The sequence below is a fragment of the Tiliqua scincoides genome, chromosome 5 (assembly GCF_035046505.1).
Source record: "Tiliqua scincoides isolate rTilSci1 chromosome 5, rTilSci1.hap2, whole genome shotgun sequence".
Lineage (NCBI taxonomy): Eukaryota > Metazoa > Chordata > Lepidosauria > Squamata > Scincidae > Tiliqua > Tiliqua scincoides.
In genome coordinates, this window is record NC_089825.1 from 103964506 (window position 1) to 104036070 (window position 71565).

The following is a 71565-nucleotide window of genomic DNA, read 5'->3' on the forward strand; positions in this document are numbered from 1 at the left end:
ATCTGTCTTGAAGACATTTTTTCCATGAGAAAATAAATAAGAGATAAGGATGGTGATATACTACTTTTGTACAGGGTAACCTCACAAATTGTTTTTTGAGAGCAAACGGAATTAAATGAAACAAATGATGAATGCTTTCCTTTCTCAGAAAGTATTTAAAATAAAAAACAAAGTGATCAAAAAAACTAGCAAAAAAAATGGAGAGAGCACATTATTTATTATTATTATTATTATTATTATTATTATTATTATTATTATTATATTTATACCTTGCCTTTTTGCCCAAAGCGCACACAAGGCGGCTTACAATTTAAAATACAATTTTAAAAACAATCATTAAAACAATTTACAATAATTAAGAATCTCAAAAAACAAAACAAACCCCATGGATTTTCATATAAAAAAGCAGGAACGCCAGCCAGCCTGTCAACAATTAAAAGCTTTTTGAAATAAAAAGGTCTTCAGTCCACGCCGAAATGTTAAGCAATGAGGGAACAGTTCTCAATTCTAAGGGGAGGGTATTCCACAGTTCGGGGGCCACCACCGAGAAGGCCCTCTTCCTGACCACTGCCCCTCTCACATCTCTTAGTGGAGGCAAAGTCAAAAGGGCCCCCCCAGATGATCTAAGAGCACGGGCAGGATTGTAGGGAAGGAGACGGTCCCTCAAATACCCCGGACCCGAGCCGTAAAGGGCTTTAAAAGTCAAAACTAGCACCTTGAATTGGACCCGGAACAGAACTGGCAGCAAGTGTAGCCGCTGAAGCAATGGCTTGACAGAGTCAAACCGACGAGCCCCAGCAACCACACGAGCAGCTGCGTTCTGTACTAGTTGTAATTTCCAGACCTTCAAAGGCAGCCCCACGTAGAGCGCATTGCAATAATCTAAACTAGATGTCACTAGGGCATGGGTTACTGTGGCCAGGTCCACGCAGCTCAGGTACGGTCGCAGCTGGCGAATCAGCCGAAGCTGAGCAAAGGCTCCCCTGGCCACAGCCGCCACCTGGGACTCCAGGAGCAGCTGTGGATCCAGGAGAACCCCCAAGCTGCGAACCTGCTCCTTCAGAGGGAGTGCAACCCCATTCAGAGCAGGACGATAGTCCAGCACCCGAGCTGTGGATTTCCGAACGAAGAGCACCTCTGTCTTATCCGGATTTAATTTCAGCTTGTTCGCCCACATCCAGCCCCTAACTGCCTCCAGACAGCAATCCAGGACCCCAGCCGCCTCCTCAGAATCAGGGGGAAAGTAGAGATAAAGCTGGGTGTCATCAGCATACTGATGGCAACCCACTCCAAACCCCCCGGATGACCTCTCCCAGAGGCTTCATGTAGATGTTAAAAAGCATGGGGATAAGATGGAACATTACAGTGGGTTAAATAGGGATAGTTGTTCCTACCTTCTAAATAAGAACAAAGCATCACTAAAAAGGTGTCTCCTAATCACATTAGCAGGGATAATTTTTTAATCCATTTATAACAGGCACTTTGCTAAAGGTTTCACTGCTAAGAAAATACATGTCTTCTTAAAAAAAGATTTAAGTAATCTTAAGCAGTGATGTAGCGAAGGTGGTGCAGGGGGTAGCAATTGCACTAGGCAACACGCTTTAGGGGGGCACTTTTTCAAGTGGGTGCTCCTTTTTTTAGCAGGGGGAGAGTAACTGGCCCACCTCACCCCAGCACTGTCTGTTCTAGTGGCTGTCTGCTGGTATTCATTTGCATCTTTTTAGATTGTGAGCCCTTTTGGGACAGGGAGCCATTTAGTTATTTGATTTTTCTCTGTAAACCGCTTTGTGAACTTTTAGTTGAAAAGCGGTATATAAATACTGTTAATAAAAAAATAATAACAAGCTGAGCTCGACACCAGTGGTCAAAACTGTAAAAACCTTGGTATGCACAAATAATACTTTCATATATCTTTGGAAAGGTAATTTAATGCTGAATGCAATGAAACAAACTGCATTGGAATATCTGTATTCTATCAAAAGTTATGGCCAAACTTCTTATTTTTTACTTAATAAATTAAATTTGATTTCATCCGGGGGGGGGGGGGGAGGATGGCTACAAAATCTTCTTTGACCCCAGGTAGCAGATGCCTTAGCTGTGCCACTGCCCCATGTTTCAGTATTTTAAAAGCCTGAGTGTGATGTCACTTCTGGAGCATCATTTTGCACTTGGCACTGGGCTGCCCCTTCATTAACTATGCTACTGATCTTAAACAATTTTATGCTTCAATCTTGAAGCAATTTTATATTTCCTACCTCCCTGTCATTGTATCTAATTATCATACTGCTTTTCAACAGAAGTTCCCAAATCAGTTTTCACAGAAAATAAAATTTCAAAACTAAGTTTTTATCTCTAAAAATAACTTACAATATGATGATGATAATGATAGTAATGATAAAATTACGAGGGGGTAGCAGCAAACAGCCAGGGGATACACGCAATATTGAATATATAACTTGAATTTAGCCAGTTGCTTCCCCCTGCAAACGACAAGAAATCCGTCACTTTAAATGATTTTAAAAGTGTATCCTTATCCAGGAAGGAGTAATTTTTTTATCAGATTTGTAACAGATACTTTGATGAAAGTTTCACTGCAAAGGAAATAAAATTATCCTTTTTAAAAAAGATATCCCACTACCATATGGAATTAGGTTTCTTTCTTTCTTTCTTTCTTTCTTTCTTTCTTTCTTTCTTTCTTTCTTTCTTTCTTTCTTTCTTTCTTTCTTTCTTTCTTCTTCCTTCCTTCCTTCCTTCCTTCCTTCCTTTCTTTCTTTACTTTGCTCACTACTCACTACTCACTTTGCTTGCTCACTACTCAGTTTCTTTGCTCAGTCCTACAGTGTTCACTCTAGTTCAGTATTTATCTCCACCATTATTTCAACAAATCTCTTCAAATGCAGAGGAACCTAAACAGGGAGCTCCTTGCAAATGTGAGGACATTGAGATAAATGATGAAATTAGAAACTCACCTGCATTGCTCTTTCTTCTGCTAAGTTCTTGCTGGAATTTTCCTTCCTTCTTGGGGCCTGGAATGATTTTGGCAACTAACAACCTGAACAAGCCCAGACAAATTTTTATTTCATCAGCCTGAGTCCTCATAAGGACTAGACTGAGATTGTTGTAGGCACAATCATTTTTCTGAGCCAAGCTAGTCACCAGCTATGACATCTTTATACGTATGATGGGGCCACTGGGGAGAAAAAACTTTAGCAAGATTTGATGTTTATTACATTTAAGAGTTTAGATTCCCCCCCCCCCGATACATTTTAGATGCTGGAAACCTGCTACATTTTTACCCATAGATTTTGTCTTTTTAAAGGATTGTGCATGTTTTGTGTTTGTCCTACCAAAGCAATAAACATGGGCACTGCAATCCTAATATGTGCTGGAATAGGCAGGCCAGCTGGCCTGCACTGTATCCAGTGCAGGTTAATTACGGGCTGAGACACAACTTGGAGCATGGAGTCTTATGGCTCCTTACCCCAAGTAATGCCCCCATCAGACCTATGTGGCTACTTGTATTTGTATAAGTGAAATAGCTGGTGCAAATACTAGCAGCCCTTGTAAGGCCACCCGGGACAGGGGCAGGGATTAGGATCCAGCCTCATTACAGTATCCTTGTCCCACACCGCCCCCTTCCTGGGCAATCCCACTCACGAGCCACCCTTCGTTGCTCCAAAACGTCCCAGTTAAGCTTTCCCCCTGCCTTCACCAAACCCCAGTACCAGCCTAAGGAACCAGTGCGAACTTAATCCTCCATCAGCTCAGAGGCCAGATCTGGGCTCCACAGGCTGGGAAACATTCTTGTGCCAGCCCAGCCAATTCACAAGGAAGGGCAAACATGACTTATGGTATGTTTGCCGCACTCCTGGGCCATCTCAAGGGACAACAAGCAGAATGCAGGAAGGATTTCAAGGAGTTGTAGAAAACAGAAAACTATAGACTATAATTTCTATTTCCAAATTATAAGTTTTATGTACCCACAGTGCTGCATGTGAGCTTATTCTGAACCATGTCCACTGATGGAAATGAGTGGTGCAAATGGAAATTGAAATGGAAATGGAAAAGGTGCAAAAGAGAGTGACTAAGATGATTACAGGGCTGGGGCACCTTCCTTATGAGGAAAGGCTACGGCGTTTGGGCCTCTTCAGCCTAGAAAAGAGATGCCTGAGAGGGGACATGATTGAGACATACAAAATTATGCAGGGGATGGACAGAGTGGATAGAGAGATGCTCTTTACACTCTCACATAACACCAGAACCGGGGACATCCACTAAAATTGAGTGTTGGGAGAGTTAGAACAGACAAAAGAAAATATTTCTTTACTCAATCTGTGGTTGGTCTGTGGAACTCCTTGCCACAGGATGTGGTGATGGCGTCTAGCCTGGATGCCTTTAAAAGGGGATTGGACAAGTTTCTGGAGGAAAAATCCATTATGGGGTACAAGCCATGATGCGTATGCGCAACCTCCTGATTTTAGAAATGGGCTATGTCAGAATGCCAGATGCACGGGAGGGCACCAGGATGAGGTCTCTTGTTATCTGGTGTGCAACCTGGGGCATTTGGTGGGCCGCTGTGAGATACAGGAAGCTGGACTAGATGGGCCTATGGCCTGATCCAGTGGGGTGTTCTTATGTTCTTATACCACATCTCACCCCATGCCTCCCACCCTCTCCAATTCCATCCCACTGCACCCTCACCACCATTCCTCCCTCCCAGTCTCCTTGCCTCCCTGTTCTGCCACCCAGTCAACTCACTTTCATGGTGGGTGCCCCTTTCCCTGCTGCTGGGTTCAGTAATGGACTCTTCACTCACAACAGGAGAGGAAACTGAATGCTTTCCACATGCACTGCCTCTGACGTATTCTCAGCATCACCTGGCAGGACAAAGTTCCAAACAACACAGTCCTGGAACGTGCTGGAATCCCTAGCATGTATGCACTACTGAAACAGAGACGCCTGCGTTGGCTCGGTCATGTCGTGAGAATGGATGATGGCCGGATCCCAAAGGATCTCCTCTATGGAGAACTCGTGCAAGGAAAGCGCCCTACAGGTAGACCACAGCTGCGATACAAGGACATCTGCAAGAAGGATCTGAAGGCCTTAGGAGTGGACCTCAACAAGTGGGAAACCCTGGCCTCTGAGCGGCCCGCTTGGAGGCAGGCTGTGCAACATGGCCTTTCCCAGTTTGAAGAGACACTTGGCCAACAGTCTGAGGCTAAGAGGCAAAGAAGGAAGGCCCATAGCCAGGGAGACAGGCCAGGAACAGACTGCACTTGCTCCCAGTGTGGAAGGGATTGACACTCCCGAATCGGCCTTTTCAGCCACACTAGACGCTGTTCCAGAACCACCTTTCAGAGCGCAATACCATAGTCTTTCGAAACTGAAGGTTGCCAACTACTATTTGTTGAAAAATTTATATCCTGCTTTTCCCATGCCAGAACAAATGCCCAATATGGGTTACAATGTTACACAATAAAATGTAACATATATAACAATAAGTAAAGTCATTAAAACACACACACACTTCAATGAGTTTATATTGATGTAGCAGTTTTGAAATGAGACCCAGTTCTCTTATGAATAGGTCAGTGGTTGAAGAACTGGAAGCAGTGGGTCGAAATAAATGTTTAGAGTGGTAGCAAGTGAGAAATGAGGATCTTGAAGAATCTCTGTGGAGACCCTTGCTATTTATCTGGTACAGGCTGCAATCCTAACTGCACTTTCCTGAGAGTAAGCCCCATTGAACAAAATAGGACTTACTTCTGAGTAGACCTGTTTCGGATTGTGCCCTAATAAAAGATCTAAAGTTAGGGGGTAAACAGTGAGATGGCCAAGTTTGTAGGTGACACCCAACTATTCAGGATGGCAAAAACCAGGCTGTCAGCCCAGTCCCAATTTCCATTCTGTAATGAAGGGGCGCCAACATGGCACCTGCTGTATCCCACCAGGAGTTTTGGTCTTGTGAGGCTTACTCAGAATAAGCGACAATGTTGCCTTGCCTCAGAGTAAGCCTGTGCTGGGCTGCTGGGCCAACTAGGACCTGTGTCAGTTCTATAGCTGGTGTGAATTCACATGGACCTAGGAGGGAAATTGAGGCTGGGAAAAGGTAAGAATTTGACAGGCGCTCCTATTGCTGGACCTGCTCCCTTTCTGGTCCAAATTCGCCCTCTTTTCTGTCCCTCTCAACTCCCCTTTCCACCCCTTCCTAACCTGTTCTGCCCCTACCTATCTCCAGTCCTTTGTGCCAACTTACCAGCAGCAACAGGTCTCCCTGATCTGCTGATGCACAGATCAAGCTGCTCCCTGCCTGCAGTGGTGGCCAGGCTGCATCAAATGGATTTTACAACAGTAGGTTTTTAGTAAGAATGGTAACCATAGACTGAGGTAATATTAAGAGGCATGAAGACACATTCTGCACCAGAATGAGCCAAAAACTCATGACTTCTGAACCCCTGAATCACATTGTGTCAGCAAGTCATTGTAAGCTATCAAGCAGGGTCTGTGTTGAACACTGCCTAGTAAAAGAAGAACTGTGATGTTGTGCTTAAAATATGTGAAACCTTCATGGGTTGTGTATATCCTAGAAAAGATCATGTTTAAACCATCTCCTGTAGGAGATTCAATTTCATGAAGGATGTCTGTACTTTCATCATAAAAATAACCCCACAGATTGATATCTGGAGCAAGCTCCACTATGTTACAAATGTTCATCTCTTTGTCTTTTGTTTTGTTTGCCACATGAGTATGACTTAGTCAGCTGTTAGATAAGAACAGAAGAACAGCCCCACTGGATCAGGCCATAGGTCCATCTAGTCCAGCTTCCTGTATCTCACAGCGGCCCTCCAAATGCCCCAGGGAGCAGAGCAGATAACAAGAGACCTGCGTCCTGGTGCCCTCCTTTGCATCTGACATAGCCCATTTCTAAAATCAGGAGGTTGCACATACACTTCATGACTTGTAACCCGTAATGGATTTTTCCTCCAGATTTTTCCTCCAGCTTCCCCACCAGCAGGCCTAAGGAGCACATCGGCGGAGCCTTCCCAAATGCAACTTACATAATACAGCCTCCACGACACCACACTAGTTACGCCGGTAGGGGCAGGGGATAGGTTTGAGTTATGAGTATCTTCAAGCTGAGAGATTTCACCTGTTGCATTTCTGCCTAGACACATCAGTCTTCAGTCCAATATCAAGTTGAAAGTCCAAGGCAAAGTCTGATATACAGGGTGTAGAGAGCCTGATTTGTAATGTTAGCATAACATTGGACAGTGCATACAGCCTTTACTATTTACATGGAACAAAAGTTAAGCCAAGCATCTCAACTTGCTATTCCCCATGTTTTTGGAAGCATATGGAAAAAAGCAACAACTCCTTTCATATACTCATGATTCTTTAATATAAAGTTCAGGATCACTGTTAACTTTGATTTTTTTATCCTTATTCCTATGTCTGTGAGCAATTGTGAGTTTGATGTTTTTGTTTTTTTAAATTTCAGCTGTTTTTCTAATTGAAAATTAGGAACTTTCTAATTTCTAATTGCAGTATTTTACATTATATGTAGAATGGAGTCTCAGAGCACAAACATTCAATTGGATGCCCATTTCTTTCTTAGCTAACTGACATGGTGAATGTCATACGAATTGTGCGCACTGTGTGCTGATGGGTGAGTAGCGTTTGTGTCCACTGAGACAATTCTCAACTTGCATATTTTCAGTCTGAGCATATAGTGACAGTGGCATCACCCAGTGTAGGAGGCTAGTGTGTCACTCCCATGATGGACCTCCTCGGTGGATGCCCGATTGGCATGGCTGCATCGGTGCTGGAAAGCTGGATAGGATTGGGCCCTTTGCCATTTAACTGAGTTTGATTTGCTTGGTTGCTGTTAAGGCAAAGTTCTAGATATTTCTAAATATTAGCCTTATGATTTCTGAAGCACCCTACTACTTCCAAAAAGTTTCCTCAGTGCTTCTTTCACATCTTTGTTTCTCAGGGAATAGATAACTGGGTTGAGTACTGGGGTGACCACTGAATAAAAAAGAGAAATTACTTTGTCTCTCTCAAGGGAGGAGACTGAACTGGGCCTAAAATAAGTGTAGATAACTGTGGAAAAGTAAAAAATGACGACCACAAGATGCGAGGAACATGTTGAGAAAGCCTTCTTCTTCCCCTCAGTGGAACGGATTCTGAAGATAGCTCTCAGGATAAACAAATAAGACGTTAATGTGAATGCACAGCTACCAATCCCAAAGACTGAATCTCCCACAAAGGTCATACCCTCACTCATGCTAGTGTCTGAGCAAGAGAGCTTTACAAGTGGTAGAAGATCACAGTAGTAATGGTTGATGATCGTAGAGTTACAGAACGACAACTGAAGCACAAATCCAGTCTGGAAAGCAGAATGGACCATTCCTGAAACCCACAGTCCTGCTGCTGTTTTAACACATACCTCCTTCCTCATGATCATTGTGTACTGTAAAGGATGGCAGATTGCAGCATAACGGTCAAAAGCCATAAATGAAAGAATGAGAAGTTCTGTTGATAAAGCCCATATAAAGAAATACACTTGTGTGATGCAGCCATAAAAGGAGATGGTCTTTCTGTGGGTTAGAAGAATCTGGAGAAGTTTAGGAGTGGTAATTGAAATAGAGAAGACATTCACTAAGGACAGGTTGATGAGCAGGAAGTACATAGGTGTGTGGAGTTTCTTGCAAGTACATATGGTAAAGATGAGGAGAAGGTTTCCAACTAATGCCATAAGATAGATTAATGCAAACAGCCAAAAGAGAAATGTCTGTAGTTCAGGGGAATTGGTTAGACCAACCAGTGTAAGTTCCATCATGGTCAACTGGTTCTTCATTTTGGTGATTCCAGTGCTGGTGAATTAGACAGATAAAAACATTTATTTCAAGTCAGTTACTCTGATAAATACTTATGTGATTCTACTCTTCCCTCTCTCCATCTCACTTCCCTGCCAGTAGTATCAGTCAGGCTATTAGCACACAACATTCAGCTATATGATTAAAGGAGGGCATAAGCAAATAACTGAACAATACAAATATCATCATCATCCACATTACTGTTGATTTTTGTGGCTTATCAAACACTTTGGTTATGTTTACCGTTAATTGTATTTTTGTCATTTTCTTAAAAGGGATTGCCTTTACCATGCAAGAATCAAAAGGAATTCCATGATCTCAATCTTTTTCTGGCATTTGACATTCTCTATATAAAGCTAACCAGTGGTTTCAGTCAGGCTGCAATCCTATACACATTTTCCTGGGAGTAAGACCCATTGAACACAATGGAACTGACTTCAGAGCAGATAAGCATAAGACTCTGCAGCAAACCACTGCAGACACCCGACTATAAGTCGATCCCACATATAAGCCGAGGGCAGGTTTTGAGCCAACAATCATGGAATTTTCTATGACCCTCGGATAAGTCAGGGGTTAAACTTAGGGGGGTGTCTGACTATAGTTTTGTCTGATTTTACCCCAGGCCAGATCCTGAAAAATAACCTACCACTAATTGTTACCTAAGAACTGTAGTCTCTAATTTATTAAAAACATAGTAAAAGATCATAAGATCACCTTTTTGTAAACACTATCAGAGTAAGTACACTGTAAACTACATAACAGTAAAACAGTGGTTCCCAACCTGGTATTCATGTACTCCCAGGGACACTCAACAGGACCTTTAGGGGTACTTGAAAAAGAATGGAATAATGGTAGAAAAAGGCAGGTCATGCTCCAATATGCCTTGCAAGACAGGAATGCCTTGCAAGGACCAGCAAGGCAGCAAGGGAGGTAGCTAGTTGGCTGTGAAAGCCCCAGCAATAGCTAGTTTTTGGTCATCAATTCATGTGTGTTGGCATCCTTCAGTCTTGGAAGACTATGGTGTCACGCTCTGAATGGTGGTTCTGGAACAGAGTGTCCTCTCCAGTGCGCGAAGCCTGGGTAGAGTAGATATGGAGGATAGACTGTTACCCATGCAGCAAATCCCCCCTCTCCACATCACTGAAATGGTCCAACGGAAAGGCAGAGGCCAATACGGTTGGTTCCAGCGGCGTCGCAGGAGTTGCCAGAATTCAATTCATGTATGCACCAGTGATTGAAAACCAGCACAGTAAAAAAAAAAAAGCTGAAACGTAATATGGAAAGTGATCAATCACCCAGAATTTCTGGTGCAAAACCATGCAAAGGCAGAGTCTTCTGTTCTTCAAACAGATAAAAAGAGAAAACATTAAGTCTGGGCTTTCCATATAGAGGAGATGAGGGCTTGTATTATTAATTACAAACATTTTGCTAATAGGAAGGGTACAATTTATGGAAATAGGCTGCCAAGGGATATGCAAGTGAAAAAGGTTGGGAACCACTGCAGGTGAAACATGAATCAATTCCACCTTTAAGGTTCCTGGCGTGTTAAGCCAGAAACTCTACATACAACATACAACCCATAACACATAACTGAGACTGTGCAATTCAATTTACAGCAGAGAGATGAGATATCTGCAACTCTTTTTACTCAGAAGTAGATCCACTGCTTTCCATGGGTCTTATTCTTAAGTAATGGTACACTGAATTGTAGCCTGGGTCCCATCCTGGTGTTTCAAAAAACAGACCTGCTTTGCAAACATTTGCCAAGCAGAATCAGGCTGCAGCAGAAGGAAGGAGAATAAAAGGTTAACTTTGGCTGGAATGTCCCAGGAAAATTACTATAGCAACTAAGGAGGTGCCTGCCTGAGCTGAGAAACAAAACTGATCAGAGTTGAAAGGCTCTGCCCTCTGACTGACCTGGAGATAAGGTGAAGTGATAATTTGAGCTTGATTACTTGGCAAAAATTTCAGGTACTATCCGTGAGTATCTACAGTACCTGCTTGATGTTGCCCAACAAGCATTTTTTAATGCATGTATAAATTCATACATAGTGCTGATGCCTGCCAAGAGGGCATGACACAAGCTGGTACCATGACTTACATATTGAACTGATGGCAAGAGGTCTCCTCCAATCAATAGGCATTGAGGAAGCCCACACTTGACTCATCACAATAATCACCCTTCCACTACCCTAGAAGTCTGGCTTGAAGGAAGCCTTGCTTACTCTTTGGAAAATTTCATGAGCAGCTGCACCTTTGCTTGCACAGCACATTTGATCCTGGGAGAGATAGCCACAGCCTGGGAGTTTCCTGATTGGGAATAATCACACAAAAGAAGGGTCTCCAAACTTAATGTCCTCACCCACTCCCTGACCAAATTCAATCACTGAGCTCTGCCAGTGAAGCAACTGGCCTGCTAACCTAGCTGTCACAGACTCAGTGAGAAGCACAACAGTAGCAGCACTTGTTTAAAGACTGTAGATGAGCATTAAAGGGCCAGCACACCATAAAAGAATGTTTCTTGATGAGCTCAGCCCACAAAAGATCCCGTAAGTTTAAAGGTCTCTTGTGTCTTTCACTCATCGCTTGCCTGTTTGCCTGGCTGCTGTAGCATTTGTGTTTGACCCTCTAGCGGACCCTCCAATAAGCAACCCCAGCCACATCCTACCTTCACCCAGCAGAAATGGAAAACTTGTGCAGTCTCATATTGACAGACAACCCTCTCTCTTTTCTTGTTGTGTGTGCAGTCAAATAGATGACAGGCAGGCTACAATCCTACAAACCAATCCTGTTGGTTAGGGATGTTTTTGGTGGGAGAGACTAGCTCCCCCATTTGAAGTGAGTGAAGTATTGTCATGGCCCACTGAGAAGGCTAATCATAGCCATTGCTTCCTATATAGGCAATTTGCATTTATTCATCAGTGAAATGGAAAAGAACCAGAATGGAGTAGTGGTTCCAGAGCTGGACTTACACCTGGAAGATCCAGGTTTAAATCCTTGGTCAGCCATGAAGTTTTCTTGTTAACCTTGGACCAGTCATGATTTCTCAATCTACTTCATAGGGTTGTTGTAAGGACAGAAGAAGGGACCATGTAGCCCCTTGGAGGAAGGATGGTATAAATATATGAAAAATAAATGAATACTCGACATTCTTTGAAGAAATCAGAAATTTGCAGGTTGTGTGAGGCTATCAAATAGAGAGAGCAGAACGAAAGAATAGTTTAAATGGAGTATTTAGGTGTTTGCTGAAAAAAAGACCCAGAAAGATGAAGGTCAGAGAAGCGACCAATGGAAAATGAGAATGAGAGAGGAAAATGAGACAGGGAAGTGACCTATAGCCAACACACACATAAATGCATACATTTATTCCTGGTCTTCCCTTCACAGCAGGTTGCTTTGTGATCCACATGCAAAATTTAATTCCAACATCTAAATTAGTTCTAAATGAACTGGTGGTCTGTGGGCCAAATTCATCCTGCCTTGTCTTCCAAACCTATAGTGATGATTCAGATAAATGTTTCACTAAAATTTTTAGTTTTGGTCAACAAAGATTCAATATTTAATAGACTCCAAAGTGCTAATCAGATCTTGTCAATGTAAGAAGAAAGGGAACTGGGGAAGAGAAAGAAGATGAAATTACCAACCTTGATTCCTATTTGTTGATGTTGTTCTTGCAGACCTTTTCCTTCCTCTCTGTGGCACCGTTGTTTTTTGTTCTGGTTTTTCCACGTTTTGGCATATAACATCTAGAAAACACCATGATCACTTGCCTTCTTGATGGCTGAAGTCTGATGGCTAGTGATGATTCATTTGATCCTATCACAGACACACCCAGGTTCTGAACAAAGCAAACTTAGAAATATTTCTTTCTTAAGAAAGCCATGGTACCCCTGGGACATTGTGGCACCACCCAGAAGGTGAGGATGATTCAGTGTCTTGCAGAAGATATTATTTTCCATTTCAACACTGGGCACATGTTTCAAATTCCAATGCAGTCTTCAGAGACTGAGGGCACAGTGCAAGCAATCCCAAGTTATACAAACTTTTCAATTCCTCAGATTGTTATGAAAGATGTTTGACTATGTGCTTAGCCTGCTCAATGACTGAGGGCCTATATCCATAAGAGTGTTCACTTGGCCATGCTAAGTCCTGAATCAGCAGTAGAAGTGGCAGGAGCCAATGAACCATCAGAGGGCAGACAGGAGCATCACAACAGGCCTAATAGAGAGTTTTATTTGAACAGTTCCAACTACCTGTGGCTGGCGATGATCACGATCATCGCCAGCAACAGGTAGCTGGGACTGTTCAAACACAACACTGTTCAATCAAAATGATTATACGGTAATTCTTAAGTCTTATCACATGGATTTATACAATTAAAAGCACAAGCCTAGGCCTCCTAGGTTCTGTGCCTGCTAAATAGCGGGAGCAGATCTGAGGACACCCCTTGCCAGCCATGGAGTTCAGCAGGTTTGTTCCTTATCCCAAGGAGATTCTGGCAGCCACCCCAGCCCCACAGGATGCAGTGGCAATCATTTAGGTGCTGCAGCTTCTCGCAGCAGCCCCAGGGCATAGGATTGGGCTGTTAGCTTTGCAGGCTATGCTTCAGTTGGCAGAACTTCCAGATGGGCTTATATCAAATCAAAACTTGGAACATCATCATAACAGACAAGTGTCTCGGAATGGGAGGAAGGTTTTTCATTGCCTTCTTTTCTCCTCCTCCTCTCAAAGATAATCAGTATTTCTATTCTTAAGTCAAATTAACAAGCAACTAGTATCAGGGCCAAGCGTTGGCCTTATACCCTTTAGCTCTCCACATTCTTAAGAAACAAAAGGGTAATATATTAATTGTGGGAAAATAATTTATAAAGAGCAAAAGAAAAAAAAAGACAATGATGATAATACGCATGAGGTTATGTGCATAGTTGTCTCAAAAGTATTTTTGTGTGGTCTTTCATCAATGATTACTTGTGCACTCTGATAAGAAAGGTGAAAGTAGTAAGTCTAATGACGGGGTGTCAGACATAAGACCCACAGGCTGAAAGTAGCTCCCAGAAGCCATATATCCAGTATAATTGGGCTCTCCCAGAGTGATAAGTGGGCTCTCTCATATCTTGAAAATATGAACAACATTTGCACATTTTTCTCTACCATCATTTGCAGCTAATGAGTTTCTACAGGAGAATGAAGTGCTTATTTCTGGCCATCACGTGCTTAACGATGTCACTTTCTGCTTAATGATGTCACTTTTGGCCTTCAGCAGGCATCATGAATGCTAACTTTGGCCCTCTACATGACATGGGTTTGACATCCTTGTACTTTGATGTGCATGATATGGCTCCATAAAACCACCAAACTTTAAGAATAGTTTGGGGTAAGTGAAAAAGTGCTCACCATACACCAATCACATGAAGAGCAAAAAAATGCCTACCTGGCACCACATGGCAACCAGATAGCCTCAGACAATTCATTAGGTGGGTAGGGTTCAAAGGCACCTCACACTGCAGTGACTTAAAGCAAGCTGAACTATCAGCTGTCTTGGCACTGCCCTTTTACATAAGGCACCAATAAGATGCTTCTAGTTCTTGTGGAGAAGGGCAGGGATGTTCCTTCCTTGAACAAAGTGTAAAACAACCCATTCTTACTTCTGTTCTGTGCCCTCAGAACAGAACGCACCTGCCCCAGTGGGAACTCCTTTATGGCACGTGTGTGATGGCTGGTGCCACTACAGCAGCAACTGCGCTGGCGCTAGTCCATATTAGGCTTGGGCTGTGAATGTCTAGCAGCCAGAAATAATTCAGCGGGTTGCATCATTTACTTCTGAATGTATTTATTTAATTGATGGAAACAGAAGCGGAGCTAGAGGGGGGTGGCATGGTAAATACGGCATGCTTCAAAATGCACAGTGTAAGCGGCCCCTCCCCCTCGACACTGGAGCCACTCAGGGCAGCAATGGTACATTCCCATCACTGCCCAAATGGCCCTGATGCCAAGGGGGAGGGGCTACTTACACAGTGCATTGAGGAGCCTGCCATGCTTAATACTTACATACTTAATACTTACCATGCCTAGCTCCTCTTCTGGATGGATACTAACGTTTATGAACTGTTTTCCACCCAGAAAAGACCCTCAAAGCAGACAGTAAAATAAAAGGCAGGGTATAGGTATATACATTATTTTTAAAAATATTTATATACTGCTTTTCAACAAGACAATTCACAAAGCAGTTTACTGAGAAAATCAAGTAACTAAATGGTTCCCTGTCCCAAAAGGGCTCACAGTCTATAAAGATGTAGAAAGAACACCAACAAACAGTCTCCTGAAAAGATACTGTGCTGGGATGAATAGGAACAGAAACTTCTCCCCCTTTTAATTATAAAAGGAGCACCACTTGAAAAAGTGCCTCTTTGCCCAGTTAGTGGGGAAAGTGCCTGGAAGCTGGGAGAAGAACATATTTCTTTGACGGTAATAAGACATCATCACTGACCGCAGACCTAGGACTGAAATTGTCTTTCTTCACTATCTGCTGTAACTAGCAGAAGGCAAGAAGCAGAATTGGGGTGGGGGGACAGGTTGGGTGAAAAGAGAAGACAATGTGGTGGGAGGGATGACAGAAACATCCAGGCTCTGCAACTTGGAGCATTCCATTATATGGGTGGGATATAATTTAGAGAGTTTAGGAGATTTGTTTGTCTATATTAGTGGCAGACGTCCCCTGCCCCACGCCGCAGGACAAAGGTTCGTGATGGCACACCCCCATAGGAAGCTGCCATCTCCCACTTACCTGGAGCACAACTCCAGGACATGCCAGGGAAGCCTACTGAAGCTTCCCTGGGCTCTTAAACTGTGCTTTCAGGAAACTGGAAGCACAGTTTTCAACCACATCAGGAGCCTCAAAAGTTTCTCAGTGGTCCAAGAGGTGCATGAGGCTCCACCTGGGGCATTTGCCCCATTCATTCAATGGGAGGTCCACTACTGGTCTGTATCCGACTTCTGTGTCACCCGCATCTCCTTCCTTTGTTTCTTACCGAGAGGCAACAGTACATTCTTGCTATCAGGGGTGGTCTATCTATGTTCCTGCCCAATATCCTGATGCAGATCAGGCCATTTTTTATTTTCTTATTTATTTTCCACATTCTTATACTGCCCTTCCTCCAAAGAGCTCAGGGCGGTGTACACAGCTGCTCCCTTCTTTTTGTCCTCCCAGCAACCTTGTGATGTAGGTGAGGCTGAGAGACTGGCCCAAGGTCACCCAGGAAACTTCATGGCTGAGGGGGGATTTGAACCTGGATCTTCCAGGTCAAAGTCCACCTCCCAAACCACTACACCCACACAAGTCAAGTTCTTGTGCTGAGGAAGTTAGCTTCCTTCCCTGAGCTGCGTCTTCTACTGGGAGAGTAGATAGACATTTGACTGTACCCATGTTAAGAAATAAGAGATGAGACACAGAAAGTGGGTTAAAGGCAAGCTCCAATTTTATTAACAGGAAATAAATATGCAGTGGGCAACTCAACTGGTGGATAATGAACATTTGGAATTGGTTAAAAGTGTTCACTGAAGATGTTCAACTAACAGCCCAATCCCAGCTAGTCCCGTGCTGTCATGTAGTGGTGCCCGTGCAGCCTTCGCTACATCCAGTGCAGGAAGAGAGGCTGCTGGAGGTCTCCACAAGGTAAGAGGACATTTCTCCCCTCGCCCCAGGATAAGCCCCAGCAGCTGTGGGTTTACATGGGCTTGTACCAGCAAGCTCAAGCAGCCTTGGGTCAGGAACTCGGGCAACGGAGGGGGCGGGGGTAGGATAGGGCAGTAGCCACTGCCACTCTCCCTACCCCCTCCCTACCTGATACTCCCCTTCCCATCTGCTCCCAGCCCATTACCCAAACTGCCCCATTCTGTCCTCCCCCACCCTTCTGTCGGTCCACGGACAGCCAACCTGCTCCAGAGGGCACAGGCCATCTACTGGCGGCAGCAGACTAACGCAGGCCCCAACACAACATAGTAGTCTACACTGCCACAATGTGCCTTACTGCACATAGGATTGCCCCATAATTCATCTAAACTGTAGGTATGACCTTACATTCAGACAATTTCACCAGCACAACATCCTCCTCTCTTTCTCAGTTGGGCGGTTCAGGCTCCAAGGGCAGGAGCACATTTACTGTGCCAGGAAGGTATTCTCGGAAACAACAGATACCCCTCTAATTCAACTTAAAGAGCGAAACACTAGAGAGCTGGGGAAAAGAGAGGGATAAGAACTCTTCAACGATCACATCTAACCTAATATATGCCTAGGATGCCTTGCGCATTGACTCACACTCACTTTCTGGCAAGTAGAAAATCACTGTATATAGCATCATGTGTTGCTGCTATTTTATTTTCTGTACCAGATACCTCCTAGTGCTGAAGATGAAAGGTGCAAAGAACACAACAGTATATTCTGAAGTAAAATACTATTATTTATATAATGTTAGAGGAGCGCATCATAGCATGCATGATTCAGTATGCCATCATTTTTCCCCCCCCGTGAAATACATTGAGAAGAGTGGTGCAGACATTTCCATTGATCAGCCTTCCCATCTCCGTAGCAGCTAACCTCTCCCAGTTAATTTCTTGAGTGCGTCTTTCACATCTTTGTTTCGGAGAGAATATATCATTGGATTAACAACAGGGGTTACCACAGAATAAAGGAGACACACGAGCTTGTCTTTGTCCAGAGAGTAAGCTGAGGTGGGCCTGATATATGTGTAGATAACTGTAGAAAAGTAAAAACTGACAACAATGAGGTGGGAGGAACACGTTGAGAAAGCTTTCTTCTTCCCTTCCGTGGAACGTATTCTAAAAATAGTTCTCATGATAAAGAAATAAGATGTCAGAGTAAACCCACATGTAAGGACTGCGAAGACCACGTCTGCCAGATTAGCCATAGTCTCATTCAGGCTGGTATCTGAGCAGGAGAGCTTCAAAAGTGGAGGGAGATCACAGAAGAAGTGGTTAATAATATTCGAGTTGCAGAAGGACAGCTGAAGAACAAGACCAGCATGAACTGCAGAATTGATCATTCCTACAACCCACAGGCTAGCAGCTATCCCAACACACACCTCCTTCCTCATGATCATTGCGTACTGCAGAGGTTGGCAGATAGCAGCATAGCGGTCAAAAGCCATAAACGTGAGGATGAGAAGTTCTGTTACCAGTGCCCATATGAAGAGGTAGGTCTGTGCGATGCAGCCATAAAAGGAGATGGCTCTTCTGTGGGTGAAAAGAGTCTGTAGCATTTTGGGAGTAGTAACTGAGATAGATAACACATTCACTAAGGACAAATTGATGAGCAAGAAGTACATGGGAGTGTGGAGTTTCTTGCAAGTGCATATGGCAAGGATGAGGAGGAAATTACCAGTTAGAGCCATAGCGTAGATGAAGCCAAATACCCCAAAGAGAAGCGTCTGTTGTCCAGGAGAACTTGTTAGACCGACCAGTACGAATTCCATAACAGACTGGTTTTGAATAGTGTTGGTGATCTAGACAGATAATCCGTGTTACATTGAGTCTGTTGTTAAAACAGATGACTTCCCTGTCTTTCTGCCTCTTTCTCTAGCACAAAACTGTAAATTCATACTCAATGGTCTCATACTCAATGTAGTGACGTGCCTGAGAGCCTCTCTTGTTGTCTCTGCCTCTGGCTAAGCTCCCGCATGGTTGAAGTAGCTTGGAATGCCACTCAGAGGTCTCTCCCCATGGCCTTTCAAAACTGAGTGCACCCAAATATGTCCACCCAGAGTACTCCGAAATTGCACAGCTGCTTGTACTGAAAGCTGCTTGTACCTGAAAGTACTTGCTGCTCCACAGGCTGGATATCACCCCAGCAGGCATTGTACAGGGCCAGCTGATGAGTGGCTTTATGGCTTGCTACCAACCCATCAGTTGTCCCCATGCAATGCCTGCTGGGGCAATATCCAGCCCATGGAGCAGCCCGCACTTTCTGCTATGCAAGCCGCAGCCAGTGAACAGCAGGGAATGCCTTTCAGGTGTGTGAGGAGCAGCAGTCGGAAGGTTTCAGAGCATTCTTGGTGGGCTTATTTCAGTTTGGTTGCTCTTGGGCAGACCACCAAGGAACTGTCATATATGCTGTCCATCGCAGGTTGGAACATTCTTAACTGACATATATTTTCTCATGTATAGAAGGAGAGAGCAAATAGCCTTAGAGCCCAGTCCTATTCAGACTTTCCTGGGAGTAAGCCCCATTGACTCTAAAGGGACTTACTTCTGAGTAGACATGCATAGGATTGGGCTGTTAGTCATCCCAGGATGCTGTCCATTTTGTAAGTCTCTCTCTCTTGGAAACAACTTGGAATGCCACTCAGAGGTCGCTCCCCATGGCCTTTCAATACTGAGTGTAGCCAAATAAGTCCACCCAGAGTACTCTGAATCTGCACAGCTGCTTGAGTACCTGAAAGTACTGGCTGCTCCATGGACTGGATATCGCCCCAGCAGGCATTGTGCAGGGCCAGCTGAGGAGTAGTTTTATGGCTTGCTATGAGCTCTTTTGAGAAAATGACATTAGTTTGTTTAGTTTTATTTATTTTGAATTGAAAACTGCTATGTGAAGTTTTTCTGTTTAAAAGTTAGAAATAATCCACAATGTCGTGGAATGTAATTTTCCCATTTTTTCTCACCAGCTACTTTTCTTCATCTTTGTAATGATCATTCAATTTAAATATTTATTCCCAGTATTAGTTTATTTATTTATTTATTTATTTATTTATTTATTTATTTATTTATTTAAAAAAAGCTTGTTAAATTCAGTGAATCCCTAATTGTGGGTTCCCATGTCTTGCAGAAGTCAGGAGGGGGCCAGGGCACAGGAAGGTTATGGCATTCAGAACTCACCTTCATTCCCATGTTTTCTACTCTTGCTTGAACCTTTCCTCATTCTTATGGCATTGAGTTATATTTTGTTTGGCATCTGGTAACTTGAAAATACAAGAGCCGATCTGAGCTTTGTCGGTCCAGCGTGTGGTAAGAAGTCAGTTCCTCTTGTAGGCAGGCTCATTTCTGAACCAAGGCAGTCATCAGCTTTGAACTCATCTGTTATACAAACAATGATTCTACTGGGAGAAAATACCATTGAGGTATCACCGGAGTGAGACCTATTTACTTAATTAAGGGCACAATCCTAATCCCTTATGTCAGTGCTTTCCAGCACTGACATAAGGGCAGTGCAGCTCCAAGGTAAAGGATCAAAGATTCCTTTACTTTGAGGAGGCCTCTGTGAGTGACACCCAGCTGCAGGATGCAGCACACATCCCATTGGCACAGCTATGCCAGTGCTGGAAAGCACTGACACAAGGGGTTAGGATTGCATCCTAAATTGGTGATTTTTTTTTTCCAGATACATGTTAGATTTTAGAATCTAATGAATCCATTTTATTGATTGTCTTTTAAAAATACATTTTCTACATCGTGTTATAGCACACCAAGTGCCCAATCCTAGCCAACTTTCCAGTGTTGGTACAGGCACAATGCAGCCCAGAGGTAAGGGAACAAATGTTCTGTGACTGTGATTGCCTCCTCACCAAAGGATTCAGCTCACATCTCACTGACACTACTGTGCTGGCCCTGGAAAATTGGATAGGATTGGGCCCTAAAGGTGAAATCCTATCCTCAAAATATGCCACCGTATATACCCGAGGATCTTTGTCTCTAGCAGTGAGTTCTAAGAAATTTGAGCAAATCTGGTAGCTAGGGATATTATTTTCTTTAACTATGTAGAGATGGCTTACTGGGTTAAATTCTGGCATTTGGGTACTTATAATGTGGTCCTCTACATGATTACTTAGAGTCAGATACCATTGTAATCACTGGGGCTTGCTTCCTGGAAAATAGGTTTAAAATTCCAGCCTGAAAGTAATCCAAGAGATTTTGGTCTTCAAGTGAAGGGCAAGAGAGTTCAGTTGGACTTTTGCAAATAGTGTTATTTGGTTATGCTGCATTACAGGGATTCTTAACCAGGGAGTATCCATACCCCTTGGGGGTATGGGAACCAAATGGTGTGAGTATGGGACTTGATCTCACCATATTTTGCTAGTCTCTCAGCATTCCCTCCACCAGGCATTAGAAGATGAGGCAGTGGCAGTGATGGATATCAAGAGAGAGAAACAAACTCTCCTCATGTCTCCTCCTAATCTAGTGGCCAGAGGAGGGAAGGAGAAGTGCTCAGCATTCCCTCAGTGACCATTACAGGAAGCACAGCGATGGCAGCAGGACTGGGATGTTGAGTGAGGCTGTGTTCCTATACACACTGACCTGGGAGTAAGCCCCATTGAATTCAGCCATAGTTACTTTGAAATGGATAGGGTTGTGCTGTGAGACATAAGTGAAGCAGGTCTGTGACCACAAGATGCTATCCCCATTATTCCAGTTAATAACAGTAGCAATGTCAAAGCAACAGAATCAAAGGACTTAGGTGTGAGGAGTCTTTATGCCCAGTTCCTCAAAATGTCATGAACTGAAATGCAGGGAAAATATAAAGGGCGCTCAATCCTATCCTGTGCTTTAACAGGCAGGCCAGCTGGCCTGTGTTGTATCCAGCACAGCATTGGGGCTGGCTGCAGCGCAACCCGGGGCAAGGGGAATAAATTCCCCTTACTGTGTCATGCAGCAGCAGCCCAAATGGGGGTACTCCATTCTGCAACACCTAAAGAGAACCCTGGCACCATACCCTCCCAAATCTGGCCGGCCCACAGGCCTACCTGTTGCCCACCCTCCCCCTACCCTGAAACACCCTCATTTTACCCTCCTCTCAAACTCCCGAAACCCCCATACAAGCCGAGGCAGGCCAGCTCACACTTCTCTGTCCACTGATGCACCAGGGCTGGATTTGGCCTCCAGAGGCTGGTGCATATCTTTGCACCAGTTTACCTCCTCTCCCAGTGGTGCAGAAGTGCCTAATGGCACTTTTGTGACACCCGAAGGCCAACACAAAGGACTTGCGCTGGCCTAGGGAGCACTTTGGATTGTGCCCTGGGAGACTTATAAATGGGGACCTATGGAGCTCTTCTCCAATGCTGCTCCATTTCAGCTTTCATCTTAGAAATTTTCCTAGCTGAGTCAGTGTTTAAGTGAGGCAAGTAGGACAGAGTGAGTAAGAGAAACAATAAAAGGGATGGGGAAAACTTGAAGGGCCAACTCTTGTGGATGGAGTTTACTTCCTCCATCACCTGCTGAAACCAGAAGGATGCAGATATTCACCCTAAAGAAGAGGAGAGTGCAAGGGCAGTGAAAGAAAAATAGAAAAATGAGGTGGAAGGGATGGCAAATTTAAAGACGTTGAGGAACATTGCAATGTATTGGTTGGCTACATTTTTGATATTTTAGGACATTTTTGGGTCTGTTGCAACTTCTGTGTCATCCAGTTCCCCTCCATTGTTTCCCTCCTGACATGCAACAGTGAATGTATCCAGGGTTGATCTGTTTTACCTCTGCCCAATATCCTCACACAGGTCAGGTCAGTCACTTCCTCAGTTTCACAAGCAAAGACATATAATGAGCAACCCAACAAGCAAACGTCAGTGGGAGGGGGGTTTGCTAGTTATGTCCCCTTAATTGCATCTTCTGCCAGGAGGGTATAGAGATACTTGGGGGCACCAACCTCTTCCCCCACACCACCCTACCCTGGCCCTCGTTCCTCCCTCCCTCCACCCCCAAAGACTCCACCACCACTCAGAGTTTCCACTTATCCCCAGCAACAGTGTGCCCTCCTCTTGCCAGCATGGAGCCCGGTGCCTGACTGGCACGGACCCGGTGCCAGTGCTCCCTACTCACCTGGCACCGTAAACATGCTTTAAGGCACATTTATACACCCAGCGCTGGCGCTAGGCCTCAGTGTCGGCGCTGGATAAGTTTAGAATTGGGCACTGAGAGGGTAAGGACGCTTCAACAATCACAAGGGACATCACCTAATACCTGCCTTGGATTCCTTATGCATTGACTCACGCTCACTTTCTGGCAAGTAGAAAATCACTGTATATAGCATCATGTGTTGCTGTTATATTATTTTCTGTACCAGATACCTCCTAGTGCTGAAGATGAAAGGTGCAAAGAACACAACACTATATTCTGAAAGGAAATACTATTATTTATATAACGTTAGAGGAGCGCATCATAGCATGCATGATTCAGTATGCCATCATTTCCCCCCCCCCTGTGAAATACATTGAGAAGAGTGGCGCAGACATTTCCATTGATCAGCCTTCCCATCTCCGTAGCAGCTAACCTCTCCCAGTTAATTTCTTGAGTGCGTCTTTCACATCTTTGTTTCGGAGAGAATATATCATTGGATTAACAACAGGGGTTACCACAGAATAAAGGAGACACACCAGCTTGTCTTTGTCCAGAGAGTAAGCTGAGGTGGGCCTGATATATGTGTAGATAACTGCGGAAAAGTAAAAACTGACGACAATGAGATGGGAGGAACACGTTGAGAAAGCTTTCTTCTTCCCTTCCGTGGAACGTATTCTAAAAATAGTTCTCATGATAAAGAAATAAGATGTCAGAGTAAACCCACATGTAAGAACTGCGAAGACCACATCTGCCAGATTAGCCATAGTCTCATTCAGGCTGGTATCTGAGCAGGAGAGCTTCAAAAGTGGAGGGAAATCACAGAAGAAGTGGTTAATAATATTTGAGTTGCAGAAGGATAGCTGAAGTAGAAGACCAGTATGAACTGCAGAGTTGATCATTCCTACAACCCACATGCTAGCAGCTATCCCAACACACACCTCCTTCCTCATGATCATTGCGTACTGCAGAGGGCGGCAGATAGCAGCATAGCGGTCAAAAGCCATAAACGTGAGGATGAGAAGTTCTGTTACCAGTGCCCATATGAAGAGGTAGGCCTGTGTGATGCAGCCATAAAAGGAGATGGCTCTTCTGTGGGTGAAAAGAGTCTGTAGCATTTTGGGAGTAGTAACTGAGATAGATAACACATTCACTAAGGACAAATTGATGAGCAAGAAGTACATGGGAGTGTGGAGTTTCCTGCTAGTACAAATGGCAAGGATGAGGAGGAAATTACCAGTTAGAGCCATAGCGTAGATGAAGCCAAATACCCCAAAGAGAAGCGTCTGTTGTCCAGGAGAACTTGTTAGACCAACCAGTACGAATTCCATAACAGACTGGTTTTGAATAGTGTTGGTGATCTAGACAAGATAATCCATGTTACATTGAGTCTGTTGTTAAAAGAGATGACTTCCCTCTCTTTCTGCTTCTTTCTCTAGCACAAACCTGTGCATTCATACTCAAAGGCCTTTTGTGGCAAAAGTGAATAATTTTGGACCTGTTGTCCTCACTAGTAATTGGGTGGCTTCTGGTTGAGGTCAACCAGATATCTTTGATTAATAGACTTGGCACTGAATTTCAGTATTAGAATTTACTTCCAATAAATGATATCTCTGAGAATTTTCAAAAAATGCCAAATGAATTTCTATAAAACAAGTTTCAGAACATTGTGCAAATCCCTAAGGCTGCAATCCTCTCCACACTTTCTTGGGAGTAAGCTCCTTTGACTATAATGGAACTTACTTCTAAGTAGACAGGAATAGGACTGGGCTCTAAATCACTAATTGCCCCTGCAATTCATCATTTAATAACACATTTTGGCATTGACTATGTTGGAATGATGGCGCCTCAGAATCTATTTCTTACATTTATCTGTACCTATCAAGAGTGACCATATGCTTCAAAATATATAACCTCACTTAAGTCTCAGTTTATGAACCATGAATTAGATCTGTCCTGAATCAATTTCACCTTTCTGGAAAGTCTCCTTTCTAGAAAGTCCACCAAATTTATATACATATAAGTGAATCATTTGGCAAGGTGTCAACTACAACTTGACCATGCTAACTGGAAAAGAGATACAGTTCTATGCCAATTAATGTTTGGGATTTGTTCCCTGAAGATAATCAAAAACAGTGCTGTTCTACAAACAAGTACCTACAGGTACTTACCTGCTCATGGTGATGTGCCTGAGAGCCTCTCTTGTTGCCTCTGCCTCTGGCTAAGCTCCCACATGGTTGAAGCAGCTTGGAATGCCACTCAGAGGTCTCTCCCCATGGCCTTTCAAAACTGAGTGCACCCAAATAAGTCCACCCAGAGTACTCTGAAACTGCCCAGCTGCTTGTACTGAAAGCAGCTTGTACCTGAAAGTACTTGCTGCTCCACAGGCTGGATATCACCCCAGCAGGCATTGTACAGGGCCAGCTGATGAGTGGCTTTATGGCTTGCTACCAACCCATTGGTTGGTCCCCTGCAATGCCTGCTGGGGCAATATCCAGCCATGGAGCAGCCCGCACTTTCTCCTAAGCAAGCCGCAGAAGGGTAGCAGCCAGTGAACAGCAGGGAATGCCTTTCAGGTGTGTGAGGAGCAGCGATCTGGAGGTTTTGGAGCACTCTTGATGGGCTTATTTCAGTGTGGTTGCTCTTGGGCAGACCACCAAGGAACTGTCATATATGCTGTCCATCGCAGGTTGGAACATTCTTAACTGACATATATTTTCTCATATATACAAGGAGAGAGCAAATAGCCTTAGTCATCTCAGGATGGTGTCCATTTTGTAAGTCTCTCTCTCTCTCTCTCTCTCTCTCTCTCTCTCAGACTGTGAGCTTTTTTGAGACAATGACATTTGTTTGTTTAGTTTTATTTATTTTGAACTGAAAACTGCTATGTGAACTTTTTCTGTTTAAAAGTTAGAAGTAATCCACAATGCCGTGGAATGTAATTTTCCCATTTTTTTCTCACCAGCTACTTTTCTTCATCTTTGTAATGATCATTCAATTTAAATATTTATTCCCAGTATTTATTTATTTATTTAAAAAAACCTTGTTAAATTCAGTGAATCCCTAATTGTGGGTTCCCATGTCTTGTAGAAGTCAGGTGGGGGCCAGGGCAGAGGAAGGTAATGGCATTAAGAACTCACCTTCATTCCCATGTTTTCTACTCTTGCTTGAACCTTTCCTCGTTCTTATGGCATTGAGTTATATTTTGTTTGGCATCTGGTAACTTGAAAATACAAGAGCCAATCTGAGCTTTGTTGGTCCAGTGTGCGGTAAGAAGTCAGTTCCTCTTGTAGGCAGGCTCATTTCTGAACCAAGGCAGTCATCAGCTTTGAAATCATCTGTTATACAAACAATGATTCTACTGGGAGAAAATACCATTGAGGTATCACCGGAGTGTGACCTATTTACATAATTAAATTGGTGATTTTTTTTTCCCAGATACATGTTAGATTTTAGAATCTAATGAATCCATTTTATTGATTGTTTTTAAAAAATACATTTTCTACATAGTGTTATAGCACACTAAGGGCCAAATCCTATCCAATTTTCCAGTGCAGGTGTAGCGATGCCAATGGGGCATGCACTGCATGCAGTAGTGGGGAGGCAGTCACAGAAGCCTCCTCAAGGTGTGTGAACATTTGTTCTCTTACCTCGAGAATGCATTACAGTTGCACCAGGGCTGGAAAGTTGGGTTGGAATGAGCCCTAATGGTAAAATCCTATCCTCAAATTATACCACTATATATACCAGAGGATCTTTGTCTCCAAGCAGTTAGTTCTAAGAAAATTGAGCAAATCTGGTAGCTAGGGATATTATTTTCTTTAACTATGTAGAGATGGCTTACTGGGTTAAATTCTGGCATTTGGGTACTTGTAATGTGGTCCTCTACATGATTACTTAGAGTCAGATACCATTGTAATCACTGGGGCTTGCTTCCTGGAAAATAGGTTTAAAATTCCAGCCTGGAAGTAATTCAAGAGATTTTGGTCTTCAAGTGAAGGGCAAGAGAGTTCAGTTGGACTTTTGCAAATAGTGTTATTTGGTTATGCTGTATTGCAGGGATTCTTAACCAGGGAGTATCCATACCCCTTGGGAGTATGGGAACCAAATGGTGTGAGTATGGAACTTGATCTCACCATATTTTGCTGGTCTCTCAGCATTCCCTCCACCAGGCTATAGAAGATGAGGCAGTGGAAGTGATGGATATCAAGAGAGAGAAACAAGCTCTCCTCATGTCTCCTCCTAATCTAGTGGCCAGAGGAGGGAAGGGGAAGAGCTCAGCATTCCCTCAGTGACCATTACAGGAAGCGGGGCGATGGCAGCAGAACTGGGAAGTTGAGTGAGGCTGTGTTCCTATACACACTGACCTGGGAGTAAGCCCCATTGAATTCAGCCATAGTTACTTTGAAATGAATAGGGTTGTGCTGTGAGACATAAGTGAAGCAGGTCTGTGACCACAAGATACTATCCCCATTATTCCAGTTAATAACAGTAGCAATGTCAAAGCAACAGATTCAAAGGACATAGGTGTGAGGAGTCTTTATGCCCAGTTCCTCAAAATGTCATGAACTGAAATGCAGGGAAAATATAAAGGGAGCTCAATCCTATCCTGCGCTTTAACAGGCAGGCCAGCTGGCCTGTACTGTATCCAGCACAGCATTGGGGCTGGCTGCAGCGCAAGCCGGGGCAAGGGGAATCAATTCCCCTTACTGTGTCATGCAGCAGCAGCCCAAATGGGGGTACTCCATTCTGCAACACCTAAAGAGAATCCTGGCACCATACCCTCCCAAACCTGGCCGGCCCACAGGCCTACCTGTTGCCCACCCTCCCCCTACCCTGGAACACCCTCATTCCACCCTCCTCCCAAACTCCCCAACCCCGCATACCAGCCAAGGCAGGCCAGCTCAATCCTATCCTGCGCTTTAACAGGCAGGCCAGCTGGCCTGTGCTGTATCCAGCACAGCAGTGGGGCTGGCTGCTGTGCAACCCGTGGCAAGGGGAATTGGTTCCCCTTACCCTGTGTCATGCAGCAGCCGCCTCAAATGAGGCTTTTCAGAACCGTGCCACCTAAAGAGGATCCTGGCACCACCCCCTCCCAGACCTGGCTGGCCCATGGGCCTGCCTGCTTCCCCCCTCCCTCAATGCCCTCATTCCGCCCTCCTCCCAAATTCCCCAAACCCCTGTGCTGGCAGAGGCAGGCCGTTGCGCAATTATCTGTCTGCTGACACAGCAGGGCTGCATTCAGCCTCCAGAGGCTGCTGCACATCTTTGTGCAAGCCTACCTCCTTCCTTGGTGGCACAGAAGTGCCTTTTGGCACTTTTGCGCTACCCAAAGGACAACGCAAAGGACTTGTGCTGGCCTAGGGCACGCTTTGAATTGCACCCTGGGAGACTTCTAAATGGGGACCTATGGAGCTCTTCTCCAATGCTATCCCATTTCAGCTTTCATCTTAGAAATTTCCCTAGTTAAGCCAGTGTTTAAGTGAGGCATGTAGCGCAGAATGAGTAAGAGAAACAATAAAAAGAACAGGATGGGGGAAACTGGAAGGGCCAACTCTTGTGAATGGAATTGCCTTCCTCCACCGCCTGCTGTACCCATAAGGATGCAGATATTCAACCTAAAGCAGAGGAGGGTGCAAGGACTGTGAATGAAAAATAGAAAGATGAGGTGGAAGGAATGGCAAATATAAAGAAACTGTGGAACATTGCAATATACTGGTTGGCTAAATTTTTGATATTTTAGGACATTTGTGGTTCTGTTGCAACTTCTGTGTCACCCAGTTCCCCTCCATTGTTTCCCTTCTGACATGCAACAATAAATGCATGCAGGATTCATATGTTTTACCTCTGCTGCCCAATATCCTCACACACGTCAGGTCAGGTCAGGTCAGGTCAGGTCAGTCAATTCCTCAATTTCACAAGCAAAGACATAATGAGCAACCCAACAAGCCACCTTCAGTGGGAGTTTGCTAGCTATGTCCCCTTATTTGTACTGCCAGGAGGGGATAGAGATGCTTGGTGGCACCAACTCCCAGAAATAAGAGGTGAGACACATGAAGTCAGTTGAAGGCAAGACACAATTTTATTAACATTTAAGAGATGTGCAGGGAGTAAGAAAGCTAATTCATCTATATGGCAGAGACACCTGACTTGAGGCACTGTCACCAACACAACCATGCCCTTCTCCCTTTCCTGAATGAGCAGTCTAATTTCTGAGTTCATGAACAGCCACTAACCCCTGTTAGGAAAATATCAGAACCAGTTTACCATAAGTGGTACCCTAATGAAATGCTAGAGAAAGGAGAGGAAGAAAGATGCTTCAAACATCGCAAAGAACATCACCTAACATATGCTTTAGATCAGGGGTGTCAAACATAAGACCCGCAGGCTGAATGCGGCCCCCAGAAGCAATTTATCTAGCCCCCATTATAATTGGGCCCTCCCGCCATGATCATTGGGTTCTCTCATATCTTGGAAATATGAACAAAATTTGCACAGATTTCCCCTCCACCATTTGCAAGATTTTCCCTCCATCATTTGTAGCTAATGAATTTTTATGCAAGAGAAAAGTGCTTATTTCTGCCCATCATCTGCTTAATGATGTCACTTTCTGCTTAAGAAAGTCACTTCCAGCCCTCAGCAGACATCATGAATGCTAATTTTGGCCCTCTGTATGGAACGAGTTTGACACCCCTGCTTTAGATCATCATTTCTCTCTTTTTAAAAAATTGTCTTTTTTACAATAAAGGGGGAGGACAGGGACAGTCTTTAAAGTTGTATCTGCCCAGACGCCCTGTTACATGGCCTTCTGGGATGCCAGGCAGAAGACACAACTTCCCAGAGCATCCCCGTCCTTTGAATGAGGAGGACTTTGTGTGGGGCCCAAGCAGAACACTCAGATGTGGTTGGACGGTGATTGTTCTGGACATGCAGAAGTCGCAACTTTGAGCGCCACTGATTTATACAAAGTTATAGAAGCACTTCCTAACACACACAGCACAGTATGCTACTATTTTTTCCCCTGTTAAATGTACTTAGAAGAGAGGCCTGGACATTTCTACTGATCAGTCATAATCTCTGAAACAGCTGCCCTCTAGCAATAAGTGCCCTGAGTGCCTCTTTCACATCCTTGTTTCTGAGAGAATATATCATTGGATTAACCACAGGAGTCACCACTGCATAAAGGAGACTCATTAACTTATCATTGTCCAGAGAGTAGGCTGAGGTGGGCCTGATATATGTGATATATGTTGTTTTGTGTAGACACAAAAGGCATTCAAGGGGCATCTTCTAAAATATCTTGCTGACCCAAGCAGCTGACTATAGGGCCTACTTTGGCCAAGCACCCTGCTTATGCACACAGCAAGGCCCAAACGGGGCTCTGAATGGGTTCAAACACTCGAAATTTTAGGGGTTCCCTCACACCTTAATCCTCTATTCCATAAGCAGTTCCATAAGCAGTAGGACCCTCTAATGCAGCAGTACTCAAACTTTTCCGGTCTGTGGCTCCCTTGACCCCCTGTGGCTGGTAGCCATGACTCCCCATCATGTTCCTGAGGGTTAGAAGTGACATCATTAAACAGGAAGTGGCCAGAAATATTAACTATATTAATATTAATTATATTAATCATATCATTAATTAAATGCAGATCTTAAAAATATATTATTAATACACAGCAATATACATGCTTTATAAATGATCAGCTGCTGATCACTGTTGGAGACAGGATGCTGGAGTAGGCAGATTTTGTCTGGTCCAGGAAGACTTTTTTTTTTTTTTACTTTGTAAGCATACCAGTATAATTGTTTTATCAAATGAACTTTGTGAGCAACTAGTCTGACCAACATTACACACACATACCCCCGGTGGACCCCAATCCAACTAGTCATTTCTCCCATTCTCCTTGGATAGGATTGAACCCTTTATTAATTTAATTTAATTTTTCCAGCAGCTGGTGGGGAAAACAAAAATAGACCATGAAAATATATCAGAACTGATAAGGGTTTGGTTAGAAAGCTGATTTGTCTCCTATACTAGGAGATGCACAGCCCAATCCTACGCATGCCTACTCAGAAGAAAGTCCCATTAGAGTCAATGGGGCTTACTCCCAGGAAAGTGTGAATAGGATTGGGCTGGCAATCACTTCATCAATGGCTGATAAGTATTCTCTTCAAATAGCAAGATTCATCACTTTAAAAATACAGCCTCTCCTCTTCAGTCAAACAACAAGATTAATAAATCACTTTAAAAACACTTCCTCTTTTTCTGCTTCTGGCCAAGTAAAGTGTGTGCTTCTCTCTCTCTCCCCCCTGCTTTGCCAGCTGCATGGAAACAACTTTAAGACCCCTGGTGACTGGTAAAATAGGAAGTGTTTTATTTGAGGAGGGGGAGGAAAGCGGGAAGGTTTGGAGATTTAAAGGGGGAGTGAAAGCGGGAGGGGGTTGAAAAGAGAAATTTCACTTTGAAGAGAAGCAATCCCAGGCTGGGAACTAGGAACCAACCAGACAAGGATCAAGGAGGGTTTCTTTCTGATGGTCAGCAAGGACAAGGACTGCAAGCTGAGCATGCTTGGTACTTGCCAGATGGGGGTTGGAGTCGAAGAGCTTTGGAAACAACATGCAGCGAACACAGAAGGCAGCAGCCTTGGAGTGGAGGAAGAAGAGGGTGGGGCGGCAGCAGCCACTCTCGCAGCCACTCTCGGAGGGGGCAGCCGAGCAACTCCCGTTTCTTCTGCTTTAAAAAAAAGCACAGAAGACGGGCTTATATTCTGCTCAGGGGTGTGACTGCATTGCTGCGAGAGGACATCCTGCGCCTCCCCTTTGAGTTCCTGGTGCCTCTTTAAGGAGTCGCGCCTCACAGTTTGAATAACACTGCTCTAATGTGTAGAATTGTAAAACTGTGAGTGAAGTATTTCTCATGAAGCCCAATCCTGAGCTGCTTGGTGCATGGGGCTACCACGGTACCAAAATGGCTGCTGCAGCAACCTGAGCACGCCAGGCAGCCAGTGGTAGCTCCGTGGGGGAAGGGGACATTCATCTCCTTCCCCTGAGTATGGAAAGTAATCCCGCAGTGGGGCTACTTGACTCTGCACTGGTTATTTAAGCCAAATATTTAATACCCACTGGTTCTGTGTCGGGCCGGGAGGCCTGATGTGACGCTCCAAATCTGGCGGAGCAGGGCTCTGCTGGCCCCACTCCCTATTATCCCATTCCCTCCCCACCATGTCTTCCCCCTGCCCACACCCTGCCCTGGAAAACCTCTCCCATCTCCCCCCACAAAGACTTACCTCCCTGCCACCTGGCGCTCGCCCAAAGCTCTGGGGTTGCGGTCCTTTGTCTTCCACCTGGTGCCAGCCCAGCACAGGGTCACGCTGAGCCTGCTCCAGTGCCAATTGGTTGGGCTGGCACAACCCCACACAAATGTGCCTTACAGTATATTTGCAACAGTGAACGCTGGCGCTGAGCCAGTGTGCCAGTTTAGGATTGGGCCCTCAATCCCCATGTGGTGATGCAGAGCCGCAGGCATGGCTTCTGCTGAATTCCACAGTGGACTTTTTGCTACTGGAGGTCTCCTTGGGATAAGGGGACATTTGTCCACTTGGCCTATGGTAAGCTCCAGCAGCTGCTATCAGAGTTGGACACAACTTGTGGTGAATTGACTCAAGTAGCCCAAAAATCTGTTTTTATATGTTTTGTGTTGACTCAAGTCGTGGATGTCACTAACTCCAACTCCTGTTGTGACTCAGGGCCAGTTACTTGAAAAAGCTGCTTCTGAATCACACCAAAAGAATTCATGGACAATTTAGAAGCTGCATTCTGAAGGACGGCAGCAACGGGGTAGGTTGGTTTCAGGATGTGGGGGCTAGGGGGATTGAGGGGAGGAGGAAGGCTTAAGCGAGATTTGGAGAGTCCCGAACTAGACCAATAGGATTGTGATGTAAGTTTAGGGATTGGTGTGCCATTGCTTCACCTAACTATTCAAAATAGTTATCTAGAAATTTCTATCCATCAGTCTTGTGGTCTCTGGGTTAACCTAATAGTAAATGCCTTGAGTGCCACTTTCACATCTTTGTTTCTCAGAGAATATATGACTGGATTAACAACTGGAGTTACCACTGAATAAAGGAGAGAAATGAGCTTGTCTCTGTCTAGCGAGTAGACGGAGGTGGGCCTCATATATGTGTAAATGACAGAGGAGAAGTAAAAACTAACTACAATGAGATGAGAGGAACAAGTAGAAAACGCTTTCCTCTTCCCTTCTGCAGTACGGATTTGAAAAATTGCTCTCAGGATAAAGCAGTACGATGTTAGAGTCAGTCCACAGCCACATACTGCAAAAACTATGTCTGCCACAGAGGCCATAGTTTCATTCAGGCTGGTGTCTGTGCAGGAGAGTTTTAAAAGTGGAGGAAGATCACAGAAGAAATGGTTGATGATGTTGGAGTTGCAAAAGGACAACCGAAGCATAAGCCCAGCATGAACTGCAGAATTCACGATTCCAGCGACCCACACAATCGTTCCCATCGCTACACACACCTCCTTTCTCATGATCATCGTGTACTGCAAAGGGTAGCAGATTGCTGCATAGCGGTCGACAGCCATGAATGTCAGAAGCAGAAGTTCTGTCACCAGTGTCAGTATGAAGAGAAACATCTGTGTGATACAGCCCTGAAAAGTGATGGTCTTCCTGTGGGTGAAGAGAGTCTGCAGCCATTTGGGAGTTGTAACTGAGATAGATAGTACATTCACAAATGACAAATTGATGAGCAGGAAGTACATGGGAGTGTGGAGTTTCCTGCAAGTGCATATTGTAAGGATGAGAAGGATGTTTCCAGCAAGGGCCATCAGATAGATAAATGTGAAAAGCCCAAAGAGAAGTGTCTGTAGTCCAGGGGAAGCAGATAGACCGACCAGTGTGAATTCTGTAATGGCTGACTGGTTTTTTAGTTCAGTGTGCCCAATGCTGGTGACCTAGACAGATACATTGAATGAGTCAAGATGGAGATACAATCTCTCTCTCTCTCTCTCTCTTTTGAATCAGTTATGATGGAGATACAATACCTCCCTCTCTCTCTCTCTCTCTCTCTCTCTCTCTCTTTGTTTTGTGGTCGAAGCCAAATATTTAATACCCAGTTGTCTTCAACAGTCACCAGAGAGACAGGTGTAAAATGACAGAGAAATTTTGAAAATTTGGATTTCAAGGTTAAATAAACCCCTTTGATAATTAGTTTATCTACATTTTCATCATGTAATTATTGTTATTGAGAATATTTATATACCGCTTTTCAACAGGAGTGGTTTACACAATAAAATAAATCCATACATGGTTCCCTGTCCCCAAAGGGCTCACAATCTCAAATAAATAAATAAATAAATAAATAAATAAATAAATAAATAAATAAATAAATAAATAAATAAAGAGACACCAGCAACAGCCACTGGAAAAGATGTCATGCTGGGTTGAAAAGACACAATTGCTCTCCCCCTGCTAATTATAAGAGGACACCACTTTGAAAGGTGTCTCTTTGCTCAGTTAGCAAGGGTAATAGTGTGACCCACTGACGTGACCTTTCCTGAAACATTTTATCTGCCCTCAGTCTCTTTGGAGGACCTATGAAATCTAAATCAAGATGTGGTCTGAACTTTGGTAAATGCTTCACAGAGAAGAAAGTATTGCCAGCGAACCCATCCCCATAAATCTGTGAGGCAAGATTTAGGACTAAAACTGGGTCACATTTATTGGAATTATGCCCAATGATTAGTCTGATAACGCAAGCTTTTCAGCGGGTCCCATCTCCATATACTCTTTCCCTATTTAGTGCAGTCACCTATCCTTGGGATACCATATGCCACTATATATTTCCCTTTGGGGGCATTCCCACTCTGAGCCAAAGCTGCAGATCACCCGCTGAAAATCACAGCTTCATAATACCAACCACTGAAACAGGGGTATTGAGGTAGCTGAATTGCTCTGTTCATCTCAAAGAAGAGAACCTTCCAGGTAGACTTTGCAACTAAACCCCAAGCCAGAGAACCTCAGGAGTTTGGTACAAGTTCCCCCTATGACTTTTGCTTACTCTTGAAGCAGACCGTAAGACCCCAGTCCTACTCCCTGTCCCACACTATAGCTGAGACTTTTGATTAACTATAGCTAATTACAGTGCACTCTTAGAAAATTATGGAGGGGACACCTCTTTACTAACTACCAATCAGGTGAGATGCAAAAAGGTCTATCTAACTATATACCCAAGAACAAGTGGGTGAGTGGGCTCACTGGATTGGCTGACACACTGAGCCAACATGGAAGGTGACCCTCTGTCACTGACCAGGGCCTAACCTCAGCCCAGCAACTCTAAATTGGGAGCTATAATTCTCCTGACCTTCCTTCATCAAGGGTGGGGCAGGGCAAAGATGCTCCCCTACTCCACAGAGCATATGGAGGAACAGCGGATTTTTTTAAAAATGTTTTATGGAAAATATGGCATTAAATACTAACTTTCATGTCTCTTTGTTGTGGTTTCTTCTTGCTGGAATTCCTTGTCCTTATGATTTTCAATTATTTTCTAGTTGGCATCTAGTTGGTGACTGGAAAACACCAAGGCAAACTGGGCTTTCATCAGTTCAATGTCTTTTTTATACTACCTCAATCCTCTTGCAGGCACACACAGTTAATTTCTGAACGAAGCCAGTCATCAGCTTTGAAATCTTCCCTTACACAAATGATGATGCCCCTGGGAAAAAGACCTTTGAGGCATCACCAGCAGGGAGATTATCAGCAACTAGGCTGATGATTTATTTTTTTTCTGTGTGTTAAATCTTACAGTTTGGATACATTATTCAATAATTTGCTTGGTTTAATTTTTCTTTAATGAATAATACTTCTCTCTACTTAAAGCCACTTCTAGGCATATCCATCCCATACTCATTTATATCAGGAATATTTAACATGCCCAGTGGGAAATCCCCAGACTGTGGAATGCGACAGGTCGAGATCAGTAAAGATCCATACTCATACCAGTTGTTTTCCATATTCTTACCAGTTATCTTCTACAACCCATAGATTCAAATATTGATAGTAAAAGGTCCTCAGTGCATTCAAAAATAGTAGGAACACACTTGTCTTTCCACCTGTTCAATATGAGTATGGGGGCGTTCCAGGGTGGGAGGATGGTGGGCAGCAGGCCGGCCCATGGGTGGCCCAAGACGGGGCAGAGGTGGAGCCAGGATCCAACCCTTTGGTTGAATCCTAACCCCACTCCTGGGCAACACAGTGCAGTGCTGGGGCTGCTCACCTTTTTCAGTGGTACAGATTCGAGTAGACCCACTGGGGCTTCTGCTGCATTACTGGGGGTAAGGGGAAATTGTGACATACAAGAGGAGCCGGGCAATTAGCAAGGCAATAACCCAATCACCCTCTAATTACCCAACCGGCTTCTGGTTACTGCCAATTGCTCTCTCAACCCGAGGAGCTCACAGAACATACCAAACAGGTCAATTTGCAAGTGCCCTTCAAAGCCTTCCCAGCCAGAGTTCCCACTCGACTTGCAGCAGGGCGTCAGGCACACTTAATGGGCATCAGGGTAGCATAATACCAAATGGAAATCAGTCACTGGAAACCAGTTTCATTTACTACCAGCTTCCCCCCTTCCATGATTCCAATAGTCCACATAGCTGTAAATAGATAGGATTTATTAAAGAATGGAAATAACATTAGACAGGCACTTCACAAGTATAGGTTTAGGAATTTAAAGAGAGCATACAATACACACCAATTAGAAATCGGAACCAGTCAAATTTTCTAGAGTCGGACGTGGAGTCAGGCAACTCACTAATGGAAGGTCGCCCCTCCCAACCTGAAACCTGCAGCTGAAACAGATCTGTAATCAAGGTGTCCTTGGCCAACCTGCCACTCAGGGAACTGCTATCTCTAGTGATGAGGGATGGCTGCTTGCACATCTCCCCAAGAAGCTAGCTCCTTTGGAATGCTCTAATGTGCAACGTTCTCACAGTGGTGTCTGGCTAACATGGCTCCAGGCAGTCAACATGGCTTCAGGCAGAGGCCTATACTTTGCTTTTACACAGTTTTGCCTTTTCTATGACAGAATTGATTTCCCTAGCCCCAAGCTGAGCCACATACAGCCCCAACCCTGTGTTGGATATGGGGCAATTCAGCTGGCCTCCTTGTTCCAGTGCAGTTTAGGATTGGGCTGCCTGACTATGTATCACGATTTAAGTGGATTAAATGCCTTTAAAACAATATTGTTGATTTTCCCCTTCTTTTGTCCATCCCCATTGTGTTCCTTTCCTCCCCACTGGTACTTCTCTGCCCTCTCCTCTGCATCTGTGGGGCACGACATGCTGCCCACTTTGCGTGGGGCCATGGGACCAAAGGCAACCGCTGCCTTAAAGTCTGCACCCTTGACCTGCTGGTCCCCAATGCCTGAATTGCTTTGTCCCAACCCCACGCCTCCCTCAGTTCTTGCTTTGCCCAGGTCCTTCGTGGCTCCAGGAGGGGGTGCTGTGCACGTTCCAGGTGGAGGCTATTCTTCAACAGCACCTTCCATGATGGCATTGACTCTCTGGCTTCTTTAACTCTCTTAGCCAGGGCTTTCAGTGATGCATTGGAGCCCCTTGTCCCATTCAGGTGAGTCTAGAACCTGACACAATTAAAAACACTGTGCTCCACAAAGTCCAATACAAATGTATATATCATCTCATGCACTGCAAAGAAAAACAGTGACATACAAATAAACAATATTTTGAGGATGACTCAGGTCAAGGTTCAAGGTTCCCTCTGATATGTACAGAGTAGCATAAATAAATGCAGTTTGTCTCTATTGTCACATTATTTCAGACCTGTGTTTCTAAACATATGGGAACTCTAAACCTGGAAAAGTGCTTAGAATAACTCCAGGTCTGGTAACTGTAAGTAACATGGGCTGTTGGTTTGTCTGGCCCAAGGGATATGGTCCTGTAAGGTACCTCAAAAATAAGCAAAGTAAGCAAAGATCAAAACTTCTCCAAATAGAAAACATGTGTTTATAAATATGGTACGAGTACATACACTCACAAGTCCAAAGTGTTGCAATGCTTACAGGCATGTTGAACTCTTAACTAGAAGACACTGGACCCAATCCTATCCAGCTTTCTAGCACTGATGCAGCCACAATGAAGCCCCAAGGTTAGGAAACAAACTTTCCCCGAGTTTGAGGAGACCTCTGTGACTGCCTCTACCCAGGATTCAGTGAACATCTTGTTCAACACACTCAAAGATATAGGCAGGAGTGACAGGAACAGAGGTACTCCACCAAAGGATATAGGAATGACTGAGATTGAGTGACAAAACCCAGAGATTTTTATAGTGTTCTGTAGAATGAGCAAGCAGAAATTCTGAGAGGCCAGGCAAACGAAGGGAAACTGTGAGAGGGCAGAACGGGAGGTCTTTGGAGTGAAGTCACTGTTGCTTGGAGAAGATAGCATCTAATAAAAGGAACCAGAAAAGTGCACTTCTGCTACTAGTTGTGAACACAGTTGTCAGTAGGTAGTCTTCATGTCCCCTATTTTCAGCTGTTCATTGGAAATATGGACATGTTCTGATTAAAGTGTGCATTACAACAGACAGTGATCTTCCCATCCTTTTGTGAAACAGTCATCTTCACATGAACCGAGGCAGATATAAATTGTCATGGGGAAGCATATTTCCCCCTGAACCCATTGTCTTTCAATTGGACCATCCATTGATATGATGACAGTAGATGCCATATCAGTGGTTATTAATATTTTTAACAGTATTTATGTGCCACTTTTCAGCTAAAGTTCACAAAGTGGTTTACAGAGGAAAATCAAATAACTAATGGCTTCCTGTCCCAAAAGGGCTCACAATCTAAAAAAGATGCAAAAGAATACCAGCAAAGAGCCACTAGAAAAGACACTGCTGGGGTGAGGAGGGTCAGTTACTCTTCCCCTGCTAAATAAAAGAGGAGCAACCACTTGAAAAAAGTGTCTCTTACTCAGACTTTTTAGCACTGGGGCCCACTTTTTAGAATGACAATCTATCAGTACCCATTTAAAGTGATGCCATTAAGCTGGAAGTGATGTCATGACCAGAAGTGACATCATCCAGTAGAAAATTTTTTAACACCCCCATACGACAAAATCATATTTAGTTAATTTAAGTACATTAAAAGTTTGCAATAAATATAAGTTTTCAAATTTATTTAAAATAAAGAAGTACATCCTGTCCCTCCCAAGCAGTTACTGATCTGTTAAAAAAATTCCCAAACATCCCAAAGGTTGCAATCCTACCCACACTTACCCACGAGTAAGTCCCATTGACTGTTATTGTGAAAACTATATACATAGTAGCCTGTTAAAAATACAAATCTGTAGCATTTCCCCAAATACAGTTTCATACCAAGTGGTTGGCAACCTTCAGTCTCGAAAGACTATGGTATCGCGCTCTGAAAGGTGGTTCTGGAACAGTGTCTAGTGTGGCTGAAAAGGCCGATTCGGGAGTGACAATCCCTTCCACACCGGGAGCAAGTGCAGTCTGTCCCTGGTCTGTCTCCCTGGCTATGGGCCTTCCTTCTTTGCCTCTTAGACAGTTGGCAAAGTGTCTCTCCAAACTGGGAAAGGCCATGTTGCACAGCCTGCCTCCAAGCGGGCCGCTCAGAGGCCAGGGTTTCCCACCTGTTGAGGTCCACTCCTAAGGCCTTCAGATCCCTCTTGCAGATGTCCTTGTATTGCAGCTGTGGTCTACTTGTAGGGCGCTTTCCTTGCACGAGTTCTCCATAGAGGAGATCCTTTGGGATCTGGCCATCATCCATTCTCACAACATGACCGAGCCAACGCAGGCGTCTCTGTTTCAGTAGTGAATACATGCTAGGGATTCCAGCACGTTTCAGGACTGTGTTGTTTGGAACTTTGTCCTGCCAGGTGATGCCGAGAATACGTCGGAGGCAGCGCATGTGGAAAGCATTCAGTTTCCTCTCCTGTTGTGAGTGAAGAGTCCATTACTCGCTGCAGTACAGAAGTGTACTCAGGACGCAAGCTCTGTAGACCTGGATCTTGGTATGTTCCGTCAGCTTCTTGTTGGACCAGACTCTCTTTGTGAGTCTGGAAAACGTGGTAGCTGCTTTACCGATGCGTTTGTTTAGCTCGGTATCGAGAGAAAGAGTGTTGGAGATCGTTGAGCCAAGGTACACAAAGTCATGGACAACCTCCAGTTCATGTGCAGAGATTGTAATGCAGGGAGGTGAGCCCACATCCTGAACCATGACCTGTGTTTTCTTCAGGCTGATTGTCAGTCCAAAATCTTGGCAGTCCTTGCTAAAACGATCCATGAGCTGCTGGAGATCTTTGGCAGAGTGGGTAGTGATAGCTGCATCGTCGGCAAAGAGGAAGTCACGCAGACATTTCAGCTGGACTTTGGACTTTGCTCTCAGTCTGGAGAGGTTGAAGAGCTTTCCATCTGATCTGGTCCAGAGATAGATGCCTTCTGTTGTAGTTCCAAAGGCCTGCTTCAGCAGGACAGCGAAGAAGATCCCAAACAAGGTTGGTGCAAGAACACAGCCCTGCTTCACTCTGCTTCGGATGTCAAAGGGGTCTGATGTGGAGCCATCAAAGACAACAGTGCCCTTCATGTCCTTGTGGAAGGATCTGATGATGCTGAGGAGCCTGGGTGGACATCCAATCTTGGGGAGAATCTTGAAGAGGCCGTCTCTGCTGACCAGGTCGAAAGCCTTTGTGAGATCTATGAAGGCTATAAAGAGTGGCTGTCGTTCCCTGCATTTCTCCTGCAGTTGTCTAAGGGAGAATACCATATCAGTGGTGGACCTGTTGGCTCGGAATCCACACTGCGATTCTGGATAGACGCTCTCTGCAAGTACCTGGAGCCTCTTTAGTGCAACTCGGGCAAACAACTTTCCTACAACGCTAAGGAGAGAGATGCCACGGTAGTAGTCTCATACCGTGGCAGTATCATATCTACTATCTTAAAAATGAAATTCACATTAAAATGAATAGGGACCCACCTGAAATTGGCTCATGACCCACCTAGTGGGTCTCAGCCCACAGTTTGAGAAACACTGCCATACATGATCCATGACATCAATGTTTTAGTCTCAGGTGGCATCTCAAAACTGAAATTGATATATATCTGGCACCCCTGCCAACACAAACATGGGATCAGGGGAAAGAAAAGCCAAACTGTTATATATTTATACTCAGTTATAGGAGTACTTCATAACACAGATGGTACAATATACCTGCATTTGCAACTTTATAAATTAATTCCCAAGCCCATACGCATCATGAAGTAACTCCTGCAGTAAATCAGTTGACATTCATCAGTTTGCTTTAGCCAACATTTTGTTCCTGTTTCAGCATAGTGATCTAGAAGCTTTAATAGCAGAAATTTATGATCTCTGGCACTGCTGAACTGCCCCAATAAGTGTCCTGAGCGCCCCTTTCACATCTTTGTTCCTCAGAGAATATATCATTGGATTAAGAACTGGGGTTGCTACTGAATAAAGAAGATTCACCCACTTGTCTGTGTCTGGGGAGTAGGATGACCTGGGCCTCATATATGTGTACATGACAGCCGAAAAGTAAAAAGTGACTACAAAGAGATGAGAGGAACAGGTGGAGAAAGCTTTCCTCTTCCCTTCAGCAGAACGGATTTTAAAAATACTTCTCATGATAAAAAAATATGATGTTAGAGTAAATCCACAACTAATGAGCCCAAAGACTGTATCTGATGCAATGGCCATCCTCTCATTCATGCTGGTGTCTGAGCAGGAGGTCTTTAAAAGTGGGGGGAAATCACAAAAGAAGTGATTGATGAGGTTGTCCTGGCAGAAGGACAACGGAAGCAAAACTGCAGTCTGAATGACAGAATTCAGAAGTCCAAAGCCCCAAACCATCATACCCATCGCGATACACACTTCTTTCCTCATGATCATCCTGTACTGCAAAGGGTGACAGATAGCAGCATAGCGATCAAAAGCCATGAATGACAGAAGCAGAAGCTCTGTCACCAATGCCCAGATGAAGAGGAACATCTGTGTGACGCATCCCTGAAAAGAGATGGTCCTTCTGTGGGTGAAGAGAGTCTGTAGCCATTTGGGTGTTGTAACTGAGATGGAGAACACATTCACGGCAGACAAGTTGATGAGCAGGAAATACATGGGAGTGTGGAGCTTCTTGCAAGTGCATATGGCCAGGACGAGGAGGAAGTTTCCAGTTAGTGCCGTAATATAAAGAAATGTGACCAGTGGGAAGAGAATTGCCTGTAGGCTGGGAGAGGTGGATAGACCAAGCAGTATAAATTCCATAACGACTGACTCGTTCTTTCTTTCTTTCATTTTTACCCGATTCTGGAGACCTAGATAAACAAACCAGAAGCACAGTTTCTGACTTCATTGGGAGCCTCAGATAGGCTCCATGCCCCATCAAATGAACGGCAGGTCCACCACTGGACACAGAAAGGAACACCACCAACAGAGGCTGAGTTGGCAGAGTGGTGGGAGAAAGGGAGAGTGGAAGGGAGGAATGGTATTTGATGGAAGGTGCAATGGAATGGAATTGGAGAGGGTGAGAGACATGGGGTGGGACGGGGTGTCACCCAGCAAGGGCAACTTGGGCAGAATGCAAACCCCTCTTGTTGCAGCCTATACACCTCCTTTGTCTTCTTGGCCTTGTGCCAGCTAACAAGCTGGCACAGTTCTGAGGGACCTATTTGCATTCAGGAGGCTTACAGACAAGCAAGGGAAAATATTTTCTCTTCCCAAGTTTCCTGATCTACCCCCTCCAGTCCATTCTGGCATATATTGTGAAGTGGGAAACTAAACAATTTGGCTTTAAGTTATTTGAAAAGATTTTCACATTTCTATGGCATGTTATTCCCAGTTTTTATTCTTTAATTCTTGTATTCCACTCTATCATGATGAAATACGTTTCGATTCCCATTTTAGTTCATTAATAAAGTCTTTAAATTCAGTAATACCCTAATAGCTAGTTTCCAGACCTTGTAGTTGTAAAGAGAATCCTAGGACAGACAAAAATGCTGAATTTAAATACTCACCGTCATGGCTGATTGTTGTCTGTAGTTATTGAAACTTCTCTTCCTTCTGATGGATTTGAATTATTTGCTGATTAGGCTGGTGGTAGCTGGAAGAAATCAGAACCAAATGCCATCTCAAAAATGACATCGCTGATGCAAGTCTGAGTTGATCCATGCTGGCAGATTAGGCCCAGGATGAAGAATAGGATACAATGCACACTGGTGCCACAGATCCCACACCTCCCAGGCCTGATTCTCCCACCCCCCCACTGCTGCCCTCCCAGACTCATTCCATCCCTCCTGCCCTCACCCTGCCCTCACCCACCCCTTCGCCAAATCTGCTTTGGTGGCACCCCTGCAAGTGTTGGCATGTGAGCAAAGCCTCTTGTTAGAGCTAGAGGTGCTGTACCGAAGTGCTTTACAGCACTTTTGCGACTGCATACGCCAGCAGAGCACACCCTTAGCCAGCCCAGCAGCTCAATAGGTTTGGGTTACTTGTTACTAATTTGATAAGCATTGTCAGTGCAGAAGACAGGCTGAAATGAAGTTACTTGTACTGGTAATGAAGATTGTGACTGACAAACTAAAGGCATCTACAACAATGTGAGTGGACTGGCATGTGCAGGAAGGCTTCCTGGAGATCAATCATGTGGGGGAGGGCCAAGGAAAAGATGCCCTGACAATGATATTCAATACTCACTTTCATGCCTCTTTGATCTAGTTTGCTTTTGCTAGAATTCCTTCTCCTTTCTGATGATTTTGGATGATTTTCTAGTTGTCGTCTTGTAACTGGAAAACACCAGGGTAAACTGGGCTTTTATCAGTCCAATAGATTTTAATGCTAGCTCAAATATCTTGCAGGCACACACAGCAAATTTCTGAATGAAGCCAGTCATCAGCTTTGAAACCTTCCTTTATACAAATGATGATACCACTGGGGAAAAGATCTTTGAGGCATCACCGCATGGGATTATCAGCATCTAGGCTGGTTAATTTTTTCCCCCTGCACTTGTTAACAATATATACAAAGCCACATCTAGGCATATCTTACCCATATTCCTTTATATCAAGGGCATTTTTTTTGCTCAGTGGGAAATTCCCTGACTCTGGAACACAGGACACGAACCAGGCACATTCTGGGAGCTGAACTTCAATGCTGTTTCCTGAACAATTGCCCTGTCCTTGAAAAGTCAATCAAGATCTTACAGGACTGTCCCTGATAGGTCACTGCTGTTTTCTGCTCCTATATGAATTTCTACTATATCCAGTAAATTCTGTGTATGCCACACAGGACCTCATTTTCTACTGACTTGTATGAATATGATTCTAGGAAGCAGTCCTATCAGCTTCAATCAGATCTGTGGCCTGTCTAGTTCAATAACTCCCCAATTCCAAAGATATAGGTTTTACATCTTGATATCACCTGAAATCATTTTGTGGTTAGAATGTGGTGCCTTCTCTATATAAAACAGGGGCTGTATATCCCCCATGGCTAATTCAACAATAAACTTGACTTAACACAACACCACAAAATCAAAACTGTGTCTCATTCCTGCTGTTTTTCTGGTTGTTTCCAGTACCTAGTTTTGCTGGATACCCCCCACATTCCTATTCCACCCCACCCTGCCTACTCAGAGTGCCTTTGTGGATACTGATGTCGTTGTCCAAATACACTCATGAATTGCAATCCTGGCCCATGTATCACCTGGGGCCAGGACTGCAAAATGCCCCCCCCCCCAATTTGGCCCAGAGACCTAAAGACTCAGCTCTCAGAAAAAAAAAAAAAAAACAGAAAGGGATGTTTTTAGCCTTCTGAGGGCTGGAGTGGCTGCCTGTAGTCTCCCCTGCACCCCAAAGTTTTAGCTTTTCAGCAAAAACTGGAAGTGATATTTTTAGACCTCTGGGCTGGATTTTGGGGAGGGGGCCCCCCAGGATTTTGTGGTCCTGGCCCCAGGCTCTCAGAAATCCTAAAAATGTCAAATAAAGGAGACAGGGGGAGGTGGTTGCACCACCACTCCCTGCCAGGAAGTGCCCAGCGCATTTACCCCTCCCCCGAACCTCCCAGATACACTAGTGACACACACAGCCCAATCCTATCAAACCCTCCCCTCCACTCCTACAGCTGCACCACACTCTGAATTGACTAAGGGGAGTCTTAGGTCTCCTCCTGGTAACATCAGTTCCCTTTCTCTGGGGTAAGGCTCCACAGCTCTGGCGAGACCTGCAGCAGTGATTTTGCTAGGAAGGGAATTGAGACTGGTGTCAAGGAGAGAGCTTCTCCTAATCAGCAGTGGAATACAGGCTTCAAGGTCGGAGCTTGCAACCCAGCAGAGAATACACTAACACAGCAGATACCCACCACCAATTAAGTTTGTATTTACAAACATTTGCTGCTGCTGCTGCTGCAGCAAGACAGGCAAAGCAGCACAGCACAGCACTTGCAGCACAGCAAAGAGGACACAACAAATAACACACCACACACGACTTACTATGACTCACAAATGAGGGCTCTCACAGCCTTCCTTATAAGGATCTGTGAGCCAACCAGGATGGGCATTGCATCATCCTCTTGCCTTATCCTGTCTTGTGATGCATGATCTCATCCCTGTGATTGCATCAGCTAAGTGGTTGCATCAGCCACACACACTTACATTGCAGTGCATTGTGGACCCTTTGTCATGATGACTCTTTACATATAGGCTTTACATGATGATGCTTTACATACAGGCTTACATGAAATTCATTAGGCCCTGCCTTATTCAGGCCTGCAAATTCTGTCTGGGTTATGCTTCAACCCTGACAGCTGGTAATAGGATATTGGTAGAGCTGTTGCACCCAAGACTGCCCTTTACCCAGCCATACCCCTCACTGCCCTTTGTCTTGTTCCTTCCCCTGCCCTCCCTTCCCTTTCCATCCACCCCATGCCCCAAACACCTACGCACCACCATACTCCAGCAGTAACTTTGGGGCTTTTTTGCAGGCCACTCACACATTTTCTGCAGGCGCACCAGTTGCACAGGATTGGGGCCTTAGAAGCAAAACTTTTTGGTTGTGGCATATCTAACTCAATAATGCAGCAAAAAGCTTCTGGATGAACAACAGACCAGGCATATCTGAATGTTGGAATACACTGATTTCTGTCCGTGCTTGTAAGGAGATGTGGTCAGGTCTCTCCTCATTGCTCCACATTCCTCCCCTCCTCCTTTCTCCTCTCCCTGCTTGCTTCCCTCATTATGTGTTGTCCTTCCTTGAATTTCCTCCTCTTTCTTCCCACAGGGCACTGTGGGATGTTCCTAGGGGGGCCACATGCTTCCCAAATCACTTCTGGAGAGGAAGGGGAAAATGACGCCCATAGGGTGTCCCAGGAGTCAGAAACCCTTTCCTGTTTGTCCAGGATACTGGGGGATTTCAAGAGGGGTCACTTGGCCCTCTAAGTGTGACTTCTGACCAGGTTTCCAGGGATGTGTTTTCATTTCTGCCACATCTGCTCTGAGAGCCTCATTCATGGTTTGGTGGTTTAACAGGCAGCATGGCCATTTGTAATGTCCATGGTGGGCAGAGACCCCACCCCTTGGTGTGAGGCCAAGCGTGGGGAGCTTACCCTGTTGAGGCAAGTTGGTCATTGGCAGAAAGAAGGGCAGGAGGCAGACACAGTTGTTTTGTACAGATGGTTTACTCATGTCAAACTCTTGACATTCATGGGGCCTGTTACATCACAGGCCCCGTTGCCTTACGCAGACTGGTGGCGTCAGCACACAATAGGCTCTTTCCCTGCTCCTTCCTGACCCCTTGAGGTCTCAGGCAGAGCTCTCTGGCTGGTGCCTGTCGGCCAGGGGTATGGGTTCCCGAGAATGCAGTGCTGTTGTCTGGGGCCAGCTTAGCTGTCCTCAGGAGTGTCCCTGGTACCTCCGGGCTTGCCCCTCGATCAGCTAGCCTCCAATGGAGGTAGTTGGTACCAGGTCCTTGGTTCTGCAACCTTGCCACTCCTGCTGTCACCCCTGGGGCCCAAGCAGGTCTAGGATTAGGGAGTTCCCAGCCCCTGGCCCCTCTGTCCAGGGCCAAGGTAAGCAAAGTTCCCTTCGGGGCCTGGATCGTCTGCATAAGGCTGGGGTGGCTACCCCCTCTGGCCTTCCCTTCAACCCTGCTCCCAACTGGAGAGGAGCAACCTCTCTCTAGGCTGTCCAGCCTCCTTATGAAGCCAGCCTTGGGCTGGGCCAGCCCCACCCCCTTCTGCCCACGTGACTGCTGGCTGCTCCCAGGAGGCACTAGGTCCTACTCCCAGGGAGGTGTCTTGCCTGGGACCCCAGTCCTGACAGTGCCTAGGTCTTACTCCCGAGGACCATTTTTGACCCATCCCGAGGTCAACTGACCCGTGCTACCTCAAGTAGCACATTGGCCAGCAGTCCCCACCTCCAATTTAGAGCCATAACACAGATGTCTATGTGAATAGTCAAAAGTGTCTATTTCTGCCAGGAGCAACAGCTAGTGTCATGGATTCAATGAAGAGCTTTCTGGCAAGTAGAAAATCTCTATATATCACACCATGTACATTAAACTCATTTTTGCCCACCCCACAGTTGTACACATTTGATCCCTGTTGGATGGAAATGACTTCAACTGCATTATCTTCTGTTCCAATTATCTTTCAGTGATGAACCAGAAAGGATCCAGTATCACCCAACCATGTTCTGCACACAACTGTTATATATTTATACTCATTTATAGGAGTACTTCATAACACAGATGGTACAATACTCCTGCATTTGCTACTTTATAAATTAATTCCCAAGCCCACATGTATCATGAAGTAGCTCCTGCAGTACATCAGTTGACACTCATCAGTTTGCTATAGCCAACATTTTGTTTGCACAGTTCCTGTTTCAGCAAAGTGATCTAGAAGCTTTAATAGTGGAAACTTGTGGTCTCTGGAACTGCTGACCTCCCCTAATAAGTGTCCTGAGCCCCTCTTTTACATCTTTGTTCCTCAGAGAATATATCATTGGATTAAGAACTGGGGTTCCTACTGAATAAAGAAGATTCACCCACTTGTCTGTGTCTGGGGAGTAGGATGACCTGGGCCTCATATATGTGTACATGACAGCGGAAAAGTAAAAAGTGACTACAAAGAGATGAGAGGAACAGGTGGAGAAAGCTTTCCTCTTCCCTTCAGCGGAACGGATTTTAAAAATACTTCTCATTATAAAAAAATACGATGTTAGAGTAAATCCACAACTAATGAGCCCAAAGACTGTATCTGATGCAATGGCCATCCTCTCATTCATGCTGGTGTCTGAGCAGGAGGTCTTTAAAAGTGGGGGGAAATCACAGAAGAAATGGTTGATGACATTGTCCTGGCAGAAGGACAGCGGAAGCAAAACTGCAGTCTGAATGACAGAATTCAGAAGTCCAAAGCCCCAAACTATCATACCCATCGCAATACACACTTCTTTCCTCATGATCATCCTGTACTGCAAAGGGTGACAGATAGCAGCATAGCGATCAAAAGCCATGAATGACAGAAGCAGAAGCTCTGTCACCAATGCCCAGATGAAGAGGAACATCTGTGTGACGCATCCCTGAAAAGAGATGGTCCTTCTGTGGGTGAAGAGAGCCTGTAGCCATTTGGGTGTTGTAACTGAGATGGAGAACACATTCACGGCAGACAAGTTGATGAGCAGGAAATACATGGGAGTGTGGAGCTTCTTGCAAGTGCATATGGCCAGGACGAGGAGGAAGTTTCCAGTTAGTGCCGTAATATAGAGAAATGTGACCAGTGGGAAGAGAATTGACTGTAGTCCTGGAGAGGTGGATAGACCAAGCAGTATAAATTCCGTAACAATTGACTTGTTTCTTTCTTTCATTTTTTTCCAGTTCTGGAGACCTAGACCGATATATTGTGTTATGCTGAAACAATTATGATGAAAAGATATGACTTGTGTCCCCCTCTCCCTCTGTTGTGGTCAAAATGACCCCTAAATTAACTTCCTCTGGGAAGGTAGTGTTCAATCAGGCAAATATCTGATATATACTGTTGAATCTCAGTCAAACCAACCCCTTTGGTAATTAGCCATTTCATCTTGATGTCCATCATTTTGTTGCGTGGTCAGTGGATCTTCCCTGAAGTTTTTTTACCTGCCCTCTCAACATAATAGAAGATCTAAGAATTTTAATTAAGACGTGGTCTGAACATCAATAAATGTTTCACTAATAAGAAAATTAACAGCCTGACTCTACTGGTGTGTTCACCTTCCAGAACTAGCATTCCAGCAGCAGTAGGCACTTTATGGCTGTTGTACGTGGCCGTTTGGAAGCATGTAGAGCCAAGCGCTTCCAACCTGCCACTGCAGAGGCCACAGAGGCCCTGAACCCAGCAGCAGGGAAAGGGGCACCCACCACGAAAGTGAGTTGACTGGGAGGCAGAACAGGGAGGCAAGGAGACTGGGAGGGAGGAATGGTGGTGAGGGTGCAGTGGGATGGAATTGGAGAGGGTGGGAGGCATGGGGTGAGATGTGGTATAAGAACATAAGAACACCCCACTGGATCAGGCCATAGGCCCATCTAGTCCAGCTTCCTGTATCTCACAGCGGCCCACCAAATGCCCCAGGGAGCACACCAGATAACAAGAGACCTCATCCTGGTGCCCTCCCGTGCATCTGGCATTCTGACATAACCCATTTCTAAAATCAGGAGGTTGTGCATACGCATCATAGCTTGTACCTCATAATGGATTTCTCCTCCAGAAACTTGTCCAATCCCCTTTTAAAGGCATCCAGGCCAGATGCCATTACCACATCCTGTGGCAAGGAGTTCCACAAACCAACCACATGCTGAGTAAAGAAATATTTTCTTTTGTCTGTTCTAACTCTCCCAACACTCAATTTTAGTGGATGTCACCCAGCAAGTGCAAGTTGCACAGAATGTAATCTTGTTCTGTTACAGCCTACATACCCCTGTAGTCTTCTTGGTCTCGCGCCAGCTGACAAGTTGGCACAGGTCCGAGGAGACCCATTTGCAATTTGGATACTTACAGAGAGGCAAGGGGAAATATTTTCTCTTTCTCCTCCCAAGCTTCCTGATCTCTCACCTCCAATTGGTTTTGGCATGGCTGCATATTGTGATGGGGGAAACTAAACAATTTGGCTCTAAGTTCTTTGAAAAGATGTTCACATTACTATGGCATGTTCCCATTTTTTACTCTTTAATTCTACTCTATCATGATGGGACATGTTTCAACTCCCATTTTAGTTCATTAACAAAGTCTTTAAATTCACTGAGACCCTAACAGCTAGTTTCCAGACCTTGTGGCTCTAAAGAGGATCCTAGGACAGGCAAAAATGTTGAAATTAAATACTCACTGTCATGCCTGATTGTTGTCTGCAGTTGCTGAAACTTTTCTTCCTTCTGATGGTATTGAATTATTTGCAGCTTAGGCTGGTGGTAGCTGGAAACAAAGAGAACCAGCAGCCATCTCAAAAATGACATTGCTAATGCAAGTCTAAGTTGATCCGTGTTGATGGAGCATGCCTAGGGTGGGGGATAGGATACAGTGCAGACCGGTGCCACAGATCCCATCCCCTCCCAGGCCTGATTTGCCCACCCCATCTCTGTGGCTGCCCTTCCTGACCCATTCCATTCCTCCTGTCCTCCCCTATCCCTACGCCAGATAGGGCGTATCCTGCAAGTGTCAGCATGTGAGTAAAGGTTCTTGTTACAGCTGGAAGTGCTGTAAAAAAAGTGCTTTGCAGCACTTTTGCAGCTGTGTGTGCTGGCAGAGCATGCCTTACACATCCCCAGAGGCTCAGTAGGTTTGAGTCGTTCATCACCAATTTGATAAGCTTTGTCAGTGCAGAAGACAGGCCGAAAGGAAGTTCTTTGTACTGGTAACGACTGTGATTGACAAATTAATAGTGCAATAGTGGGCCTGCACTGTATCCAGCACAGGTTTGGGGATGGCTGTGGCTCAACCTGAGGCAAAGGGAAATAATTCCCCTTGCCCTGTGTCGCGCTGCAGCAGCTTCAGTAGGTCTACTCGAATCTGCATCACCTAAATTGTTGGCACAAATCAAGTAACCCGGGAATGGAACTAGGATCTGGCATAAGTGCCACATCCTGGCCCCACCACCTGCTTCCCACCCATCCACCCATGGAACGTCCGGCCCTCCCCCTGCCCTGAAATGCCTCCTCATGCCCTCACCATGCTGCCCTCCCCCAACCCCTGCGCTGGCCTGGAAAGGCCGGTGCAAACTTACCAGGCCCAGAGCCTGCGTCAATATAGAGAGGGCCAGTACATGGGACTTACTCTGGCCCAAGAGCACTTTAGGATTACGCCCTAAAGGTATCTACAGCTACGTGAATGGACTGGCATGTGCAGATAGGCTTCCTAATTCCGAATAATAACATAATTTTATTATAGCGGGACAGGGAAAAGATATCTCCACCCCCACAAAGCATATGGAGGAATGTCAGAGTTGCTGCACGGAATTTCATTTCATACCTTTTTGTTTCATACAAGAAGGAAGGACAAAGGAAAACATTGACATTCAATACTCACTTCCGTGCCTCTTTGGTCTGGTTTGTTTTTGCTAGAATTTCTTCCCCTTGCTTATGATTTTGGCTGATTTTCTTGTTGAGGTCTTGTACCTGGAAAACACCAGGGGAAACTGGGCTTTCATCAGCCCAGAAGCTTTTAATGCTAGCTCGATCATCTTGCATGCACACACAGCAAATTTCTAAGCCAGTCACCAGCTTTGAATTCTTCCTTTACACAAATGATGATGCCTCTGGGAGAAAGACCTTTGAGGCATCACCAGCAGGGGATTATCAGTATCTAGGTTGGTTAACATTTTTTTTTTCCTGCACATGTTAATAATATATACAAAACCACTTCTAGGCATTTCCTACCCATAAAAATCTATTTTATTTTCCCAGTGAGAAATCTCTAGCCTATGGAACCAGGCACCTTCTGGGAGATGAATTTCAATGTTGTTTCCTGAACGATTGCCTTGAACTTGAAAAACAATCAAGATCTTACGGGGCTATCCATGATAGGTCACTGCTATTCTCTGCTCCAAATGAATTTCTACTGTAACCAGTAAATTCTGTGTATGCCACACAGGACCTCATTTTCTGCTGACTTGTATGAATGTGATTCTAGGAAGCAGTCCTATCAGCTTCAATCAGATTGGTGGTCTGCGTAGGTTTTACCCTTCAGTATGACATGAGATCATTTTGTGGGTAGAGTGTTGGGCCTTCCCTTTATAAAACAGGGGCTCTGTATCCCCCATGGCTAATTCAACAATAAACTTAAATTAACACAGCACCACAAAATTAAACCACACTGTGTCTCATTCATTTTTCTGGTTTATTTCAGTACCTAATTTTCTGTTTGAGGTTCTGTAAGGCTATTTGAACATTCTACCTGTAGTGTTTGATCCATAGTGTCCTACTTTGCGGTTCTCTGTGAGGTGCTACGTCCTGGTGATAAACATGCAGGTATGAATCTTTCCCAAGTAATTGTAGTGAATCATCTTGTAATACTTTAAAGCCTAATCAGTTTTTTTTTACAATAAGCTTCTCTGGTCTTCAGTCTACTTTATCAGATGCATTAGTAGATTGCAGTTCACAAACATTTAGGCTTAAATAAATTGGTTAGTATGTTCAGTGCTACAAGACTTGGTGGTTTTTTGCTGCAAAAAACTAATACGATTACCCCTCTGGGATAATTCCTGCTTGTTTCTAATTAGAGGCTGAGCAGGAAGGAGGCAAACGGAAGTTTGCAGAGGGGGAGGGGGAGAGGGAGGGATTGCAGAGGCTGAGCAGGAAGGAGGCAAACGGAAGTGTGCAGAGGGAGAGGGGGAGAGGGAAGGTTTGCAGAGGGCGAGCAGGGAGGAGGCAAACGGAAGTATTGCTCTCCCTCTGCAATACCGGGTAGATGGGACTCATCAGCCTAGGAAGGCAGCACATCTAAGAGAAAGAAACTCTGACCTCAAACCTCCACTGCCTTGTGGCTACATCCAGTTATGGAAAAGGCTTCAGGAGTCAACCTCGAGGCAAAATCAGGAGCCGGAGTCCCTGAGGCAGTTCATGGCTGAACACAGTCACGTTCTGGCAACTCCTGCGACGACGCTGGAACCAATCGTATTGGCTTCTGCCTTTCCACTGGACCATTCCAGCGACGTGGAGAGGGGGGATTTGCTGCATGGGTAACAGCCTATCCTCCATACCTTCTTTACCCAGGCTTCGCGCACTGGAGAGGACACTCCAACTTCGCCATACGGCGTCGGCACAACACGGGAAGCAGCAGTTTACCGGTTATAAGTCTTTGCTCGATTGGCATAGAGCATGATGCCAGGGGCTGCTTCTGACGGTGGGAGAGATCATTGCATCTCATTGGGCAGCTACCGCCCGCCTTAAGCTGGGCAGTCCACAGCCAGTAAGGTGTTGCCTCGTCATGGTCCGTTAACCTCATGGGGTGTGTGGAGTTTAGGGTGAAAACCGACAAGCGGATCGACAATTCTGCACCATGCAACAGAAAACAGAAAACTACTCCCCTAAAGCTGGGCACCTGGAACGTTAGGACAATGACACCTGGCTTCTCTGATGACCTGCAAGCAATAGACGATGCACACAAAACAGCTGTAATCGACATGGAGCTGAGCAAACTGCAGATGGACATCATCACCCTTCAAGAGACGAGGCTGCCAGATTCTGGATCTGTCAAGGAGAGAAATTTCTCATTTTTCTGGCAGGGAAAACCACCAAATGAAACCAGGGAACATGGCGTTGGCTTTGCGGTCAGAAATACCCTGCTGAAATCCATCATCCCACCTACTGTGGGAAGTGAAATAATTTTGTCCCTGCAGCTCCAGTCATCAGCAGGACCTGTCACTCTCATCAGTGCTTATGCACCGACTCTGTCGTCTCCAGCAGAAGCCAAAGACAAATTCTATGATGACCTGGCCACCACTGTCAAGAAAATCCCTGTAAAAGAGCTATTGTTCATCCTCGGCGATTTCAATGCTAGAGTTGGTGCTGATAACAGTTCATGGCCCACTTGCTTAGGTCAGTTCGGCACTGGGAGGATGAACGAAAATGGCCAACGCCTGCTAGAGTTTTGCTGTCATCATGGTCTCTGTGTCAGCAATACGTTCTTCAACACAAAGCCCCAACATAGAGTCTCTTGGAGACATCCAAGATCAAAGCACTGGCACCAGCTCGACCTGATCCTCACCAGACGCTCCAGCCTTCCCAGCATCAAGATCAAACGCAGTTATCATGGTGCTGCCTGCAACACTGACCACTCCCTGGTGTGCAGCAGAGTGAAACTAAAAACAAAGCAACTGTATCACACGAAAAAGGAAGGAAGACCTCACATTGATACCAGCAAGACCCGGGATCAGAAAAAAGTGGAGGAATTTGCACAAGCGCTTGAGGAATCTCTTCCAGGCCCGGTCGATGCAAATGCATCCAACAGATGGGAACATTTCAAGAATGCCGTTTACAACACCGCCTTGTCCATATTCGGCAAGAAGACCAACAAGGCAGCAGACTGGTTTGAAGCCTACTCTGAGGAGTTGACACCAGTTATTGAGGAAAAGAGGAGAGCTCAAGTAGCATGCAAGGCCTGTCCCAGTGAGCACAACCTGCAGGTCCTCCGAGCTGCTCGCAGCAAAGTCCAGCAGACTGCCAGGAGATGTGCTAATGACTACTGGCTCCAGCTCTGTTCCAAGATACAGATAGCAGCTGACACGGGCAACATCAAGGGGATGTATGATGGTATCAAGCAGGCCCTACATCCAACGCAGAAGAAAATTGCCTCTCTGAAGTCTGCCACAGGCGAGGTCATCCAGGATCGGGCGCAGCAGATGGAATGCTGGGTGCAGCACTATTCTGAGCTATATTCCAGAGAAAATGTAGTCACCGAAGAAACACTGAACAACATTGAGTGTCTGCCTGTGCTGGAGGAGCTTGACAGTGAACCAACCCTAGAAGAACTTCACGTGGCCCTGGACTCCCTTGCCTTTGGCAAGGCACCTGGAAAAGACAGCATCCCTGCTGAAGTCCTAAAATGCTGCAAAGAGATAATCATCACTGAGCTGCATGAAATCCTCTGTCTTTGCTGGAGAGAAGGTGGAGTACCTCAAGACATGAGGGATGCAAACATCATCACGCTGTACAAGAACAAAGATGACAGGGGTGACTGCAACAACTACCGCGGCATCTCTCTCCTTAGCGTTGTAGGAAAGCTGTTTGCCCGAGTTGCACTAAAGAGGCTCCAGGTACTTGCAGAGAGCGTCTATCCAGAATCGCAGTGTGGATTCCGAGCCAACAGGTCCACCACTGATATGGTATTCTCCCTTAGACAACTGCAGGAGAAATGCAGGGAACAGCGACAGCCACTCTTTATAGCCTTCATAGATCTCACGAAGGCTTTTGACCTGGTCAGCAGAGATGGCCTCTTCAAGATTCTCCCCAAGATCGGATGTCCACCCAGGCTCCTCAGCATCATCAGATCTTTCCACAAGGACATGAAGGGCACTGTTGTCTTTGATGGCTCCACATCAGACCCTTTTGACATCCGAAGCAGAGTGAAGCAGGGCTGTGTTCTTGCACCAACCTTGTTTGGAATTTTCTTCACTGTCCTGCTGAAGCAGGCCTTTGGAACTGCAACAGAAGGCATCTATCTCCGGACCAGATCAGACGGAAAGCTCTTCAACCTCTCCAGACTGAGAGCAAAGTCCAAAGTCCAGCTGAAATGTCTGCGTGACTTCCTCTTTGCCGACGATGCAGCTGTCACTACCCACTCTGCCAAAGATCTCCAGCAGCTCATGGATCATTTTAGCAAGGCCCACCAAGATTTTGGACTGACAATCAGCCTGAAGAAAACACAGGTCATGGTTCAGGATGTGGATTCAGCTCCCTGCATTACAATTTTTGCGCATGAACTGGAGGTTGTCCATGACTTTGTGTACCTTGGCTCAACGATCTCCGACACTCTTTCTCTCAATACCGAGCTAAACAAGCACATCGGTAAAGCAGCTACCACGTTTTCCGGACTCACAAAGAGAGTCTGGTCCAACAAGAAGCTCACGGAACATACTAAGATCCAGGTCAACACAGTGAGTCATGGACTCTTCTCTCACAACAGGAGAGGAAACTGAGCGCTTTCCACATGCGCTGCCTCCGACGCATCCTCGGCATCACCTGGCAGGACAAAGTTCCTAACAACACAGTCCTGGAACGTGCTGGAATCCCTAGCATGTATGCACTGCTGAAACAGAGACGCCTGCGTTGGCTCGGTCATGTCGTGAGAATGGATGATGGCCGGATCCCAAAGGATCTCCTCTATGGAGAACTCATGCAAGGAAAGCGCCCTACAGGTAGACCACAGCTGCGATACAAGGACATCTGCAAGAGGGATCTGAAGGCCTTAGGAGTGGACCTCAACAAGTGGGAAACCCTGGCCTCTGAGTGGCCCGCTTGGAGGCAGGCTGTGCAGCATGGCCTTTCCCAGTTTGAAGAGACACTTGGCCAACAGTCTGAGGCAAAGGGGCAAAGAAGGAAGGCCCATAGCCAGGGAGACAGACCAGGGACAGACTGCACTTACTCCCAGTGTGGAAGGGATTGTCACTCCCGAATCGGCCTTTTCAGCCACACTAGATGCTGTTCCAGAACCACCATTCAGAGCGCGATACCATAGTCTTTCGAGGCTGAAGGTTGCCAACAACAACCCCTCTGGGATCCAGTAGCTGTGTTGTTATAGAGATGACAGACTTTTAGGAGACATTTCAATGAACAAGACTGAATGATTGTCATGAACCTAAATGAACCTATTGGTTATCTGTTAACCAAGCAGAAGAGCTGACGTGAAGGGGAAAGGCCTTCAGCAAGCCCTAAGAAGGGTAATTTCTGCACTAGCCCTGGCCCTCAGAGGTTCACAGCATTTTAGGAAAGCTGTTTGAAGCAAACACTGATAGCCATAATGTTTTTATAGGAGAAACATTCAGGAGCAGGGGAACCGGTTAACAGAGGGTATAAATACAGGTTTTATAATGCTGGAGGGGGGGGGGAGAAAGCAGAGAATGAATTGAGCTCCCTCCTGTCCATCAGTGGTTACAGTAGTTATAAACAAGGATTAGTGGGTGTGATATATCCATCACAATCTATGAAGCTCAGCAATCTGTTCTGGCACCAGAACCTGTGGGTCCTCTGCTGTAAACCTTGGTGGTGCACATGCCCGATCTTGTGTGATCTTGGAAGCTAAGCAGGGTCAGGCCGGGTTAATTCTTGGATGGGAGACCGCCTGGGAATACCGGGTGCTGTAGGCTTATACCATAGTCTTTCAAGACTGAAGGTTGCCAACCAGCCTGACCTTACAGAACCACAATAGTTTCAGATGTATGTCTCTCTACCATGAACCTTGATGGAGAGGGATCTTCTTACAGACCCACAATAGGTTGAAGATAGCTTCTTCAAAGGGAAAATTGAATAAAGAACTGATTCAACAACTGAATTATGAATGGTTATCAGACAATTTTATGCTGCAAATCCATACACACTTACCTGGAAGTAAGTCCTACCAAATAGGACTTCAATGCTAGTGTTTATTAGAAATCACTCAGCCATTGTTTCAAGCACCACTAGCATTTTTTCTTCTGAGTCTTCCCTTGTTCTAATTTTTAACTACAACCTGCTTGCCCCCCCTCCCATAATTTACCCCAGTTCTTTAATGTGTGTTAGTTAACTGATTACTGCAAAAGGAGCTTGGAACAAAACAAGGATTGCAATAATGTATACCATGTTTTCTTATTTCATCGATTTGTCTCCCTCTGCTGGCTAGACTTGAGAGCTGAAGTTTTTAAATTATAACGTTTACATAGTAGCTGTAATGCTATTACAATTTTATTTATTTTTCACATTTTTATGCCACCTTTCCTCCAAGGAGTTCAGAGGGTGTGCATAGTTCCTCCCCTCCTTTTGTCCTCACCTGCCCTGTGAGGTAGGGCAGGCTGAGTGTTAGTGACAGTCCCAAAGGCTGAGCAGGGATCTGAACCTGGATCTTGCAGGTCTAAGTCCAATTCCTGAACCACTGTGCCATCCTGGCAGTCTTCCATTACACCACACGCATAGGATTGGGCCATTAGTCCCTTTGAAATGAATGAGAATTAATAAGGCAGGCACAGCAAACTTGTCTCATTGATTTCGATGGTGCTTCATCAGTTTAACTTCCTTTGAAACAATAACACATGCTCTGCTACTGAACTATGGCCTCAACCTCATGTTTCATGATTAGAGCTAAGATCCAATGATAGCCAGAGCATACCAACGGGGGTTCTCAGCTGTGAGTTTTGCTTTCCCTGAAGACCCTCAACAATGTGAGATCGAGCACTTGTTGGAAGCATGGACATTTGAAAGGCTTTCAGTGTCCTGGGTTTTAAATGTGTGTGGGTATTTTAATATTTGTTATGTTTTTTACTTTTTTAGCAGGCATGTATATAAATGCATCTTTGAGTTATATTGTTGCCTCCTTAGAGGTCTTGTGATCGATGAATACATTGAAAACTACAGAAGGAGGAAAAAGGGGATAATTTTTTTCTTCTACCGTTCTCATCATTGTTTGAACAGATAGTGAAAGTGAACATGGGCAATCCAATCCTACCTAACTTCCCTGGAGTCAATGCATCTGAGCCAATGGTGCACAGGCTGAATCCTATAGGGGAGTTTCGGTTCCTGGAGACCTCCTCATGGTAAGGGAACATTAATTTCCTTGAGCCAAGGCAAGGTTCAACTGCTTCAATGGGTCTACCCTGATCTGCACCAGCTACTTTGCTGGCACAAGTCCGAGTAGATCCAGATGGGGGATTAAAGCCAGGAAAGGGAATAGGATATTTGTGGCATTGCTGATACCAATACGCCCCCTTCCTGGCCACAATCCACCCTCTCACCTTCCTGCCATTCCATCACCCCCACCTGCTGCCTACCCCCACCTTACCATGGTGGAACAGCTCATTCTGGGGTGCAGAGAAAAAGCAGCTGGACTGAGGACGTCATGACACAGCGTTGGCAGAAGCTGGTGGTGGTGGAGGATCCTGAGGGTGTCAGCAGCAACAACAGCAACACTGGTAGAGGATGCAGCTGAAAATTCGTGAGCTCACTGCATGAGGTGTAGGTCTACTAGTTGGCCAGAATGCTGGCCAGCACAAGATCGTGGATGGAATCTGTGGGGGTTTGAGGCAAAGCAATATATAAAGGATTCAGGCATGGCTCCTGGTACGTAACGTTTATGGGGGGCGGGGCTCAGTTTACAGGGACTTTTTCATCGATACCTCTTTGATAAAGTTTAAAATTAAAAAAAAACAAAACACAACTAAACACATGTGCCGTCTTACTCCCTTTCACTCAGTATGGAGGAATTTTCTTGCTTCTGAAGAAGACAGTGTTGGGGTGAGTAGCAGAGCCAGAGGGGAGCAGAGAGGTAAGTTCGGCACAGCTCCGAAACATGCCATGTAAGTTTCCCCTCCCCCTTGCTCTTGGAGCCTGTCAGGGGGTGAAAACATCACAGATGAGGTGCTTCCATGTTGCTTTTGCACCTTGGAATGGCCCCAAGAGCAAGAGGGAAGGGCAACTTACATGGCGAGTTTCAGAGCTATGCAGAACTTATAGCTCCCCCCCCCCCGTTTGGCTCCACTACTGGTTGGGGTGGGAATGTTGAACTTGGCTTGGGGGGGGGGCTTTGTTCATCAACTCTGAGATTCATGTCTAAGACAGCACAAAAAAGGGGGTGGAAGGTTCCTCATGCCCTATCCTCAGGCAGTCTCTTCTCTAATTTGCTCTTTCTCCTGCTTGCTCCATTCTCTTAATGAACATTAACTCCTAATCTCGTATACTGGACAAAAGTTTTAAATGCATCTCAAATGTTGTCTTCAAAATAAATCTCACATCCACAGGCCATAAAATCAAAGCAGTCCCCCCCCCCCCCAGTTTTATAGGACTGGGTCCCTTGGTACAAATATTTTACATAAATAAGACAGATTACCATCAAAGGGAGAGTTGATCCCAATCTAGGAATTCTCTTTCATTGGTGGCCAAGTAGATTTTTTTCTAAGCTATAATTCAAGGCAGAGTAGGTGAAGTTCATGAAGGGGGAGGGTCTCCCACTCAAGCCCTGACCAGCCCCAAACCTCTTTACCTCCAGCAAGATCAGTTTATCATATGCCCCTTCAGTCATAACCTGGACATCCTTACCAACTGGAGCCTAAATGAAGATATTCTCATTTTCCATCAGAACGTGTTACAGAATTCCAGATAGAGAGCTCACAATCCATTTAGACCACTCAGAGTACAACCCAGAGTGCTTGTTTGGCCCATGCAGGTTTGTTTGAATATGTATGTGATATTAGGTGCATTTGAGGAGAGCATGATGCCAACCAATTGCAACTGTATTTAAGACAGAAAGTCACAGATTCCACACAACCCAAGGGAGGTCACAACTTTGGTCAACTAGAGTCTCCTCCCGCACCACCACCACCACTAGGTGGCTGGTTGGAGTAAAGACTTTTTATTCTTTTGTTTCCATTGAGAAATTTGCATGACTGGTAGCACCTTCTCTGCACAGCGAATTTGAATCTGCAAAAAAAAGCCACATCCTGGAACCTTCCAGACAAGGAATAAACAATTTCTAGTGATACCAGATTTCCAACCCTAGCTATTTCCATGAACTCCATGGCCAGGTCAAATTACAAGTAGTATGTTACTTGAAGCTGTAACCTCTGTATCAAATTGGTTGCTACAACCTTGGTAGTGTGCAAAACAAAGGAAGCACCCATCTCATGGGAATGAGCAATGAAAGGCCATCAAGGAAAAAAGGAAAGTCTTTGATGAGCTTACCCCACCAAAGCTACTATGTGTTCTTATGGGAAATTAGAGTACAGATTGGGCATCCCTTATCTGAAGATCTTGGGGCTTCAAGTGTTTTGAATTTTGGCTTGTCCAATATTTCAGAATACCTACATATACATACTGAGAGATGTTGGAGTTGGGGCCCAAATCTTGACACAAAATTCATTTATGTTTCATATACCCCCAATACACATAGCCGGAAGGTAATTTTATACAATATTTAAAAAAATTTTCTGCCAGAAACAAGGCTTGAGCATGAAATGAAGTTTGTTATTTTATTTCTTTCAGCCAGGAAGAAAAGAAAACTCATATTGGCTCTCAAAAATTTTTTATAATTTAGAATGTTCCGTATTTTGGAATTCTGGATAAGGGGTACACAACCTGTATAAAAATCTGAGTGATAGATCCTGTGTGTATTTCATTGACAAGGAAAGATATACGAACTTCCAACCAAGCCATGATCTGAACACCTTAATGAGTTCAGTGAACTTATCTCCTTTAGCTGCATCTTCTGCAAGGAAGATAGAGAGAATGTTGATTGAACCCAAACCCAGAAAAATGATATGGCACATGAGATGTGGGTTAAAAGAGAAAGATGTTTTTATGAATTATACAGAGATGTACAGCTAAGTCACCTCTACAACACCTATACCCTTACCCTGAAGCAATATCACCAACTCAGTACTGTCCTTCTCCTTTGTCACTTTTGGAATGGTGATCAAGACATTTTCAGAGGACAGACTTAGGGCCCAATCTTATCCAACTTGCCAGTGCTTATGTAGCTGTGCCAATGGGGCATACACTCCATCCTGCAGTGGGAGGTGGTCACTGAGGCCTCCACAAGTAAGGGTATATTTGTTCCCTTACCTTAGGGCTGCAATGTGGTTGCATCAGTTCTGGAATGTTGGATAGGACTGGGCCCTTCTGATCTCTGGAACAGTAGCCCTCTCCTAGTAAGGCTCCAAAGAGCCTCTTTCACATCTTTGTTTCTCAGAGAATATACGATGGGATTAACAATAGGGGTTACCACCGAATAAATGAGAGAAACCAGTTTGTCTTTTTCAACAGAAGAGCTTGTAGTGGACCTCATATAATTATAAATGACTGAAGAAAAGTAAAAAACAACTACAGTGAGGTGAGAAGAACAAGTTGAAAAGGCTTTCTTCTTCCCTTCAGCAGAGCGTATTCTGAAGATAGCTCTCAGGATAAACAAATAGGAAGTTAAAGTCAACCCACAGGTGCAGACCCCAAAGACCACAGTTGCCACATAAGTCAGAGCCTCATTCAGGCTGGAGTCTGAGCAGGAGCTCTTTAAAAGTGCAGGGAAATCACAGAAGAAATTATTGATGATGCTGGAATTGCAGAAGGACAGCTGAAGCATAAGACCAACGTGAAACGTAGAATTGACCAGTCCGACAATCCAAATGCTCACAGTTATTCCAATGCACATTTCCTTCCTCATGATGAGTGTGTACTGCAAAGGGTGGCAGATAGCAGCATAGCGGTCAAAAGCCATAAAGGTGAGAATTAAAAGTTCAGTCGCTAGGGCCCATAAGAAGAGATGGACTTGTGTAAAGCAGCCATAAAAGGAGATGCTTTTTCTGTGGGTTCCAAGATTCTGGAGCATTTTGGGTGTTGTAACTGAGATGGACAACACATTCACTAAGGACAGGTTGGTAAGCAAGAAATACATGGGAGTGTGGAGTTTCTTGCAAGTGCATATGGCAAGGATGAGGAGGAAGTTCCCAGTTAGTGCCATAGTGTAGATGAAGGCAAATGCTCCTAAGAGAAGTGACTCCAGTCCAGGTGAACTGGTTAGACCAACCAGTATGAATTCATGAACTGACTGATTCTTCATTTCTGCATGTAAATTCATGGTGACCTAGACAGACAAATTGTATTATTACAATTTGGCTCTCTCTCTCTCTCTCTCTCTCTCTCTCTCTCTCTCTCTCTCTCTCTCACACACACACACACACACACACACACACACACACACACACACACGTAGGCACACACACAAAGGCTAGACTTCAGCTTTCCAAGGAAGATCAAATGACTTTCCTTAGCATGTCTTAAAGAAGTAGTCATAATAGCAGTAAAGTAGTAGTAGTAGTAGTAGTAGTAGTAGTAGTAGTAGTAGTAGTAGTAATGAGGTGAATATTTTGTTTAAATATATTTTTTTAATTTAATCATATAATTAATTTACTATATATGTATTATAAAAACTCATAGATAATATTTTATAAATCTATTTATATATAAATACATACATTTACTAATTAATATTCATCCCCATAACAACTCAATTTGCCTACATTTTTATCATTTATTAGCACATTGTAGCATTATGATTATCGCTATTATTATATGAAGAATACTAATAATCTGCTCTTCAAATTTAAAAGGTCAGAAATAATTCTATATGGTAAAATAAGTCGATCAATGATTCCCTCCCCAAGAAGGGCTCACAGTGTAATAAAAGATGCCAAATAGCCATTACTAAAGGAGCTCTGCTGGGCTGAATGCAGACAATTGCTTCTCCTCCACTAAATATAATGGAAGCAATAAGGTGGTTGAATATGCTTTTAGCTGGAACAATTTAAACCCCCCTAAACTCCATATTGAAAATGCAGATTAATCTCAGTGTTGTTGTCCCTTGGCCAAAAGCTTCACGGATAAGAATCTATATTTATAATTTGATGTTCAGTCTAAAATGATGATGTATTTATTTCCAATGTTAGTTTATTAGCCAAGCTTTTAAATCTTGGTGGAATTTAAATCGTTGGTTCCCATATTGTGCAGATGTAAGGAAGAAGCTGGGATAGAAAAAATGGATGACATTTATAACTTACCTTCATTCCTGTTTGCTCTGGGTAGATCTTCCTGGATTCTTTCCTCCTCCACTTGTGTTTTAATTTCTATTTTGCATCCTGAAGCTGAGAAGCAGTCCATGCAATTGTGTTTCAGCAGTTTGATGGTGGATGAGAAATCATCTCATGCGGTTGTGGGCACACTAATTTGCTGATCCAAGCCCATCACCACTTTCAGGTCTCTCGTTATGCAAATGAAAGGGCCACTGGGAGAAGAACCTTTGTGGAGTCAACAGCAAGGAACTTACTGAAGTTTTGACTGTTTTTCCTGATGCATGTTAGAATGTTAAATTGTTCTCCATTGTAAAGCTTGCTTTTTAATTGATTTTTAAAAATATTTGTTTACTGCATAGTACTGTCAAATGCATTCTACTTCTATGAGCAGTGAGAAGTTTCAGTGACAGTGCTACCAATTTTATATCCCTTTTGGGTGAGAGAGAGAGAGAGAGAGAGAGAATTTCAAACCCAACTAAACACGTACCTCCATTCCTCCCACCTACATTTCACTGGAAACACACTAACAGCCTGGTCCTAACTAGCGCTGGGAAACTGGGGCCACACAGTTAATGCTGTGACCAGCGTTGGGATGGATCAGGCTGGAGATCTCCTAAGTAGAAGGGGACATTCCTACCCCAAGTAGCCTTGAGTAACCTGTGTAATTGGCAGTGTTGGGAACTCGAGTCAGTGACTCAGACTTGAGTCATGAAAATGCGTGATTTTGGTGACTCCGAGACTTGTGAGTTGTGCTTGTTGAAGATGCTGAAAAAGACTAGAGTCAGGGCCCCTGTCTCAGCACTCATCCCCACGCATGCTGACTCAAGTTTGCCTGTTTCTGGGGGTGATTGCTTACTGTTTTTGTGGCGTGGAAAACCTTGTGGGGCAAGCATTCTGACAGGCAAGCAGCCCGGAGATCAAACTGGGAGGCAGGAAAGGGTTAATGCGAGCAGGAAGGGAAGTTGGACTGGGATCTCTTCTCCCATCTCTGATAGGAAGGAAGGAACAGAAGATCATTGGACAATGGATGGGCATTCTCATATTTCCATTGGCTGAGGGAGGGCAGGAGAAGGAGCAGAGGAGGGGCAACCCTCATTGAATGACAAGTGCAGTTGGGACTATTTGGGGGTAAGGCTGCCAAGGATCAGGTCGTCCAGGTAAGCTTCCCAGCTGCTGTTTGCATGACCCTCCTCCCTCTCACCCCTTCATTCCCAGCTCTCACTCACTCCCTGGCACCCCCTCCTGCCGTGTTATAGATGGAAGGGGGCAGCAGGAGAGTGAGTAAAGAGAACAAAGTCATTTCTGCGCACAGTTAGACCCAAGTATCAATAGCTTTGATCTCTGAGGATTTTATTTACTGCAGATGCCAGCAGATTTTGGGGTCCAATTTCTAAAGGCATTTAAATAACGAAGGTGTGAAAATTGGTGATACTACCATTGTGCTGCAAAACAGTGCCATTTCTAAGACTCCAGCACTATTTTTAGGGCTGAAAGGCCCACTTCCGTGCTGTGTGGAGGCTCCTTGCTCCTTCCAGGTTGACCCCAGAACAGCCGTGGACCTCCACAGCTCTGCGCCCAGGGAAAAGCTCCGTGATGGAGCCCCCTCGCGGGCTACCGCCACCCCACCCTGCGCAGAAATCTGCCACCTCCCACTCACCAGAGACTCACTGAGCCTCAAACCACCTCCTCCCACTCCAGAGAAACCTCCATGAGGTTCCCTGGTTCTATAAACTGTGCTTCCGGCAAACCAGAACCACATTTCTGCCCCCATAGGGTGCCTCAGAGAGGCTTTCACAGCGTCCTAGTGGTCAGCGCCTGGGACATTTCCCCTGGGAGGTCTATGAAAGGCATGCAAAAGCCCCAGAATGCATCCCAGAACTCCCGCAGATACTGAGGTCCCACCTGTATTTTCTAGTCTGCCTTGCCCCATACCCCACCAGTCTCTATCTAGTGCTATGCAGACCCCCATTTCATGCAGTGAGCTCAGTGATCATCAATCTCATGCTGCCTCCTCTGCCAATGTTGTTGTTTGTGCCACTCTAGGAACTACCACTAGCACAAACCTCTGCCCATGTGTTGTCCTGTCAACTTCCATTTGGTCACTTCTACATCCCAGAATGAGGTGCCAACTGGATAGGGTGATACTAATTCCTTCCTATGCTGCTATCTCTTGGTGCTTCCAGAAATAGAAAGACACCAACTTCCCACCATATTGGACACAAAGCCAGAGTTTCCATGCAGGAAGAATTGTGCAGAAAGAATTTCAAACATGTATGCACATCTTGGAAAATAAGTGGGTCATGATGTGAAACTTAATAGTGCTTTTCTGTCTATATAAAGCAGGTGCATTATATTCCATCCTTGGGCACTGAAAGCATCATTTCACTTTCCCAATGGGAAGTGCCAGAGCATGGGAAATCAAGAAATTTGGATGACCAGTTTTTGTTTTTGTTTTTTCTCCTTTCATCAGGTGGGAGTGCATTGCCTGAGAAGCATTTATTTTGGGATGTGTTTGTGGCACTGAGTGCATTTCAGGAGAGCATGATCCCAACCAGTCTCAAGCCATCAGAACTGAGCTTGACATGTTGCCACAGGTACCACAGACCTCGAGGGAGGCCACTACTCTGGTCTATCAGAGCATCTTCCTTCCTCCACCACTCTAGGTGGCTGGCTTGATAAAAGCCTTTCCATACTTTCGTTTCCCCTGGGAAATTTGCATGACTGGTAGCACCTTCATTGCACACCAAACTTGAACCTGTAAACAAAAGTCACATCCCGGAACTTTCCAGACATGGAGTAAAAAATTTCACCGAAGACAAGTTTTCAACCCTGATTATTTTCACTAATTCCATGACCAGGCCAGATTATGAGTAGTATATTACTCAATGCTGTGGCCTCCATATCAAATGAAATTAGTTGCTACAACCTTAGTAGCGTGCAAGTCATAGGAAGCACCCATCTTATGGGGATGAGCAATGAAAGGCCATCAAGGAAAAAGGAAGATCCCTGATGAGCTTATCCCATCCTTGATGAGCTTATGGGAAATTAGAGTACAGATTGGGCATCCCTTATCTGAAGCTCTTGGCTCCTGTTTTGAATTTTGGATTGTTCCAAGTTTCAGAATATCTGCATATACAATGAGAAATCTTGGGGACTGGGCCCAAGTCTCAACAAAAAATTCATTTATGTTTCATATACCCCATATACACATAGCCGGAAGGTGATTTTATGCAATATTTTTAAAAATTTTCTGTGTGAAACAAGGCTTGTGCATGAAACACAGTTTGTTATTTTATTTTTTTAGGCAAGGAAGTAAAAAAGAAGTTACTACTTTCACTCAAGAAAGTTCTGTATTTCGGATAAATCTGTATTTTGGAAATTTGAATGTGGGGTATACAACGTGTATAAAAATCTGAGTGACAGACCCTTTGTGAATTTCTTTTACATAGAAAGACATATAAACTTCCAACCAAGCCATGATCTGAGAAACTTACAGCCCAAACCTGAGATATCTGGGGCACGCAGCTTCGGCGGCAACGAAAATGGCTGCCGCCAGATCCTGACCCCCTCAAGCTACTGCGAATGCACCTCTGGAGAAGGGGAAATTCGTCCCCTTCTCCCAGGTAAGGGAAGTAGTCCCATAATGGGGCTACTCAAGATACTGCTGACTGTCAGGTAAAGCCATCCACCTAGGATGCCGAGCTCTACACGAACGGACAGGTTTCAGTGGAGCGGAGCTCCAACGGATCCACCTCTCTGCCTCCCCCCTCCCCAGAAAGCCTCCTCCCCACCCCTCTCCCCGCCCCGCTTACCGTGCCCTGGCTCAGCGGTCCATGCAACCGCCAAGCAGCGGAGGACGGGCACACGCCCGGCACTAGCCCAGAGCTGGACTAGCGTGTGTGCTGGCCTAGCGGTAAGCCTCGCAAAAGGGCCTATGGCCTGTTTGCTACAGTGAGCAGCAGCAGGAATCAGGCGCGCCGAGCTCAGAATTGGTCTCTTATGGAGCTCAGTGACCTTTGCTTCTGTAGCTGCATCTTCTGCTAGGAGGACAGTGAGAATGTTGATTGCACCCAAACACAGAAAAAAAAAAAAAAAATATGACATACAGGATGTGGAATAAATGTGAACTGTATTTTATGAATGAGACAGAGATGTGTAGCTAACTCACCTCTACAACAACTATATACTTACAGTGAAGCAATATCAGCAAATCAATACTGTCCTTTGCCTTGTTATTTTTATAATGGTGATCTAGACATTTTTAGAGATCAGATTTAGGACCCAATCCTATCTAACTTGCCAGTGCTTATGCAGCTATGCCAACAGGGCACGTGCTCCCTCCTGCAGTGAGGGCAGTCACAGGGGCCTCCTCGAGGTAAGGGAATATTTGTTCCCTGACCTTGGGGCTGCATCATGGCTGCATCAGTGCTAGGATTGGGCCCTTATGGTCTCTGGAAGCAGATCTCTCCTAGTAAGGCTCTTGAGAGCCTCTTTCACATCTTTGTTTCTCAAAGAATATATGATGGGATTGACAACAGGGGTTATCACCGAATAAACAAGAGACACCAGCTTGTCTTTTTCCACAGAAGAGCTTGCAGCAGCCCTCATATAATTATAAATGGCAGAAGAAAAATAAAAACTAACTATAGTGAGGTGAGAGGAACATGTTGAGAAAGCTTTCTTCTTCCCTTCAGCAGAGCAGATTCTGAAGATAGCTCTCAGGATGAACAAATAGGAAGTTAAAGTCAACCCACAGGTGCACATTCCAAAGATCACAGCTGCCACATAAGTCAATGTCTCATTCAGGCTGGAGTCTGAGCAGGAACTCTTTAAAAGTGCAGGGAAATCACAGAAGAAACTATTGATGATGCTGGAGTTGCAGAAGGACAGCTGAAGCATAAGACCAACATGTAAAGTAGAATTGGCCAGTCCGACTATCCAAATGCTCACAGTTATTCCAATGTACACTTCCTTCCTCATGATGACTGTGTAGTGTAAAGGGTGGCAGATAGCAGCATAACGGTCAAAAGCCATAAAGGTGAGAATTAGAAGTTCAGTCACTAAGGCCCATAAGAAGAGATGGACTTGTGTAAAGCAGCCATAAAAGGAGATGCTTTTTCTGTGGGTCCCCAGATTCTGGAGCATTTTGGGCGTTGTAACTGAGATGGACAACACATTCACTAAGGACAGGTTGATGAGCAAGAAGTACATGGGAGTGTGGAGTTTCTTGCAAGTGCATATTGTAAACATGAGAAGTAAGTTTCCAGTTAGTGCTATAGTATAAATGAAAGCAAATACCCATAAGAGGAGTGTCTGTAGTCCAGGTGAACTGGTTAGACCAACCAGTATGAATTCACTAACTGTCTGATTCTTCATTTCAGCATGTCCATTCGTGGTGACCTAGACTGACAAATTGTATTACATAGTAGGGTGACTCTCTCTCTCTCTCTCTCTCTCTCTCTCTCTCTCTCTCTCTCACACACACACACACACACACACACACACACACACACACCACACACACGTTAGTTCAGGAGTCTTTGGGGGGCAGGTGGAGGCCTGGAATGAGGTGGGAGGGTGGTGTTTCAGGTTGGAGGAGGGTGATGGTGACTGCCACAGCCTGTTTGTAGTTGGGCAGGTGGGGATCTGGTGGCAGAGCCTGGATCCAGCAGTAATACCAGATGCTAGTTCCCATTCCTGGGCAGCATGGAGCGGGTCCTGGCTGCTCCGTTCTGCTTGGATCCGTGCAACATCATCAGGTGCCGCATATCCGAGTAGACCCATTGGGGGCACTGTGATTCTTCCCAGTGTAATGGAAAAAGTTCCCCCTTCCCCCTGGCTGAGCCACAGTCAGCCCCAAACTTGCTCAGGATATAGCGCAGGCCCACTGGCCTGCCTGTTACAGTGCAAGTTAAATTGTGCAGTTAATTAATATATTACAAAAACCTTATAGATAATAATATTTTATAAACTAATCTATTTATATATGAATACATACATTTACTATTTAATATTCATCCCTATATTAATTATAGAATTATTCAATTATATAGATTATAAAAACCTTATAGATAATTATTGCACAAATTCATCTATTTATATATAAATACAAACATTTACTAATTAATATTCATCCCTACAACAACTCGCCTACATTTTTATCATTTATTAACACATTGCAGCAGTTATAATGATCATAATTAAATGATGAATATTAATATTCTGCTCTTCAATTTAAAAAAATCTCAAAATAATTTCATATGGGAAAGTAAGCTAAGAAATTGGAGCCCCCTCTCCAAGAAGGGCTCACAGTCTAACAAAGGATGCCAAAGAAACATCAGCAAATAGCCAATAGTAAAGGTGCTCTGCTGGGGTGAATGCAGCCAATTGCTTCTCCTCTGCTAAATATAAGGGAAGCAGCATTTACAAGGTGCTTCAGTATGCTGTTGGCTGGAATAATTTAAATCAAGTGTCATTGACCCTTTGGCAAATGTTTCATTGATAAGAATCTATCTATCTATCTATCTATCTATCTATCTATCTATCTATCTATCTATCTATCTATCTATCTATCTATCTATCTATCTTGATATTCCGTCTGCAATGATGCTATATTTATCTCCAGTGTTAGTTAGGACACAATCCTTACCCCTTATGTCAGTGCTTTCCAAGGCTGGCAAAGTGGTGCCAATGGGACATGTGCTGCATCCTGCAGTTGGGTGTCACTCACGGAGGCCTCCTCAAAGTAAGGGAATGTTTGTTCCCTTACCTCAGAGCTGCATTGTCCTTATGTCAGTGCTGAAAAGCACTGACATAAGGAGTTAGGACTGCACTCTTAGTTTATTAGCAAAGCTCTTTACACTTTGTGGAATTCAAATAGCTGGTTCCCATATTGTGCAGATGGAAGGAAGAAGCCAGGGCAGAGAGAACAGAAGACATTGATAACATACCTTCATTCCTGTTTGTTCTGTGTGGATCTTCCTGGAATCTTTCCTCCTTCTTTTGTCTTTGAATTCTTTTCTATTTTGCACCTGGTACCTGAGAAGCAGCCGATGCAACCTTGTTTCAGCAATCTGATGGTTGATGAGAACTCTTCTGATGTGTTGTGGGCATGCTCATTTACTGATCCAAGGCCGTCACCACTTTCAGGTCTCTCTTTATGCAAATGAGGGCCACTGGGAGAAAGACTTTTGTGGCGTCAAGAGGAAGGATTTTATTAAAGTTTCTGATTGTTTTCCCTGATGCAAGTTACAATGTCAAATTATGCTATGCTATCCATTGTATAGCTTATCTTTTCAATTGAGTTTTTAACTATATTTGTTTACTGCATAGTACTGTCAAATGCTTTCTACTTCTATGAGCAATGAAAAGTTGCAGGCACAGTGCTATCGAGAGAGAGAGAGAGAGAGAGAGAGAGAGAGAGAGAGAGAGAGAGCGAGAGAGCGAGATTCAAACCCAATTAAAGACATAACTCCATTCCTTCAACATACCTTTTACTGGAAACACACTAACAACCCAATCCGAACTAGCACTGTTGCAGTGGGGCCGCACAGTTTATGCTGTGACCAGCACTGAGATAGAGCAGGCTCGAGATCTCCTGAGGCTAAGGAGACATTCTCCTGAAGTCGCCTTGAGTATCCTGTGAAATTGGGCTAAAAATCAGCTCCTTCCAAATGGCTGGCGCAAGTCCAAGCACCCCCATGTCGGGCTTCCAAGCCTGGGAAATACAATAGAATTTGTTGTGAACCAGCACTGCCAAAACCACCCCCTCCCAGGCCTGATCCACCCCCTCTCCACCTTCCCCATTACCCCCATTCCCTCCAAGTTCTGCTGCCCTGAGAAACACTCCCTTCAGAAAAATCCTGAAGCTCAGCAGTTCCTATCAAAACCACTCTCACAGTTAGACTCTGCAAGGTGAGGGGATGTGACTATGCACTGAACTTCCCATACCAGGATTGTGTGAAGTTCACAGAATGGACTCAATAGACGACCAATAGACGAAGCTAGCAATTAATGTTCATTA

General features: G+C 44.7%; 6 protein-coding genes across 6 annotated transcripts; all 6 read right to left on the minus strand.

Annotated features, from left to right (window-relative positions):
* Window positions 1-7921: 7921 nt before the first annotated feature.
* On the minus strand, window positions 7922-8860 carry LOC136652792 (olfactory receptor 5F1-like). Its single transcript, XM_066629714.1, has one exon. It carries the CDS (start codon window positions 8858-8860, stop codon window positions 7922-7924), a length of 939 nt encoding a protein of 312 aa, XP_066485811.1.
* Window positions 8861-17467: 8607 nt separating this feature from the next.
* Window positions 17468-19778, minus strand: LOC136652793 (olfactory receptor 13A1-like). The gene is made up of 2 exons (XM_066629715.1): window positions 19767-19778; window positions 17468-18397 (listed from the first exon to the last, which is right to left on the minus strand). Exons 1-2 carry the CDS (start codon window positions 19776-19778, stop codon window positions 17468-17470), a joined length of 942 nt encoding a protein of 313 aa, XP_066485812.1.
* Window positions 19779-23146: 3368 nt separating this feature from the next.
* On the minus strand, window positions 23147-25867 carry LOC136652794 (olfactory receptor 13A1-like). The gene is made up of 2 exons (XM_066629717.1): window positions 25856-25867; window positions 23147-24076 (listed from the first exon to the last, which is right to left on the minus strand). The coding sequence occupies exons 1-2, from the start codon at window positions 25865-25867 to the stop codon at window positions 23147-23149; spliced, it is 942 nt and encodes a 313-aa protein (XP_066485814.1).
* Window positions 25868-32723: 6856 nt separating this feature from the next.
* LOC136652795 (olfactory receptor 13G1-like) lies at window positions 32724-35906 on the minus strand. The gene is made up of 2 exons (XM_066629718.1): window positions 35832-35906; window positions 32724-33686 (listed from the first exon to the last, which is right to left on the minus strand). The coding sequence occupies exons 1-2, from the start codon at window positions 35904-35906 to the stop codon at window positions 32724-32726; spliced, it is 1038 nt and encodes a 345-aa protein (XP_066485815.1).
* Window positions 35907-41131: 5225 nt separating this feature from the next.
* Window positions 41132-42049, minus strand: LOC136652796 (olfactory receptor 13G1-like). The gene has a single exon (XM_066629719.1). It carries the CDS (start codon window positions 42047-42049, stop codon window positions 41132-41134), a length of 918 nt encoding a protein of 305 aa, XP_066485816.1.
* A 5608-nt stretch (window positions 42050-47657) lies between these two features.
* LOC136652797 (olfactory receptor 13G1-like) lies at window positions 47658-49880 on the minus strand. The gene is made up of 2 exons (XM_066629720.1): window positions 49862-49880; window positions 47658-48574 (listed from the first exon to the last, which is right to left on the minus strand). Exons 1-2 carry the CDS (start codon window positions 49878-49880, stop codon window positions 47658-47660), a joined length of 936 nt encoding a protein of 311 aa, XP_066485817.1.
* Window positions 49881-71565: the final 21685 nt, after the last annotated feature.

Bases quoted from the DNA above. Each gene is read 5' to 3' on its own strand.
- LOC136652792 (XM_066629714.1), bottom strand. From the start codon at position 8,860: ATGAAGAACCAGTTGACCATGATGGAACTTACACTGGTTGGTCTAACC.
- LOC136652796 (XM_066629719.1), bottom strand. From the start codon at position 42,049: ATGGAATTTATACTGCTTGGTCTATCCACCTCTCCCAGCCTACAGGCA.
- LOC136652795 (XM_066629718.1), bottom strand. From the start codon at position 35,906: ATGGGCCGGCCTGCTGCCCACCATCCTCCCACCCTGGAACGCCCCCAT. The intron at 33,687-35,831 runs GTGTGTTCCTAC...GTATCTGTCTAG, and splicing joins TTGAACAGGTGGAAAGACAA to GTCACCAGCATTGGGCACAC.